The 63,030-nt window shown below is 44.1% G+C and overlaps 2 protein-coding genes across 11 annotated transcripts; one reads left to right on the forward strand and one right to left on the reverse strand.

Annotated features, from left to right (window-relative positions):
- Positions 1–15,807: 15,807 nt before the first annotated feature.
- Positions 15,808–37,759, reverse strand: MAP3K8 (mitogen-activated protein kinase kinase kinase 8). Of its 10 annotated transcripts, none has more exons than XM_087777577.1 (12): positions 37,345–37,483; positions 36,857–36,966; positions 36,090–36,454; positions 35,271–35,970; positions 32,394–32,518; positions 31,112–31,472; positions 28,159–28,323; positions 26,390–26,651; positions 24,039–24,145; positions 19,606–19,758; positions 18,729–18,975; positions 15,808–17,201 (listed from the first exon to the last, which is right to left on the reverse strand). In XM_087777577.1, exons 5-12 carry the CDS (start codon positions 32,426–32,428, stop codon positions 17,068–17,070), a joined length of 1,464 nt encoding a protein of 487 aa, XP_087633703.1. In that variant the 5' UTR covers positions 32,429–32,518; positions 35,271–35,970; positions 36,090–36,454; positions 36,857–36,966; positions 37,345–37,483; the 3' UTR covers positions 15,808–17,067. The 10 variants fall into 10 exon arrangements, with proteins under 10 accessions (XP_087633703.1, XP_087633702.1, XP_087633716.1 ...); XM_087777576.1 differs by having other exon boundaries at positions 35,271–35,993; XM_087777590.1 differs by lacking the exon at positions 37,345–37,483 and adding an exon at positions 37,734–37,759 and having other exon boundaries at positions 35,271–36,454.
- MTPAP (mitochondrial poly(A) polymerase) lies at positions 37,706–54,841 on the forward strand. The gene is made up of 9 exons (XM_087777557.1): positions 37,706–38,038; positions 40,308–40,480; positions 41,042–41,275; positions 41,610–41,834; positions 48,284–48,495; positions 50,500–50,726; positions 51,906–51,998; positions 52,113–52,186; positions 53,951–54,841. Exons 1-9 carry the CDS (start codon positions 37,843–37,845, stop codon positions 54,287–54,289), a joined length of 1,773 nt encoding a protein of 590 aa, XP_087633683.1. The 5' UTR covers positions 37,706–37,842; the 3' UTR covers positions 54,290–54,841.
- Positions 54,842–63,030: the final 8,189 nt, after the last annotated feature.

Raw genomic sequence — 63,030 nt, forward strand, 5'->3', positions numbered from 1 at the left:
CCCAGAGGAAAGCAGGGAGCTGGTACAATGCAAAACCAACCTTTCAGCCCACCGAGGGGAAAGCAGTTGCAACTGCCCTGCTTTCAGCTGGGCTTTCTTTTTTCCCTACCTCGTTTTGGGTCCCAGCTGTGCAGCTCCCGAAAATGTGGCTCTCGCAGGGACATCACTAGATGGCGATAGAAGTTTTCAAACCGAGCTGGAGTCTCCTTAGGATTTGCACAAGGCTAAGGGATGTGGTTCAGGCTTTGACTCCCCCAAACCTCTCCCAGCACCGGGAGGAATGAGGCTGACTTTGGTAGCACGGCTCCTGGAGTCCATCTGATCTGCAAAAATGTCAGCCAGAGAGAGCAGGAAAGAGCTTAAATATTGTGTTAGTACTGCCCTGTACAGTGCCAGAATGACAGTCTGACTTCCCCCGCCTGTACATAACTGCATGGGGCAGGAACTGTAGCTTGGGCTGCTGATGGGCTTCTTCAGCTCCACCAGCCAGCTCCAGCTTCTTCAGCCATCTCCCCCCTTCCCATCTGGAGAGGCAACAAGCCACATTATGCTATATGTACCTTTGCTTCAAGGCGAGAATCCGGCATGCTGGGCTGGAGATGGAGAGGCAGTTGCACAGCTGGAAGGCCTCTGTCTGCCAGCGGGGCAACACAAATAATCACGTCCCACTGCACCAGCTGCAGCTCCTGAGCATGGCCAAGCAACCTGAGCTTGGTCAACGGCCCAGAATAATAACACTGAGGTGCCCAGAGTGGCATCTGCCACGTCATTCAGGAATCAAAGTGTTTGGGCTCACTCCCAGGCTGTAGCACGCTGCAGTCTCACCAGTCAGCCATCCTCACAGCGTTGCCCCAGCACATCTCCATCCTATTTAATTCGATGCAAAAAGGAGGAGCAAAAGAAAAAGAGGCCAAAAGAGGAGAGGCCAAGAAAAATTAAATTTAACTTTATATAGAATAAAAGTCTTCTGCAAGGAAGTCTCTTGCCATTCCGGGTGTTAAGCTACTCCCTGGGGAAGCTGTGGGAGGCATAGCTCCTTATTATATACTGCAAACACGATTAACTTGTTTTTCTGTATAAATGACCCCTATGATTCATTGTTGTCAGGCAACCTGCACAGAGTTTCAGTTCCAGCTGAATGTAAAAAAGGGGTTGAGCAAATTGTTGGTGTTTTCTGGCCCATCATGCAAAATTGTAAGGTCACAAAAGGATTAATTATCAAAACTACTTTGGAGTATTATTGAAGTTTCCAAGGCCAAAAATATCTGTTTCTCACATGTTTCTGTTTGTCCTCTGTTCTGCTGCTGCTTGCTGTGCTCTGCTAGGGGAGCAGAGATGGCATTCCAAAAGTGATGGCATCCCTTTGCCTCACAGCAGGGACAGCAGGACTGTTGGGCCATTGAAACTTGTCCGCTGCTCCGCCAGTCCCCACAGCACATCATCTTCAACATCACCTTCATGGAGTTGCAGGGACATATTTTGACAGCCTTTACATTGCCTGTGCCCCAGATTTCCCCAATGACTCGGGAAATGACACACCTCGCTAAGGGCAGGCTGTCTCCTCAGAGTCAAGGACAACCATAGGCAGGGGCAGGGTCTGGTGGCCCCTCTGCAGCGTGAAAATGAGTCCTCCCAGTGCCAGTGTGAAACCAAGGGCAAAGCACTTTGCCATGGGCTTCACATTCTTGTACTGCCCTCTAAATGCCATGTCTTCTTTTATACCCTGCAGCCCCACATCACACAGTCAAGATCTGGATGAAATTGTACCCTGTGAGATAGATAGAAACAAGAGGCCATGGTCTAGATGACAGTCTTTTGGTTTCTAATTACTAACTCTCAGCCAGAAGGCAGAGGGTCTATCTGCACACCCTTCCAAGTTTTCATCTTCTCAATGGCTTTGTGAGCAGGAAAGCGCAGATGGGCACTGAGGCATCAGGAGCAGGAGCGACCAGTCACTGTCCTGGGAGCCTGCAGCAAAGGAGGGAGTTGCACCAGGGCTGCACCCCCGCCCCAGCTGCTGAACCACTCTTTCAGTCACAGTTGGGTCATTTTCAAGAAAAAGAGTCTCTCGGCAGAGCTGAGAGCAGAGAAGATTCATTGGCCCCTGCAAACACTGCAAGGCTCAGTAGGCAGGACACTGCCCTGCAGCACCCTGGGGAAATGCATCAGTGAGCATCTGCCATGCCAGGACAAACAACCTGGCATGTGCCATTATTACCAGGTTGGTATCAGCATGGCTTTGGGTAAGGCTGGTGCTCACAGGTGATAGCCCTAATAGTTGCTCTGTTTTTCCCCAGAAGTGGAATCCCAAACCACATACCTCCCCTACCCTTCGTCACCATTCATAAGCCAGATGTCTTTCAGAACACATGCTGTTGGACTGTTTGAGAGAATTTTATGGGTTTTTCTGGTACTGTTTCTCATTTCTCTTGGCAATCCAAGTGTGTTAGCACCCACCGAGCATCTAACTGTGATGTCGTTAAGTGTTGGAAATCCTGGAACATTACAGAAGCCGTTTAAAGCACATTTATGTGTTTCTAAGGTCGTGTTATGGGAAGAGGATGAAACTACGTTGTATCCTTCCTGACAGACCACTTAGACTGGTAACGGGAGTGGAAAGGCAGGAGCAATCCAGGAGGGGAGCGGGAAGAGGCACGGCTGGGCAGCATGAGGGCTGCGTGCGGGAGAGGAGACATTGGTGGGGGGAGCATCGAGAAGATGGAGGGCAAAGCCCTTGGGGCACATCTGGTGTGGCTGCAAGGGCAGAGGGCTACCTCGAAAGTCAGGATCTGGTGCACCCAAAATTCACCCACTGGCTGGCCTGGCTCCTGCCAGGGCCAAGGGTGCTGCCGGGCACTCCCCGTGGTTGCAGAGGGTTGTCTGAGGGAAGGTCGGGATTGCACCGCCCGCTTCTCCTACCAGTGCAAACCACTCACAAACCCCTGCTTACCCTGGCAGGCCTCAGGCTGAGCTAGCAAACAGTTTTCTGCTAAAACAAGGGGCTTGGGATCAAATGCCCCCCTCTCCACAGGCAAGGCAAGGTACTGGTGGGGGGATTTCCCTGGGAATTCCTCCCTGAAGGACATGTGTACCTGGAAAAAAAGGAAAAGGAAATTCCCACAAGCCTCAAAGCTGTGTTTTGGCGATTCGTAGTCCATGTCAGTGATTCATATTTAATCCCTGCATCTTCATGGGCAGCCCCCAGCCAGGCTGGAGGCAGATAACCTGGCCCCCACCCCATGCCCTGGCAGAAATAACTGCAATCGCACCAGCCTCCTCCCTTCAGGCTCCACTGAAAGCTCAGACCGGTCTGGGAAGTTTTAGCTTTTTTTTTCCATTGGTAGTTCAAAGGAGTAGATGTAATTCCCTTTCTTCCGTCAGCACCGTTTTCGTGTGTGCTGGAGCTTCTGGTTTCCAGTTACCACTGAAAGCAGAAGTGAAAAGCGGCAAGAAAAGCTGTGCTCAGGGTATTTTAGGTTCAAGCAAAGTCAGGAGGGTTTGGAAACAAAACAGGGGCAGTATGAGATAATTTGGTTTGTGCTTAGCTAAAGGAAAACCAAATTTTGACACTTGGCTCTCCCTGTGAACCAGCCACATACTTTCTCCTCTCTCTGAAATACCCACTTAGTATCAGCACCCACAGCTCAGTTCCAGTTTTGCCTAGCAGAAAATGTTTATGAGTAATAATGTTTTGCTGTTCAGTCAGAATTCATGTCTGAATGTCTCAAAATAAATGCAAAATTTTATTTTTGCCGAAGTAAAAGCTGAGAAACAGCAGAGTTTCTGAACACGAGGCCTTACCTTACTTGCCCAAGCTTATGCTCTGTTTCTGGGATAGAGTCCAGCTATCCTGTTTCCTGAAGTAGGTAATATTTCTTCACATTTTCCTTCAGCAAGTGGCCATATTTTGATATAGGTAGTAACTGTATCTTTTTTGTAGTCACTCTTTCGTACAGATATGCTGTTAACCACCCGGGGAGGCAGCAGCAGAGCTGAGAATGATGCTGGAGTCCCTTAACCTGAGGCACAGCTGTGCTTCAGCAGTTCACCTGCCTTTCCCAGCTGTCCTCCTACCATGGACCAAGGATGCATGGGGAGGACCAGGTCTTGGTACAGCCACTGATTTCTTCAGTCACTCAGATATCATGAGAAGTGTTGGAATAAAAGCCAAGAGAAAGGCTCTGATTTTTGTTGTTGCTTTTAATCAGCACTGTGTACAATGCTGCCATGTAATGGAGATGGCCTGGACCCAGAAAACAAAGAAGAACAAAGAGGTCAGGATGGAGAGATGAGATCTAGATCTGTTTATCTACCTGTACACTTTTCACGAGGGAGGATGACAAGTTTCTCTGCAGAGCAAACATGTTTGCCAAGGGCAATGACACCAAGTGAAGATTTGAAACTGCAAAGATCATCAGGGAGCAGTGAAAGTCTATGGGGTTTTCTTTGTTAGACCAAATTACTGTGAGCAATTCATACTGGAATAGGTCAGCACAGCTACAGCAGGTGATGGAAGATGCTTAAAGTGAAGAAGTTTTAGGTGATGTCCAGTGGAGTTTTCTGGCCACAGAAAAGGAGTGCAAAGTCCTGGCTGCACAGTGAAAACAAACAGACTTTGTGCTATAAGGACAATTTGGGGATGTGAGACCTTAGGGACACATTCACATGTCTCATGTCACTATGTAGCTGAAAGGCTGTCCTTTGGAGCTGGATCTGGCCCAGCTGATCCTAGTTGATACTTCACATTAAAAAAAGAAACCTTTGAAACTCATATCTGGGCAGAGAATTGTTCTTGCAGCCTACAACCTACCATCAGAGCAACTTCCCATTCAGCTCCAACTTTCAACAGTTGAAAAAACTTTGCTTGCTGTGCCTAGTCTTACTAGACAGGAAGAGAAACGGAAGATAGAGTAGGAGATACAAGAAGTCTAGAGGACAGGAGAATGTGCATCAAGGAGAAGGGAAGTAGTCGTGCTGATAAGGACAGTTATTAAGGAAACATTACAGTAAATGAGAGAACTGTGCCTGTTTCCGCTAAGAAATATGCTGATGTCAGACAGAAACAAAGAACAAAAAAACCCCAGGAAATCAAGAGGATTGTACGTAAATGCAGGCAGCCCAGGTAATAAAATGGAGGAGTATCTTGATACACCAGTGAAAGACATGGAGTCAGCTAGTACAGAGATAACAGCAGCGGGAATGTCATCTGGGGCTGTAGGGTCGATAGCAAGCAGGAAAGAGAATAGTACCAGGGGAGGGGATGGAAAGCTTTCCTCACTTCAGGAATGGGAAAGAAAACAATTTTGATCTGTGTAAAATCAATTTGTTGAACCAGTCATAAAGAAGTGCTAGCAGGGCCGTTTAGGAATCTGTTGTAAATTCCTTAAGGTCAAATTTGCATCATGATAGCACTCTCCAAATATTATTAGAGAGGGGGTAACAATGACAGTTTTGGAGGCCAGCAGGTTTTTATCTTGTGGACTTGATGTGCCAAGGGGCAGGGCCAGCAGGTGACGTCCCTCCCCGCTGCAGAACCAGACATGTGGCTGTCATGTAACTGCGGCACACTTGCCCACGTCTTCCGGGTGTATGGATGGGCAGCTGTTGTATGCCCAAGAAGTCTCTGTTTGGTTGCATGACAGATGCACACAAAATGCACAAAAAAACCCACAGAGCCCATGGTAGCCAGAGCAGCAGAAAATGGGCTGTGGGCTGGCAGGGCAATTCCCTGTCCAGGTGTAAGTGTTGACAAGCTTACAGGCTATGCATTATCCAAACCTCCACCAAGCAGAAGATGCAGAAGCTGTTTAGAGAAACACGCCTCAAGAGAAAGAAGAAAGTGTGGAAAGGCTCCAATCCTAATGGGATGAGTTAGTAGCTGAGTAAGGGTTTCAGGTGTAAGCAGGAGCCTGCAGAGGCTGGGAAAAGGGACTGAGCAGCCAAGGTCATGCCTTGGACGTCTCAGAGTGCAAAGGGAAAGTGAGAGCTGTCATGAGGCAAGCTGAATCAGTCAAAGGACATCAAAACAAACAGCAAAGTATGGGTTAAATGAAGTGGAGAAAGAACTCACCGCATGAACTCTTCCTCTTTTGTGCAAGGTCTGCTGCTTGATGTGGCAGTGCCTGGGGGTGTTGCGAAAACCAGCACCCAGCACGATTGTACAGACATTTTCCCTGACCCTATTTTTACTACATCCCCTTAGTTCTCCATAGTTCTAGTTTTCCTCCCATTTCTAGGGAAGTCTGGGCATAAAGAAAAAAATAGAGAGCCTTTAGACATGATCAGGGGCTGGCATCAGCTGATCAGATGCTGGACTTCAGTTCCTACATCCTTTTTAGGATCTGGCTCCAGACACCTTCCCCCTTTAAGCTCTCAGGAAATCCCCAAGCTAGAAGGGCTGAAAATAAAACCGGCCTAGACTTACCAGAGTACAGAAAGGCACCTGAAAATGTAACAGAAAAACAGCTTTTCTCTGCATTCAGGTAAAGTCTGAAAGTGGTTTTTAAAGTAAACTTTCCCCACTGCCAGCTCATTTCTGCACTGATCTCATGCATAAGGGCTGAGACACACTTTTCCAAGAAAGTTGTCAATGGGACGCGAAATGGAAGCAGCCCCACGCCGAGGGGTCACCCCCCTTTCCCTGCCTTCAGGGGGTCTCGCAGTCGGAGGGTCGCGGGCCAGGGCGGGTGAGTCACGGGGAAGGTGGGCAGGGGAACACCCATGGGGGCTGGCGGGGTGACTCACCCGGCAGCCAGCACACGCAGCACCCTCCGGCTGCTGGGAGGGCACCAAAAACCATCGGGGCACCAAACAGCAGCAGCCTGGGAGGGAAGGGGGCAAAGCCTGGGGCTCGTTGGTCTGTGCAGGAGAAAGATGAGGGCAGAGAAGGTCTGGGATTGCAAAGATGTAAAGACACTGGATGAGGCAGATGAAGGCATAAGCTGGGATGTGGTTCCTAGGGTGGCTACCACCACACTGGGGGCATGGGACGGACCAGAGACAGTAGCCAGCTCCTGTGTCACTCTGACGTAGCACTTCCCACTGCCACCAACAGAGATGAGAAAGGACCCACTGCTGCAGGTGCCCCAGCCCAGGGCTGCTCACAGTGCCCACACTGCCCGGCCCCGCTCCGCAGTCCTGCTGCATTCCTCTGCTTGCAGCAGAAATCCACGTAGCTCACGTCCATGAGGCCAGTTTTCGCAGCTGGTATCACTCAGCTCTGGCATTTGGGTCTTCTCGTGTTTCTGAAGTACTTCACCCATGGCTGTCCATCCCTCCTGCTCCTGAGAGCAGGGCAGGGCACAGGAGCTGGGGGAGTCTCTGTGAGGAGTCCCTTAGCTTGTGTTATGCAAAAGGTTAGACAAGATGATAATTACCCCTTTCAGTTTTAAGGTTTCTGAACCATTTCCTCTCTCTATCTCACGCCTTTGCTCTGTTCATTTTGGCCCACACTAGAGCTTTCCCCTCTGCCCGAGCTGGTCTGCAGCAAGGTCTGATCCCTGGGGCATCTCCACCGTCCCCACAGGGATTCCACACAACCTCGCTGTGGAAAGCACCTCAAGGGCCGGGGAACCACGGCGGAGGAAGGCACAAGACAGAGAGCATGGCGTTGCCAAAATGCCCAGCCCGAACCAGGGGGAGCCGCACTCCCTGTCACGGTCCCGCGGGCCATGGCTTTCTTCTCCGGGAGTGAGGCAGGCTGCGAGCTCTGCCTCGCACGGGGCGTGCAGACACGCTGCTCTCTGGACACAAGCCTTTCCTTCCCACGCCCTGTGAAAGGTGAGACAAGTTTCGGGAACAAATAAATAAACATTATACCGTGCTTGGCTCTCAACAGCAAGGAAATAAGCTGAGGGCTCCAGCGCGCATGGCTGAGAAACCATATACTAACCAGGACAAATGCAGGAAGATATTCTGTCCCTGGCAGCATGCCCGTACAATCAGTGGCGTGACACCGGGAGTCAGCTACACGCTAGAATTGAGTCCATGGGAGTTGTGGAGGTTGTGAATTATCCTGCGTGCACCACCCTGGGATGGAAAGCTATGTAAAGCTCATCGCTAGCAGTAACATAGCTCCTTAAATATATGTGACTGCCTGTTGTCCCAGCAGATGCAAGACAGACGTGCTCCATATGGGGTTTCTGAAGTGCACGCCTGGGACTACGCTACTGGCTGCCGAGGAGGAGGTCGAGATAATTAGCAGGACCCTGCCATAAATGAGTGGCTCAGAGTTCAAGTGTCCAAGTACCAGGAGGCAGCTCAGTTGCCGTGGCTGGGGCTGGGGCAGGAGCAGGCTCGCTGAATGCAGGCAGCTTTCCTGTTTTGCTAGCTAGATAGCTCCATATAGACTGCATGAGGCTTGGGCAGCCACCAGGCAAGGGGCATGAAAGCATCAGCCTAGCAAAGCTACAAGTGTCTTAGGGTACCTGAGGGCAGGGTGACACAAACCAGTTTGTTCCTTTACTTAGAGGAAAGGAGGGATTTAAACTTCGAAACACCAGCCTGCTCAGTGAGGTGCAGAGAGAGAGCTGCTAGCTAGTGTCCTGCAAAACAGGCAGGCATGTGCTAGATGAAGGCCTAGAAGAGACTTATTTCAAAGAAAAGAGAAACCTGTGTGCATGTTATGGTTAAATGCATTAGGCAAATTAATAGGGTCGGACTACATCCTGTGTTTCTGGTTAGCTTCTGCCTCCCCGGTGCCCTTTTGATGCATACATCACCCTATGGCTTTGACTCATGAGTTGGCAGTGGAATGGCTTTAGATTTACTGTCTCGTGTCCTGAGAGGAGACAAGGTAGAGGCACTGACATCACTGGGAAAGTGGAAATAAATCCTTCCGCTCTGTATTACAGCAATACGCCGGTGCTCCCACAGGAGATGCTCTGGGTGCCATGGCTGCTCGGCACCAGCTGGTGGGTAGCAGAGGACCCATTCTCCCAGCAGTTGGCTTCCCAAAGTGAGGCTGGATCAGGGCAAGCACAGTGTACAGGCCACTCTGCTCTTCAGCACGTTTCGGTGACAGTGCAGCTATGCCAAGTCTTGTCCTCTGCTAAAGGCTTGTACCCTTCCAGACTTTCTGTTTGGCTCCTCTCCCAGCAAAACCTCCCCTCGCAGGGGCTAGCAGGAGAGAGGAGAGTGACCCTCATATCACAGCGCTCATGCTTAGGAGGACTTTTCTGCTCAGAAAGGCACTGAGGTCCTGGTAGTCCCTCCCCCAGTGACGTTAGAGATGACTGAGTCAAGCGGGGAGAAGCATGGGGGGACAGTGCCCCACAGATGGCAGGCACGTCCCTGCCCCACAGCACGTATAAAGTTGCCTGGATGGGGGAAACAAGGCTTCCTTCTGTAGTTTCTCCCAGGCACAAGGAATAACCTGGGAGAGCTGCATGGACAGAGAGTAAAAGACACTGTGTCATGGGGAAGTGGAAATTGTAAAAGCCATTCCCGAGACCTTGCAAGATTGGGAAGGGAGGTGAGGTAAGCAAGCAGAGGGGGAGGAAGGGTCCCATTGCTCTGGGACACCAGCCGGAGGTGAGGGTGCAGGCAGACACTGAAGGGAGACAAGGTTTGACTGCCTTTTCATGCACCAGCCTCTGCTCTCCATCCAAAACGTGGCTCAGCAGGCAATGCAATGTAGGGTAGCTCAGCTTTCTCTGGCTGCCTGCTGCCCCTTAAGGTTCAGGTCCACATGGAGCAGGAGGTATCTCTAGTCCAACCCCTGCTCCACACAGGGCAGACTGCAAAGTCACACTCAGTTATATGGGTTGTCCCATTCAAGCTGTGAAAATGTGTCCCTGTATTTGTAAAAATATCAATTTACAAACTTAAGGCAACTGACCTTATAAATTAGACTTGAAATTGTGCATGCAATCTCATGCACTCAGTTGGTTGCTCGTATTTTCAGAACTCTGGTCTGAAACTGTTATGTCACTGCGAGTGCGTGACTTCAGCTTAGTAGTCACAGCCTCACAGGACTTGGGAGAGGAGCGCCCAGCAGGGAGTCTTACAAAGATGAGTCATCCTCAACAGGCCGATATTTAATAGCTGGACATGTTTCCCTGGTGTGTAACCTCTGCCTCATTTCATAATCTTTCAGGGGCAGAGGTGATGTCGCCTGAGACAACATTTCAAATACAACACCAACAAAATAATTCTGGAGAAGATGATCTGTCTTCATGGCTTCTGGTACTAATTGCTCCTGCAAGAAGCTTGACTCTGCCGTGATGGCTTTTCACGCAGCAGCACTATCCAGTTCACTAAAACCATTTCCTATATATAAATAAGAGCTTTTCTGATTAAAAAGGCAAAATGAAGTACTGTAATCATCACTCTTGCAAAATTTAGAAGAATAGTATCTACCGAAATATGAAGGTTGGGCATGCAAAATGTTGAAGTCTAAGAGAAGGCAAATTCCAGCTTACAACAGCTGGAGTTAGCTGAAATTTGCAAGGAGTGCTACGTTTCCTTGCCTAAATTCAGAATTTTCCTCCTTTCCCCAGGCAGCCGAGGGATGAAAGGCCTCTATTACTGACCATCTCCAGCAGGCCTTCCTACCGTGCTGGTTTCATCTCTCGTGTGTCCTAACAAGTGGTCTGGAGGTGTGCATGCGAGGGAGCTCTTGTACGAGAACACGAGGCGTGCAGGGATGCTGGGCATGTGTGCTGACTCTGGCTTCAGGTGTCTGAATGTGCAACGCTGCCCAAGCGCCTGCCTGATAAATCAGTGCTGGAAGTCGCCCCTCCTTCATCACGTAAAAAGGAATCCTTCTGGCCCCATTTACAAATTTCATGGGGTGCAGGAGGAAATACCACACCTTTCTTTAAGATATGCACGCTCAGAGACACACCTCGAGGCCTCCTCCTTCCATGTAATTTCTGACTTCTTATTAAATCTGCCCTTATTCACGCGCACTACAGGGAAGGCTAAGAGAAGATGCTGCAGTTAATACTGGAGTCTTGGTGCAATGCTGGAAAATAAAACCTAACTGGGGTAGTAGTTGCATAAAAGAGTGAAGAAAGGGAGCCAGACATTTTTGACATTATTTGGGTCATTTCCCTTCCCTGAAATGTTGCTCTTTTGGCAAGACAAGTTATTGATGTGTTGCAGCCAAAGATGTTTTCATATTTCTGTGGAAGAGCCAACTTAATTTCAAAGGGTACTTCCTTGCTTGCTTGAAAAGATCTTTTCTTACGCAGAAAATGGTGTGGTTTTCCCTGAAAGTAACCCAGTGCATACATCTGGCTAACTCTGCCTGAGACAGTGAAACCTGGGTTTCTGTTCTTTCAAAACCTACACTCAAAACCACATGGATGCAGCATACGTGTCACACCACAGCGAGTCTTCAGGGCGAGCAGGGGGCCGGTTAGACCATACAACATTACATGGGGTTTTTGGACCATTTTTCAAACGTGTCCCTTAGTGGGAGCCTTTGCTGGCATCCCTGGTGTTGCCACCTCTGTATACCAGAAAGTGCAGCCATGGTCCCCACGGTGCCCGGCCCTGGTGCCGTGGCAGAGGCTTGCCCAGCAGATGCTTCTGGGGGTCCATGTTGTCCCTGGGCCACTGGCATTTGGGGGATGGGAGCACAGTGACACTGGGCTGCTGTCATCCCTGGCACATGGCCACGTTCCCAACCGTGCCCAGGGCAGCAACTGAAACCCACCATCTCCAGGCACCATAGCGGGAGCTCGGTGGGCGAAGGAGCCAGGGTCCCCAAACAGCTCCATCTGTGCCACTAGTGACAGTCAAGTCATCTCCAAGCACCTGATGACCCAGCACAGAGGCAGAGCCATGGTGCCAGCCTCCCCCAGCATCTCTCTGTGCCTGTGCCAGAGGGCCACCAGGCTGCCTGGCACTGCGGGATGTGCTGTGCAGTGACTCGCAGGGGCCAGACAGCATTGCAGAGGGAGACGGAATGCTGCGGGATGGGAGGGAAGCTGGCACGGGTGATGGGAACACCAAGTTTGGCTTGGAAACTACTATCATTATGCACAAAAATAAGGCACGACAGCTCAGTGGCTGGGGGGGATCTTTATACTACTGGTAGATGAAGGCTCCTGAAGCAGCATCCGCAGTGACGGTGAGATACAGACGCAGGCTCTGCTCAGGGTCAGCTCTGCCATGAGCTTGCGTGTACCAGGACCATACGCAGCAGCTCCTGCTCACTTGCAGCTTAGACAGGCGAGAGAGGAGCTGACAAAGGGAAAAGCCCTACACTGGGAATTCACACCGGTTTTGAAGACTTCCTCTTTGGGCAAACCGTGTTTTTCTTTTCTTTTTTTTGGGGGGGGGGGGCAGGAGAACAAGAAAATTTGACCTTGGCTTACTGTAAGTGAGAGTTACAGGAGAAGACAAGCGTTCGCACCGCCAGCAGCCTCAACAGGCCCCAGGCTGCTCGCTGGCTCTGTGGAGCTTCAACTCTGAGGGAGGTTTGATGGATGCCTTCCTACCGCCCCCTCCTCTTGGGCTCCGCATCCACCTCGCCAAGTCCCTCCCAGCCTGTCACCCTTCTTCAGCTGCATGCTGCTTCAGCAGGAGGGATTATAAACTTTTCAAACATCGCCATTTATTTGAATTTTTCGTATTGGCAAAGCTATGCCTAGTGTTGTAGCCTGAAAGTGGGGCATTGCCCCACTACGCATTGACACCATGGCAGCACCCTTCCTCTGAAATAGGCTCCTACTGGAACAAGGTCCACACTTGAGACCAAATTTATGGGTGATTGTGACACTGCTGTTGCATGTAGCGTTGATGAGGATCAGCTATGCACAGCCATTTTCTCTTGCACAGCTCACTCTGGAGCATCTCTGGCTCATCCCCAGCTCTCCTCCCTCTGATAGCCTCTCTCCAGACAAACCCACCTTCTCCTGGGCACCGCTCAGATGGACCCCGCGGCCGTGCCACCCCACCGCTCAGGTGGCACGTGGTGCTGCCTCGCGTGTGACGTGTCGGGCACAGGTGAGCAGAGGCTCGTGGCTGTAGTGGCAGCTTGCCTCCTCCCCGGTGAGTCACCATGCCCCAGTATCAGTCGGCCTGGTGGCCAGCCTGAAGCAGCACGAGTGTGCCCATGGGACTGTAATGAGCCACTCCCAAGGTCCAGCTGGATTTTTTTGGGCGTTGCTGAGTTTGGCCGGCACACACCATTTATAAAGGACTTGTTTTCCCTTTGCCCAAATGATTAGCTTTGGATGGTGACAGTTCTAGAAATGGACCTTGCTGGGCATTTCCTGTAAGGAAAAGCTAGGGCTCCAAATGCTGCTTTGGTGCTCATTTACTGGGAATTTGCAAAGTCTTTCCTCCCTGGCCACGGGATGCAAAGCAAAGCATAGAAAGCAAAGTCCTCGCCCCTGGTGTCTGAGCCTGCCTTGGAAGCAGCTTGCGCAGCCCCAAGGGAAGCTGTTTCCAGCCATCCACGCACAGCACCGTGCAGCTCCCCGCACCCCAGCCCTTCCCAACCGACCCGTTTGGCCTTCCCAGCTGCTGCAGGGGTCACACCTCCCGTGTCCCTTCCCCAGCCGCCTCTTTGCTTCTGCCATTTAGCCAAACAAAGGGACTAGCGCTTGGCCAAGGGCCTCCCTCCCCGTCCTCACCACCACCGCACACAGGGAGGGCCTGGCAAACTGCTCTGTACTTCTACTGCAGCTTCTCTCAAACTTCCATTTGGGTTAACAGGGAAGCTCATTTAACCTCCAGGCAAGAAAACCCTTATTTCTACTTCTTCCGATTGTTCCCCCCAGTCTCTTCTGTCCGCTGAATTTTTTCAGTATTAGAAAAACAAGGGCCTAAGTTTAGGTGTTAAGAAACCTGCAGAAACCAGGCAGCAAGCGAAACTCTCTTGCTTGAAGGAGGCACGGGAGACCAGAGGGGGAGCAGGGGGTGCAAAGAAGTAGCAGCTACAAGAAAATGGGGAAAAAGGGACTTTGACTTCTCTCTCTCCCCCTGTGCTGTTTCAAAGGCATGACCCAAAGCCCATCTTCCTTCACGGACAGAGTGGGGAGCTCAGCGTGTCTTCAAAGGATCTCCAAGCCCGCTGTAGGCTGCTCACAGCAGGAAGCCCTGCGGAGGAGCACGGTGGGGGCTCAGCCTCAGGGTCACAGGCTGATCTGAGAACAAGAAACCTGCTAAGCCCAGGAGGAAAGGCACCTCTGGCTCACTAATTACAACAGTTACTGTGAGCAGTGGGTTTCTCCACACGATTGTATTTTCCTTTGCAGTTAGCATGAGTCTCAGTATTCCCCCAAGAGAAAACAAGACTACACACCAGAAATCAACACAAACAGAGGCAAACCATTTGCAAAATCCCACAGCTCAGTGCAGACCAGCCATCCCCCTGGGGCTCGTGCTGGCAGGGTTTTCCCACCATCCCTTTTCATTTCCTCCCCCTCACCTCCAGCCTTGATTGCTCCAAGTACACAGCTGCTCAGGCAACCGGATTAGAGGAACAATCTTCGCCCTCCCAGGTTATTTCTAACTCAGTTCATTTCCCTGATCTCATTCCCCAGGCAGCAGCACAAACAGGTGAACCTACACAACGCAGGGATCAGCTGCTGTGGGATACGCTTGAGGGATGCGATATGCTTAGGATATGATGTATTGCTCCAGAGAGAAATCCCTGCTTAGCTGCAGCCTGAGGCTCACCTGAAAAATAGTCCTCAGCTATCAGAAAGCTGACAGAGCTGGTAGCAATGCTTGGTGTTCAGTGTACCTGAACAGCTATTTGTTGACTGTGTACCAGCCCTCTGCAGTGATATTTGTCATGAAGCCTCAAACTGTTTAGACCTGTAGATGTGCCTATACAGAGCTATTGGTTCACGCAGCCAAATCTTATCACCTGTGTCTGGTAATACATAAACTGTAATTACTTTGGATAACCTGGTTACTTATTACTTGCATAGCGTGAAGATATGTAACAGCCATATACTAAGAACGAATATTAAATAGTAAGTCTGTCCCCATATGCAGATTTCCATGCTAAATCATTTAACCGGGTGGGGGAGAGGAGGATGGCATTAAAGAAAAAAATAAAAGAAGAAAAATCAGTGTAACATTTTTCAAGCAATGGTAAAAGCCCCCTAGCAGCCTATAATTCCAACATGCATCTCATTGTTGAAGTGTCTAGGCACTTGATAAGCATCTGCATAACATCTAGCCACTATTTGGTGGGGATAAACACCTTAATTTTATAGAAGGGAAACCGGAGAAGAGATTTTAAGCCCACCTCCAGTTACCTGAAAAGCTGCTTCCTACTAATTCTGTCAATCTCATTATAGATCAAAAGCCATCAGCAAAAGACCAGAAAATTGAACCCAGGTCTCTCAAGGCAAAGGTGAGCATCCGAAGCGTTAGGGTCATGTTTTCTTTAAGTCAGCTACACTCAAAGTCTGATCCCTGACTATCCTGATCACTACAGCCAGGATAAATAGGAAGAGGTCTCCCCTACACAGCTCTCCTCAAAGCAGCTAGGCATCTAGAGATTTTGCACAAAGTACTGGAGCAGGTGGGTTATTCCCAGCAGGATTTTTTTCAGCAATTAACATCAAGACTGAAGCACTGCATGTTGTACACAAGTGCTGTGCAACATCCACACAGTTGAGGAGGACTGTTGAGGTCTGAGAATGAGGTTTTGTCAGGAGAAATATTCATCGTCTCTTACTGAAGTCCAAAATCCATCAACAATGACCTCCACCCAACTCCCCAAAAAGTGGAATGATGTGTGTAGAGTACCTGGGCCATGGTAGGGGAGGTTGGCCCAAATACAGTCACAGCCCCACACTGTTTTCAAAGACGAAAGAACAGAGTGACCACATCTCAAGGCACTGAGCTGGATTTATTCATTTGACCATATCAGTATCAAACTAGAAATCATCTGTTTAAGATCACGTGTTAGATAGGAGCAGCATTAAATAACAGACGTATGAAAAAGAGACTGTGCTTCAGAAAAGATTCAGTGTACAACATACATAGTATGCCATTTTAACACAAATGCTTATAAAGAGTCATCCTAAGCATCAAAGAGAGTTTTATAAAAGTTTACGTTCTCATCCCATGGGATGTACAGAACTATGCAGTTTACATAGTTTTACTATCATCCAAAACATCATGTTTCAAATGTATGAGGCACAGCAAGAACAATATAATTCCATTTCCATAGGAACATAAACACAGCTTGTCACTAATGACACGCTTTCCAAACCATAGCACTCACGGCAATTATACATGTGTACAATTTTAAAGTATTAAAAAGCAAGAGGCTGGAGCCTGCCCACTGTTACCAATAAGGGAATAACATTTGCTCTGCCCTTGGAAACTACCCAAGATACCCTCACAGTAGCTGTAACATAGGAAGCAGGTGAAGTCACTGTTGTGCTTTGTCAGGGCCAGCTTGCTGTGCTATTCCCAAAGCTAACCAATATAGCCAGCGAAGGATTCCCTACACCCACAGAGAAGGGGAACAGCGCCCTGCTTATCTCTGACAGCCCAGGGAAGATGCAAAGTTAAAACACGTCTGTAACCAAGTGATGCTTTGGCTCCGGAGACAGCTGATAGAAATTAGCTCAGCTTAAGGGAGGCCCTGATTTCCATTAAGAATGACCAGAGACTGGCCAAGACTCAAAGACAGAACAAGACTGAACCAGTCTTTGACTGGTTAAGTCAAGGACTTCTTTTTTGGAAGGTTTTTTCTAAGGACAGCTCAGATAGACTGAATGTTACAGCCCACATGCTCAAGGTGGTTTTTTTTTTGATGGCAGTATTTGCAAGCATATATTACAAGTTTTATAAAAGTGCAAGGCCCAGCACAGGAAGATCTCCCGGATTAAGACATTCCCAGTGTTCTTTTTGCCGTCTTCTTGTTGGTCAACCAGCAGACGCACAAATATCGTTGCTTGTGATCAGCTTATCAGAGCCCCTAAGGGTTTAGCTTAATCATCTGTGCAATTAAACACTATTCACATTTTACAGCCTACAATGGCAATATTTTTATGTACAAATTTGAAAAATCAAGTCTTAAAATCAAGTTTTAAGAGGTAGAGGTCCATTTCTGACCTGCCGACATACAATGTTACTGAGTCAGTTGTATTCTAAGGCTGGTGGTCCCCTAACAATATTGAAGTAACCAGCTAGAGCTCCAAGATCTATGTAGAGTGATCTTTGCCTCTTTAACAGGTCCGACTCTTCCATGCTTCCAGTACACAATGAGGAATCTAAAAAGGAAAGAGACAAAGCATGTTCTTATTGCACAAATAGCAACATTAGTTCAGTTCCATGGTTGCAGACATTTCTGGAATAATTGGCCTAATACTTGCTTTTATTTATCTGTGGTTTAGAAAGCTTCATTTTTAAGGACAATATAACATAAACCTCATATAAAACAAAATAAAAGATGCCGTATCAACCCACAACTCTAAGGCAAAGAAAGGTAACCAGTTTGCTACTGAAAACAGCAAGTGTGTTCAACTATTTCAAAAAAACCTCCATCAGCTGGGACAGCTCAGCAGAGCTTCCTCATCCTGTGAGCCATAGCGCTAAAGGAGAGTTTGGTGCAAGAAAAAACTCTGCTAGCTTTCTGCCAGTTGAGAATTCCCCTTCATTACAGGGGAATTTTAATCTAAACAGATGACATCCTCTTTGCGTTGCTGGGTGTGACAATACAGAACAAATCTGGGACCATCAGTCTTAATTATTTTTTCTTTCAAATCAAGGTCTGAAGAAACCTTTGCAATGGCAGAACCCTGAATACTTGTGTAATGAGTGTCCTGGAACTCAAGCACCTAAACTAAAGTTCCAGTTTGATGGTCAAATATTTTTTCATCTTCAAAAGAATTGATTCAGATGGCCTAAGCTGGTCAAAGGATTATGCACCCACAAGGCAAAATCCAGAAGGGGCAATGCCATTCTAGATGCAAAGGCTGTGATTGATTTAAATGTTAAGTAGATTCGTTGCAACACTTACGCATTATGGCACCCAAAACTTTGCATAGATATCTTTTCAAATACTTATCACAATCAAATAAACCACTTGCCTGGGGTCAGTTTTTAAATGCTTTTTGTCAGAACCCTCCAAATATATTTTAGAAGTAGAAGAGCAGCATTTTGAAGCCTGTTAGCAGGTTGCTGGCTGCTAATCTCCCTTGGTCTTGATATTATCTGAGGACACACTGAGTTTTCTAACTGGTTCATGTATTATCCTTCATAAAGCACTTATTAATGCACAAGGGAACTGTGTTCTATCCTACAGTAATTTTTATTTTTAAAACAAAGGGCTTGTACTGATGACACTCAGCAACATTACAGTTACAGTTTTGTGTGTGTCTTTAAGGAAGTGTTGGTTTTGGTGGTGGTGGTGGTTGTTGGGACTTTTTTTTTTTTTTATATAACAAACAAATCACTAGTATCAATAAAACATCTCTACTACTGTGGCAAATTAAGGCAATTTGGGACAGCAGCCTATACTTTGTGAAGAAGTACCCTGAATGACTGCCAGGGCTTTTTCATGAGCCAGCCCTTCCGGAGCTGCAGAATTCAGGCTAAGTTCTTCCCCTGTTGAAGTCAATGGGCGTTTTACATAACACTTAATGAGCTCTGGGTCTGATCTCATCTGATTGGGATTTTTACTGGTCTCTTTCCAGAAGCTTTCTGAGTTTCATTTATTTCTAAACACTCTCTCACATCAAGCTTTGACACAAAGTAAAACCTACAAAGTGCAAGGTAAGTAAGCCTGATATCATTACCTGTAATGTTTTCTGGCAACTGCAGCTCCTTCCTTGCGAGTAGTCTTTTCCTTTCAAACAATGCAGAGTCCAGACTCTGGCACCGCGGTTGCTCTTCTGGGGGTGGGTGTAAGGCTTCATGTTTCAGTAAGTCTGCTGCAGACAGCCTATGATTAGGATTCCTTTCTAGAGCTGCTTCTAGCAACTCTCTCATGGAAGTGCTGCAGTCTTCAGCAATGTCCTCTAAGGGAGGAGCTTGCTTGTGTATCTGTTGGAATAAAAAAAGACCATTGAAACAGTTATTCCAAAAACAATGGAAGAGGAAGTCACAGATAACCACGAGTGGTCTGGGAATTCCCCACTTATAACTCATCATCTCCCTGAGCTGCATTGATCAATCAGAACAGAACATGTAACTGCACAAAACCCACCGTCTTTAAAATCAGATTTTATCATAAATTTAAAAACTCAAAGCAACTCCAAGGAAGCCTAAAATCCGGTGCAATGCAAATTCACCAGATTTCTGCACCATGCTGGAAGAACCAGAGAATAAAATTTGCCAGGCTTTGTTTTTTATCTGCAATTTCTAAGCAAAACAGGCAAGTAGAACACAGATGGGCTTGTTTCAATCAAGTCTCATGCTGTTCTAATCCTGTCCTTGCAGTAAACCCTAGGCCTGTAAATTGTAACACAAACCACAGAGATGTCTCCAGCTCAGCCTCTGTCTTCCCCTAAATGATCAAAACCCACTTCTTCCCTCCCTCCCCCCAAGCAAAAAGGATGATACAATCTCTCTGACAAATATTTTGATAGTTTTTATATGACTGGAGCTTTCCCAACAAGAGTACAGGAAACACTTCAACTGAAACTGAGCTACAGCTTTGCTAAGGACACTTACAATATAGAGGTAGGATGGATATGCAGAACGAGGGTATCTGTTCACCCAGGGGGGGACGCCGGTTTGCATATGAATAATAGTAGCTCCCATGCTGTAGATGTCCGCTTTTGTTGTGTGGCCTCTGCAGAGGATAACTTCAGGGCTCATGTAAATCTGTGAAGAATAGTCAAAAAAAGATTCATCAACAGGGGAAAACAACAAGCAAAGACCAATCGTGACATTTTGTGATTCAGGAAACCCCCCTCTGAAGGGATGCATCCCACTAGTACCTGCAGCCTAAAGACCAGGCACCATCTGGGGAATAAGATTTTTCTGCTCTGCACATTACCAGAATCACAGAGATTTTCTGGTCTGGCTTCTGGACAAATTCATATTCCAGGTTTGCCCTCCCCAGACAAGCCACAGGTCAGTGGCTATGGGACTTAGCTGAGCTGTGAGAGGCTGAGGTTCAAGCCATGGCTCTGCTTCATTCAGCTGGGTAGCAGGAACCTCATTCCTCCACAGCAAAAGGAGGTGCCTGAATTGCCAGTTTGTTTTGTGGGGCACTGCTGGGACTGCTCCATTCTGCTTGAACAACATGGGCATGCACTAGGCTAAAGAGACAGGGTGACCCCGCTGCTAGCCACCCAGCTGGGGGTAGGAGTCCACTCCTCAGATCCCTGTTACACTGGATACTACACAACTGACAGATATACACCTTCCTGTCTTCCTTACTCTTCTCCTCTCCACCCCTCATCCAATAACCTGTATGTTGAGGCTTTATCCTAAGAAATGGGATGGTGAGGAACAAACCAAGTCTAAGCCAAGGCATAAATTAAAAACCAGATCTCTTAAGTCCTGCTGCGTGCCCTTTCCACTAGGCTACCCCACAGCAGCTATTAAGGCAAGCATCCCTCTTCCATTCTTTTTTTAAACCAAAAATTCTAATCTTGGCTAAACCAAAATAGAGTTTCCATCCAAACATTTCACTGAAATGTTTGGATTTGCCAAGACTCTGAAGAAGGATCCGGTGGGAAGCTCGAGGCAGCTGGGAGCGCAGTGGGAGGAGAACCAGCCGGGCAGGATGCAGGAGGCACACCCAGCGGCTGGCAGGAGCGGCCCGCATGGCTCTGCCATGGCCACTGGCCCAGGGAGTAGGTTTCAACACAACCTGGGCACAGCCCACAACACACTAGGTTAGCAAGCCGCCCTATTTGCTTCTGGTTTCTGCTTTTCCCTCACCCAATTTCCCTCTAAAGGAGCCAAACAGAACTTTAATTAGTTCAAGTCACCCTGTCACAAAGAATCACACTAAAAGCCATTAACTGACACAAGAGCAGGAAGTTAAGTCATCACCACATGGTTTGACTACTTATTACCACAGATCGAGAACAGCTGTAGGGCTCACGCAAATTCCAGGGAATATTTCCCCGTAAATCACATACCGTATCTGCAAACAGAGCTTCAGATCTGAATTGTGTGCAAAGGTTCAGCAGGCATCTACAGCTGCTGCTTACTCCTATCCATTGCTTTCCTCAGGGCTAACATACAGTAAGTGCGTCTGCACCCGCTACCTCTAAGTCTCATACGGAGCAAAGAACAGAATTTCTACTTTTGCAAAAAGAAGTCCTTAGCATATACAGTGCAACTTGAGTAAAAACTATGTGAACTAAAAGCATCTGCCTTCTTGAGGAAAAAAGGGATGCTGCAACAAGAACCTGTCTGCAGTTATAGTCAAAGTGTGAAAACGGTCGAGATGCACCTTGATAGCACAGGGCCAAAAAGCAAAAAATGAGATGTGCACCCAAGCTGTGATTTCAGACTGATTTAGACTGGCCTAAGACTCTGTTGCCACCAAAGTAGGCAGCCCAAGCCCCAGGTACCTTCCCATTCCCATTCCTTCCTACTGCTGTGCTGATACTTGTCTGCCAGTCAGACCAGAGACACGAGCCAGCTAAAGCCCAGTCCTTTTCTTCATGCCGTGCTAGTTTTAGTTTAGCATTCCTGCAAATGAATCACACCTTCCACATTCCATAAATCTTAGCAGACAACTTTTTCCTCCCCTCAGATGGTTGTAACTGAAGCTTACATATTTTAACAAAGTGACAGAAGCATAACAGAAATTGTGGCAAATGCCTAGAAAAAGTATTTCCTGCAGAGCACTTTCATCACAACCGTGGTATATTGTGCCGCATGCGTTGCACACATACTGTTCAGAAAACCCAGGTTTTTCATGCTACACCAAGTAAACAAAATTTAACTGTCTTTCAATTACTCTGCCTAGAACTGCAAGTATTCATTTTCACAAACACAAAGAAGATTCACTACATTCAGACTTTCTGTGCTATAGAAGCAATAAAAATCCTAAATCTCCAGAGAAGAACATGCCCAGGAGAAAGGTAACGCCAGCTGCCTCTTCCTTCGTGGACATGAGTCTCTGCCGATACCAGACGTAAGAGAAACCTGCCAGTTCACAGGCATGATGCTGCATGGCAGTGATAGAGCCCTAACAAGGGATTGCACACCTACATGCAGCAACAGCACTCCTGGACAACCGCACCACTTCTTAAGGGTGCGTAATAGAGGGTACAAAACTCAGGAGGTCTTTGAAGAGTCAAGATCTTACTCTGAAAAAATCAAGAAAGCCAGTGCTATCAAAGATTACAGAGGGCATTTGTGAGTGACTGGATTAGGCACCCCACAAGGCTGAACACAGGCACTGTGGAGAGGATGATGCCTAGGAGAAAGACTGTGAGCAGAAAACCCTATAGATTAGCATTCACGATGTTCCTACAACTCTGACTGGTATTTGAAAATCTCCTTTCCCAGCGCTCTCTCTGTAACCTTACTTCTGGCCTGCGATGCTGCGGCAGAACAGCAGAATTGCCAGTTCTGAGGACTGGCTACCTCTCCCCTCAGACAGCAAACACCAAGCACTGCCATATTTCAGGGTTGTGGGGATTATCGGCTTTCTGAGGACATATCTGCAGGTGCTCAACAGTGTGGAATAATTTTCTTCCTACTAAATGAAGAACTCAGTGTTTTTGCAGTTGTTCTTACCAACACGAACTTGACCTGTCCTGCAACAGCCAGGAAAGGATCATCACCAGTCAACTCTACAAACCTGGAAATTTCCTGTTTACACACTTCTCCATCCTTGGGAAATACCTTACCAGGGCTTCCAACTCATTCCCACCATTTTTCTTATTCTCATTAACAGCACACAAAAAACCCCAAACAAATAAACAAAAAAACCCAAACGAAACCAAAATAAAAACCCCACAAAGCATGTACATTAAATGTCAGAAAGCATGTTCCTTCCAGTACAAAGCACGTACATTAAATGCCAGAAAGCATGTTGCTTCCAGTACAATAAGCATTTTAAGCTCTTAATTCCCCTGACTAGAAAGACAGTGAAAACAAATGTTCAAGTATTTTCCCAAATATCTCGAAAACAAATAAACAAACAAGCCTGGTGTTCTGTGAAATCTTAGTTTATCTTACTCTTCCAAGGAGTGAAATGCTTTTTGTCAGTTATACAAGTTCTCTGAACACATACCTATGCTGTGGAAGACTATACAAACGTCAAGCGCCAGCATTTCAGCTGAAGCGTTTCCTGTAAAAAACCTCCTCCGGCAACAGAGAGCATGCAAAGCCACATTTGCAGCAGCTATCCAAGCTAATTGTTGCTGCTTGGTTGTTTGTTAAAGCTCCAGCCCTGGAAACACTTCGGCATGAGGGCAGCCCAAGTGCCATGCAAGACCTCTGTGCACATTCAGAGTCAAAGTCACTGAGAACATTTAAAAGGCCCCCACCTCTATCACTGTAATGCCTAAGCAGTTTACCAGATAATCTTCAACCGTGCCATACATAACCCCCAAAGGACAAGATGGTTACGTGTAGATGGGGAACAGAGCTTAGAGCTTATGCTGTGGAAGACTATCAAAACAGCAAGTGCCAACAAACGGCAAGCGCTACGGGATGAAACCCAGAGGTCTGTAATTTCTGTGGTTTCAAAGGAGGAGTCAAACTACTGTGCTGAGCAGGTCACCCCAGTACATAGTTGGTATCTCAGGAGAAATCTTTGCTAGAGCAAAGAACCAAATTCCAGTCTGAAACATCTCTGACCAGCAGCTGATTCACTGCAAACAACCCTCCTTTGCTTGACTTCAATGAACCCCAGTTTCTCTTTGACTTCAGATTTAATAATCAGTAACAAATGGGACTACAGAGGTGGTGACATAGCTTTCAAAGTGTGACAGCTGATTCTCCATTCAGTAAGTTGAAAAGAAAAATATAATTGAGATTATACGAATGTTTGCTTGTAACTTTTTGATAAGTTAACATAAAACTTTATTGCCCAAGCTTCTACCCTCAGGCTCCAAATTTGAGCCTAAGCATCACAACCAAGAGAGTAACACAAAATAAGGGCTTTTGTACCTCCAGCTTCTTACCTCTGTTCCTCTAAGGTCTTTGGGATAGTAAATGTCTTCAGTCATTTGCACACTTAGGCCAAAATCCACCAAAACAGCCTTAGTTGACATAAAGACAATGTTGCTTGCTAAAAGAAAAAAACGACAGCATTTAAGTTTCTAGCACATTAGGCATTTATTTTGCAACATGCCTGTTTCATTTGGATGTTAGCCTGAAAAGGGAGACTAGCACAACCAGTCTCTATAGCTGACACAGTCCTTCTCCTAGCCAAAAGATGTCCGTTAGTCATTGGGTCCAATTTTAAATTGTATCTTAAAAATCAAACTGGACTGGTTTACATAAAAGAAGAATCAACGTTTGGACATTTTCCTAGCTTAAAAAAAAAAAAAAAAAAAAGAAGAGAGAGAAAAAAAATGGCTGAGGGTAAAGGGAGGAAGGTGGAAGACTGGTAAGCACCTCAGCACAGAGAGGCTTGCTCTGAAGATGTTTAATGGTCTCCAAGGTGGAAAGCATGCTGCGCAGGTCTGGCTATAAACAACATAACTGTTGGTCACCAAGAAGTTTCTCTACACTAATGATTTAAATGAGGATAGAAACAGAGAGGAACCGAGGCCCCTCCACGGCAGCCACACCAGCCTCCTGCGCCGGCCAGCGAGAGCGGCTCAGCGTGACGACAGAGGACAGACTGCGGCTGCCAAAGAAATAAAAGACAGAGTTCCAAACTCCCACTGAATTGCAGCAATGTCTAGGAGCTTAATTCACTTTCCTTCATAAAACTCTGCCTAAGGCACAACTTTGTACTCAGAGGCTTTCTTTGCAGTTGTATTTCTGATCAAGTATTTATGAAGGTAGTGCTCTGTATAAGCCTTCAGAAATTATTGTTTGCTGTTTCAGAAGACATGGACAAACGAAGTCACCAAGTTACACAACATAAACACATTTTCTCCCAGAGGAAACTGTGGGTCATTTTCCACCTTGACAGTGCCCACTGTGACCCTCCGGTGGGAGGACGCAGGCTTGATTTCAGCAGGACTGGCTCCTGAAGCAATCCTTCACATACCTGCCTCCTTACCAGCGCTACAAAACTACATAAACTTGTAATTTTAGGGATACCTTTGAAGATACGGATTTTAAACACCACATAAAGCATGGTGCAGAGGGCCACGCTGCCACAGCGCACCAAGCTCTGCAATGAAACAGCGTGGCCGGGGTTTGCACCCAGGCGCCTCCAGGCCTGGTGGCCATCAGCCCCGGGAGGCCTCCGCCTCAGCTCCTGCCCTGCACCCAGCGACGCAGGAAAAGGCTGGAAAAAGCAAAATGCACTCACATCCACCACATTCACAACGGGCTGGTTCTCCTACCCACTATCTAGATGTAGTGGGTTGGGGTTTGGCTGGTTTGGTTTTTCAACCTTTTAATTAATGTCGTTGTTATTGCCAATTACAATAAACCCATAGGAAAGACTCTTACTACAAGCGAGAAGGCACAACTAAGGGAAAAATTAAGCAGTTTTATAGTTGCCCGAATCTCAAAGGCTTACATCTAAAGTACTGACCCACATTAACTAAAAAAAAAATGCAAAATTAAGATAAAAATTTAGCAATTCCTGATAATTGCCTTCTGTCAACTATTTATTGTAACACTTCAGTTTGAATATTTCTATTTTAAACCCTCAAGTTTAGCAAAAATTAACTCTCCGAAGCAATATGTCTTCATTAGAAGCACTGTTACTAGACAGCCTGCAGGGGGAGGCGGTGTTGGAAGAAACAGTATTTCATATTAAATTAAATTAAATGCATTAAAATTACATTTTAGAGCAATTTAATATTAATGTATTTAATTTAGGTTTAATATCAATACATTTTGATTACTTATACATCTTAATACCCAGAGCTTTTTAAAAGCAAATATATACTAAAATTTGCAGTAATTGTTGAAAGAAAAAACCAGTACAAATTACATATTTAGTTTCAAAGTGTCTCAAACTGAGGAACAGCCATGCAGAAGCATAAAACCTAAAAGCAGGTGCAACTGGAAGGTGGGCATGGAAGCACTCAGGATGAATTTACATGGAAAGAGCGAAACTTCTGGCTTAACACAAACTGATAATTTCACTCATTTTCTTTAGGTTTTTATTTCAAATTAGGCTGCTCAAGAAAGGCAAAGGAACTATGACTTTCGAATCATCCTCACCACTGAAGTTAATTAATAAATAGTGTAAATAACAATTATCTCCAGAACTTGACCTTGTCATTTGTGGAGCATTATCCATCCCTCCCTCCCAGAGGTGCGAGGCTGCGTGCCCCAGCTCAGCCCCAGGCTCTCCACCGGAGCCCCAGCCCAGCCCGGACTGGGAATCACACACACATACGTTTGATATCGTGGTGGATAATCCTCTTGGAGTGGAGAAAGTCAAGTCCTTTCAGAATATGCTTTGTCACCCAAATGATTTCAAATTCTCTCATAGGACCACAACTCTCCAGCTTTTCCATGACAGATCCTCCCTCTCCGGCTTCCATAAAGAGATGGATCGTCTCATCCCACAAAATAGCACCGTATAATTCAGCAATGTTTTCATGACGGAAACATGCCTGTATTTCAACATCCGATGGTTTGAACTGTTCCACTGGGACCTAGGACATTGAAACAAAACCACAAAAAAGCAGCTCAAAAAACAAGTTATGTGTACTAACACTAGTTATCCTATAGATTAAAATGGAAGAAGGAAGCAAAGCACTCCTATCCACTTGTTAAAATACAGAGCTTTATTTTGATCCTGTGACTTGTTCTTCCTTTCCAGTCGAGATACATCCTGTTTAAGGTTGAGACAGTTTTTGGAATCATGCCCAAATAAAAACGCAATCTTCCAGAAAAAACAATGTAGCAAGAGTTATTCCCGTCAAAATCTGGTGGTTACGCAAAAGCTCTATGCAAATTTCCTGGTGGAGGAGATAAAAATCCCAGTGCTTTTTCTATTAGCTTTGTGCAGTCTCATCTGCTCTACCACAACTATACACCTGTCTGACACGTGGATCAGTGCTTGCAGCACTCAGCACAGGTTACAGACTAACCATGCTCAGGACCACTACTGACCCCGATTCAATCCTTATCAGCGCTGGTTTATGGCTTACAAGAAATTAAGCCTGCTTTAAAACGAGCACCCGGCAGCACTATATTTATTTAAAAAGTACTGACGGCAGATTGCTAAGACAATAAAAAACAGTGTTTGCTTACACACAGAAAGGCTACTACCGCTCTTTTTATTCTCTTTCCCTCAGACTTGTGGCTGTGAACCAAATAAGAGGCTAATATTTTTATTGCAAGGAGAAATACTGTTCGTATTTTCAGAAATATTAGGATGTTTTAACTCTGCAGTGGGTTATGCAGGAGCTGCAAACTAAATCTGTTCCCATGTGGATACACTGGCTGCAAGGGAAGGACATAAAACTGCCTCCCCAACTCTTTCACATGGAGAAGTAATACAGGTACTTATTAATGAGCTGGGGGATATAGAGCAATGTCCCAGCTGAGCTTTTACTGGCCCTAAATATTTACTGCCCAATTTAGAATAATAAGTTGAAAATGTTGGCTTGTATGAAAACAGGGGCATGCTCAGCAGTTTTCTTGAGACATCTCACAAACCTAAGCTCAGTCAGTGCCCAAAACAGAATGAGAGTTACACGTAAGCTGAGCTTTCAGGGACATTAATGGCACTGGAGTAAAGAAAATTTAAGTCTGAGGACCCCAGTTAAAGGACAAGATCCTAAAACCATCTGTAGCAACAGGGTTTTGCTATCACCTTCAGCAGGGACGTGATCTCACGCTGATATTTTACCACCCTGAGTACAGCAGTACAAGTAGAAATTCTTCTACCCCCACACCGCAGCAGCCCTGCCCACGTGGCAGTTACACATACTTCCCGATACTTTCAAAATGCAGAAACTTCTGCAGTCTCAGAGCCAAAAAATTAAAACAAGTTAACAGTTAAATACATGCCTTTTTCCTATCTTGTGTAGGCCAACAAAATCAAAATGATCATCAGCCTAACAGTGGAATTTGATGCAGACATATTTGAAAATATACTGGATGTACTATGCTGTACAATGTTTGCTCAGAGATAAAACTACTGAACTAACATACCAGTTTGCATGCCATTCGTTTCTTGGTTTCTCTGTCTTGGGCTAAGTACACCTTTCCAAAAGCTCCCCGAGGAATAAAATCAGAGCCAATGTTCCTGTAAGTCAGCTTCCATGGAAACAGAAGCACATCTGAGTCGATTTGATAGCGGCCATTCTTGGGTGTGATCTGTGAAGTTAAATAAAAAAAAAAATTCACAATAAAGTTAAAACTACTTCAAACCTAATTAATCTTATACATGTAGTGGAAAAAAAACCATCACTTATATACGTGCATGATGCATGGGATCTGTTCAGCAGTCTTTATTTAGAAACACCAGATGGGAACAGCATGTGAGGTGTGGCATTCATTCACAGCTCAAGCATCCACGTTTCTCTCCAGTGACTAACTTACAAAGTGTAAGTTGCAATTAATTGTCTTGAAACAACAACAGCAGCAGCTGGGTTAATAAAATTACCCACCTCTTATTATTAGATTCACCTGCACATGTTTGTCCTTCCTGTAATCTGTTAACTTGTTATGCCACATACCTGTTACTCACAGGCTATCTTATATGATGTGAGCAAGAGTTTCAGCATTTCCTAATATCACATGTACTGCTAGGGGAACACATTTTAATTTTCCATCTTGTATCAGAGTTTCTGATGCTTAGTAAAAAGTCGAAGAAGTCTGCCATGATTTTACCAGCCACCTTCTTCTAGTTTAATACGGTAGTTAAAAAAAAGGAGTGGGAGTCACACTGTCTGCTTTAGCCGGGTAAGGTTGGGATCTTTGGCTGTCTATACTGTCAGCAAGGCGAGGACGGCTCCTCCAGGACGCGATTGAGCATCTAAGTCAGTATCTTGCTCTAAATCTGCCTCCGAAACAGCTCCCTCGCTCTGCACATGACAGAGAGAGACCAAACTCCTAACTACAGCCATGTGACTACTGCTTGAGGTTTGATGTTATTTCTTCAGTCTCTTAATACTCTCTCAGCTAAAGCACTGGTAATGTTTCCTGTGAATATGCTTCTAATTAATTCAGGGATATACAGTATTGTCAGTACCTGGAATATCATTAACCTATTTACTCCTACTTTATTAAGATTCTTGAAGTTATGTAAAAGCAGATCAAGGATATTTATCAGTTTATGTCTGTCACATGGTCTCATGTACTCAGCTCTTCAGCTACCCCATTTAAAGTAACAGTGCACTGGGAAGATTATTTGGTTTAGATTTCTTTTTAAGATGTAATGCACACAATCCTTCTGTGTTTTAACTACCTTCATGTTTTTCAATTAGGAAGGTATCTTCTTGACTGCTAAACTGTCATTTGTGACTAGTATCTACATGAAATAAGTTAATTCTTAGAAGTTCTTAATTTTGGGGAGGATAAGTTCTTAACTGTTGAGGGGGTGTCTTTTAATAAAAAGTATTTTACTTTGGATATGCAGAATGAGCCTCCCCTCTACTCATCAGAGCCAAGGTAAAGACTCTAGCAATCCGTACATCTCACCTGCGCCTTTCTGCGTTTCAAGGGGTTGAGACTACCTAATCCACATGGGTTACACCCATCCTGAAAAGTAATACAGACCAAGTGGAGTGGATTTGCAAAGCAAGAGAGCAACAACCACCACACTATTATATTTTTAGGAGGCCTTCAGGACTAGTTCCTAGACTGGTCCTGCAGACTGAATGCTCGTTTGTGGCTGTAAGGCATCCTCCAGTTTAGTTTCAACTGAAAGAAATCCAGCTTGTGCGCTCCAAGACCCGACCCTTCATGACATGAGCCACAGTGCAGTCAGCGGGGATCACCAGGCAATCAGAAGCACTCCTGATCCTAACTAAAATGCAGTAGGTATTTACAATGTAGATACACCTGCTGAAACGCATGCACAGGTAATGCCCTGCCTCCAATCCTCAGTTGCTCAATGGATCACGTGCATCTAATAGTACTTGGCTCATACCAATTGCATGCATCTATAGAAATAACATGCAAGCCAAACAACCACGAGTATGTAGAACAGTGTCTATCCTAAGTATAAGAAACATTTAATATTAGTAACTGTCACTTCAATGTTACAGAGTTTAAAAAGTGACTGTTTTGCAGTACTGCAATGATCTCTCCAAATCAGAATAAAGCAATACCCTGTACTATTTCACATCTGAGTAACCAGCATGCCTCAAGCAACCAATGTTCACATATAAAACATATTACATACAAGATATTTAAGATGATAGATGTAGAACATCTTAAGAAAATAAAGGAGCAGCACAAACTTATATGAATAAACTTCCATTTCATAATTGATTGTTTTCAGAGCAACTGATTTTAAATAGAAGTCCAATGACACTAATATCTACAGATGCTTGCAGAACACAAATCATTTTAGGGAAAAAATTAACATGTCTCAAAACAACGCATCTATACTTGAATTTAGCAGTGTGTGATATTACATAATATTGTAATTGTAAAAGTCACAGTTGATACTATACGCTTTTTCTCCCTACGTTACTACTTTTTACATATCGTGCAGATAGAGTGAACTCAGCTACTATACCAAAATAGATCCTAGACCTTTATTTGGGAGTTTTGCATAATGAACTCTTTTTACTGCAAGAACACAAGGCACTGGAAAACCCTTACCATCTCCCAAACCTGCAGGCCATCATAGTTGTGGCTTTTGCTTTTTTACCGGTTTGCATTCAATGTTGGGAAATGTTTTCTAATCTCCGGGGATACCAAGAGGCAACACAGAGTGGATCCTTCTGAACAAAAGACCTTTCTCCATAGCTACCTGAGACTGCAGAGGCTAGACTTGCTAACCTCAGAGATCCCCTCCAGCCCCCCAGGTTTGCACAGGGTACAACAGCCGGACTGTTACTCCTGAGACTGCGGCTGATCTTCATTTAGGTTCATTAATAACTTCTAACTCCTAAGGTCTAGTAATTTTCAGGTAAAAAGAAAAGAGACATACCATATTCAAGAGGATTCCAGATTCTTGCTGTCTGCATCCTTTAAATTGTTTTGCAGTGTTAGACACCTGATTTGCAAAAGCAAGCAGGTCTTCCACAGTCCCGTATTTGACGGAGGACATCAAAGAAACCTCCCTTTCACAAAACAGTAAAGATTCCGCACGTTCTTCGTTTTGATTTGCCTCTTCACACATTGTAATTAAGCTGTCTTCATAGACTGCAAGGTCTCCACCTGGATAAAGGTTTTCCATGATGTCTATCACCTCAGACATATTTAAATTAGCTAGCAACAAGTCAATCTCCTCTTTGCTATCACTACCCGTGCTTATATACTCCATTACTGTCCACTCTGCAAAACCACTCCTGAAAAAAAAGAAACAAACAAACCTGAAAACACTTTTCACCTAAATTTGTTTTAGCAAAGTAAGAATGAAAAGAAGTGATCAGGGTGATAGACAGCTCATCATAATACAGCTAGATTAAAAATTATTAATTTGTATTATGCAGAAAATGATTATTAGTAGACTGGGTGAAGAGGAAACGAAGAAAAAGTTTTTGGTAGTGAAACTTTATTTAGAAGTTATTAGTGAACCTCCCCTGTCATTCATTCTCGGAACTTACTTTGATAAAGCTTTTCGTTAGAGGAACTAGCACATTAAGGAAGCACAAGCTAGTTATATTTTGCTGGATATGCAAAAATGAAGGAGCACCCTCAATACAAATGAAGGAATTCATTATTTGGAAATGAATGACAGAGAGATATAAATGTACTCAATTAGTTTATCCCCAAGTTTTTATGAGCAATTTATGTGATGTGTCCAGAAAGAGGAGAAGGTCATGGAGCAAGATCATTCCACTAGTAATAAGCATCTGTTAGCATCGTTGTATAAAGCACAAGTAAGTTACCACCCGAGATACACAACCCATCTTTTTTGCAAATAATTGACCAGAACTAGACTTGAACTGAAATTTTCACCAGCTGCAGTAGCAAGTCAGAAATGGAGCTATCATAAAAGCAATGAGCTTTCAAAGCAGTTTCCAGCAGCCTGTCCTACCCTTACTATTCCTAACAATAACTTTTAAAGATAAATCTTGACCATTTTGTTGAAGTGGACTTTCACTCCTAGAAACTGGATTCAACATCCCAAGAAGTCCTTTCCCATCCCAGGTTTCTAGCTGAAGCCAGAGAGAGTTACTCTATTCAAGTTAAAACCATATGCATGGTCAGTCATTAAAATATTTACACAAATAGTTTTCAGCACGTAAATGTCTAGGAGCACTTACCCTGTATTTATCCTGGTTACATCACACGAAACCATCAAAAAGGTCTCAGTATAATCCCTAAAGCCGTCATGTTTCTTGAACCCGTATTTACCACCGATGATAATTTCACAGTGTTCTGTAGCAGTCTATTAAAAAAAGCAAAACAAATAAAGCCATGGCAGAGCAGCTCAAGCAGAAGGACTGGTTTGTACTCATATGATCATTTGCTTCACAGGCTTCACGGAAAGAAAAACTAGTAATCACAAGGCTGAGATAACAGGGGATTTTTTTTGCAGAAAGAAAAAAAAGATGACAGCTCAAAAAGAATCAAGCTACTGTATGATCATCCAGATTTCCAAGTAGTAGTGAAAAATAAGTTTTCCATGGCTAGGTCCTGAGTTTTATTCTTTGCTAACAGCAAAGAAGAGAATGATCTCCTTTTCCTCTAGCAGAACCGAGTAGAGCGTGCCCTATTTAGAGAGCTCTCATTTCCCTTTTTCATAATCCACTGCAACCATCTATTTTGGGCCAAAGATAACAACCAGACAAAAAGATACTCAAAAAAAAAAAAAAAACCAGCAAGCACAACCTATTTATCTCAAGAACAGCAGCAGACTCGGTCCCCTGAGGCCACGAAGCAATGCCGTTTACCCAGGTACAGTTTCTGGTTATGATTGTTATCTTTCTTACCCTCCCCACAAGGACGTGGAAGCTTTGTGGCACATATTTCTCATGGGTTAGAGTATTTACGTCAGCTCTAACGTTGAAGAAAACCGAGTAAAATGACGTGGCTGACTTGGCAAAGAAACTCAGACCACGTGCTGCGAGTTCGAAAGACAGGACAGGACAGCTCAGCAGATGCAGACTAGGAAAAGGCAAGGGGAGTGCCTGTGGTGCAACGCGCTCCTTCTCAAACCCCGGGGGTGACGGTGGCAGAGCAGCACCGCGTCCCCCCAAGATGGACACAGCGACTTTCACCAGCACTCTACACCAGGTCACCCCGCCTCAAATCAACCTGACGGCACCCCTAACATCAGGGCAGCCGGCCAGGAAACCTTGTGGTCACCAGCACTACTCAAGCGGGGCTGAGAGAGGTCAGGTTTTTCCAACCTTCACAAGAAATAAAAGATGCTAGGCGTGTTTTCTAACCCCGAGCATCCCACCTTCCTGCTCTATGCCCAAGCTAAAGGCTGTTAACAAAGCCCGAAATTATTTACTCTTTGATATAAAGGAAATTTCTATTTTTCCCCACAGCAAGGCTTTTATTCATTGCTTTTTCTGGTGCTGAATTAATGGGGGTGGAGAGAAAAGAAACAGTCCAGTCATAAAAGGAACTGAGAGACTACATGTGAAAAGTCAGGTAAAGTTAGAAACTAGTCCTGAGGGACTTTCTGAAGAAAAACACGAGCCTCCAGATGCTCTAGTCTCTTGTGGATAGAGACAAGTACCTACCACGATTAAACTAATTCACTCTCTGATAACGTTTTCATGCAGAAGGCATCTGTACAGTTTAGACCAAATGCAGCTTTCCACAAGTGCCAGCTCTGCTCTGTTCTTCAAAATGTTCCCAAACTACAGCACAATACTAATACTATTCTTGACAGTTTCAGTACTACCCAAAAAGCTCTGAATAACAAGAAAAAGTGACTATAACCTGAATATTCTCAGTTCTGTGCTTTTAGTGCTTGAGAAAAGTGGCAGAGCCTTCATTTTTCCCTATATCTAGCAAATTCTAAATACTGAATATTCACATAATGAGAGCAGTGTCTACACTCTGTAAAGCTGATTTTTTAAATTATGCAGCAATTATATATATTATATTTCCACCACTTGCAAAAAAGGTGTCCAGTTACCAACAGAGAATTCATTCTCCCTTTTTTCCCCTAAAATCCTGTACTAGTATCTGTGCTGGGCACCTAAGTAATGTTCTAAATCATTCTATACAATCCAGTTAAATGAAGAAATTACAGCACTAAGTATATTTTACTTATGTTCTCAGTTAAAAAACTGGTTACCTGCAGTGGAAAAATAAAACTAAATGTAAGCACTTCAGTCAGTTGCTAAAGCACAAGACTCTTTCTCCAGTTCTGCCTTTATTTCAACATCATCACATGAGTAATTTGTAAGCCAAAGGTTTATTTCTCTAATTATCACGAGTAGCTTTTCCTTAAACCCCTTTTTCTGAGAAGTGTGCTGCTTGAGAGCATCCTTATATCCACCATATTAAAATAAGAGTAACTGGGTACCAGACTTCTGAGCCCCTGTGGGATTTTTTTGTGTCAAGGATCAACAAAACAAACAATTTTAAAAAAACTACAACAAAAATAAATTAAAAAAAAAACACAAACAAAAAACTAACCAAAACCTGCACAGAATGGCTCGACACAAACACACCCCCATAATCAGGATTTCTTGTGCTGCTTTTAGGGAATAATTTTCTGGTCTAAGTAGCTAGTAATTGTCCACCAACGATGAAAAAAAAAAAAGTCCTTATTTGCTTTTAAGAAAAGTTATCGACAGACCTTAAAAAACACAATCCCCTTGAAAAAAAAAAAAGCTCTGCTGTCAAGGGACAAGAAATATCAACAATTTCAATTTCTAAAAGAAAACAAAAAACCCACCTCCTCGCCCGGACAGTGGCACCAGGCTCCCCTCCGGCAGGGGGGTGCTTCGGTGCCCGCCCCGCCCGGCAGCCCCGGGGACAGCCCAGGCGCTGCGAGGGAAGGGCTCCGGCCGCAGCCCGGGTGCTGCCCGCTGGATCCCCCCGCACCTCCGCGCCCCGCTGCGCGCCGGCCGAGCGCAGAGGGAGCCCAGCCGCACCCGCCCCGTCCCGCTCCGTCCCCGGGGGCTCTCCTCCCCGGCGCTGCCCCGCGCCCCCCGCCGCCCGTCCCCGCTTACCCGCGGGGCGCCGGGAGAGGCCGCGCCGCCCGCCCGCCTGCCCGCCCGTCCGCCGGCAGCCAGCGCCGGGGCCGCTCGGCCGGGGCCGGCGGGAAACTCCCGGGGGCGGGGATGGGCGCAGGTAGCGCCGCCCGCCCCTCGCCGAGGGCGGGGGACCGGGGCGGCCCCGGCCCGGGTTTCTGTTTCGGTTTCCTGGAAGGCGGGAGCCAGCCCCGCCTGCCCCGGGCGCGGAGCGCGGCCCCGGCGCCGCCACGCTGCCGGCGAGCCCCGTCCCGTCCCCGGCGGCGGCCGCGGCTCACGGCCGGTGGCGGCGGGGAGCCCCGTCCCCGCGGCCCCGGGTTCCCGCGGGCAGGGGCAGCGTCCGCGCCCGGAGGGGAGGCCGGCAGCCGGCTGCACAGGCGTAGTTCAAGCACTTTCCGAGTAAGACTTCAGCTGAAGCGCTGGGGGAATTCGGGACGCAACGTGAAGGACTTGCTAGTGGCAGAAGGATTAAAATACTCCGGGAGACAGCAGCGCGACAATTGCTAAAACTGCGTAGGGCTACGCTTTATTTCTCATCCAAAAGGCAGTAACTCTCACAGGACTGCGCTGCCCAACAGCTCCTCTTCAGTGAATTGGGTTTTGATTCAGGAGGGAAGTGGCACCTCTTCATCGCCAAACCCAGCTGCCGCAGCACGAGGAGCTGATGAGTTGAACCAGCCTGCGGATCTCATGAGACACAAGCTGTATTTTCTGTTTCTTATCTGCATTCTAATGACTATTTGCTTACTGAAGTCAATGGCAAAACTTTCACTATAAAGTTTCAGGACAAACACTTACCTTAGGCTTCAGTGTTTATTTTCAGTACGTACAACTCCTTTTCTGTTTATATTATCCAGACACACTGACTCCCTTGCTTAAAGGTTACCCCTCCTATGTTCAAAATTGTCCAAAGTATGGCACAAATGACATCCTGAAACGCGCAGGGATTCAGGCAGACTCACTACTTGCTCTCGTTTTCCTCAGCATCACAATTTAGTTTGTGGAGCACTGCTAGTAGGGTTGACCGCTGTTCACACATGGTTTCTTCTCCAATATATACAGATGATAAACACATTGGCAAACCTCCATAAAGAAATACGCGTCTGCTTTGTTGAGTTTGACCTTGTTCAATTGCACTACTCGGTGCACTTGCTAAGAAACGTCTGGGGAAAAAATGCAAGAAAGCTGAAGATGATTAAAGGAAGAAAAAACAGAGGAAGGAAACGAAGGGGACTGAGGAAGAAGGTAGGCTACAGGAGAGGTAAAGAGCAGAGAGGCCAGGCCTAGGAGGGGGCAGAATTGGCAACACCTTGAAGGTGGGAGGTTAAGGCTGAGTAACACATCCTTAACATGCAGCAGCTCTCACGCTAGGATACTTTAGGTATACTCTTTCAGGAACTTGCTTGGGTTATTAGTTTTCCTAAACCCACAATTAATTTTAATGAAACCATTTTCCTTTTTTAGACCAGCTTCAAAGGGAAAAAGAGGAGGAGTTTCCCTCTCTCCACATCAATGAATTTAGGAAGGACGAGTCATAGAATTCCAGAGGAACCTTGCGTACTTACCGTGGAGAGATGGAGGAAACGCAAGTTTCTGCTCCATGGCACGCGTACATAGGATATAAAGTAAAATGTAGTATTTTAAAAGCAATCTACTTTCTGTCTTCTGGATCATCCTGGGATACAAAACAAAGATAATATGATTATAGCAATTACTTACAGACCCTGACTTACCACCTGGAGGCTACCAAGAGCGTAGCTCAGCAGGGAAGACCTGCTAACACACAAAGTAGTCACGTGGCCCCTAACACACACTACAGACCTACCCACAAGTTTTACGTATTAAATACTAAAATAACCGATGACGTCTCCATTCCACATCCAGGGAATCACACAGCAGGCCAACGACAACTCCCCGGGCGCCCCGCAGCTCTGCGCCCCAGCCACTGCCCTTCTGGTCCCGCAGAACGGGAGCACTGCCGTCGCTACAGCTACCCTGCTTTTGCGCCCCTGCCATGGGACAGACAAACGTTTTGTTTCCCCTCCGCGCCCACCTTTACCCTCCTGCCCTGGCGGGGCTCCTGTGAGGGACAGGCCCCAGCAGCCTGGCACGCAAGAGGCCCAGGCCGCTGTGTGCTTCCTGGCCCCGGGCAGGCCGCTGCCGGGACCCGCAGGCCCCGGGCCCGGCCTGGGCAGCGCCCTTTGTTCCCTCTGCCTGCAACAGGCCGCTGCCCGCGCCCGCATCTCTTGGGCCTGGCCTGGGCGGCTGGGCTTGCTCCCTCCGGCCGGAGCAGGCAGCTGCCTGCACCCACACGCCTTGGGCTTGCCCAGGGCTGGCCGGTCAGGTTTGCTCCCTCATGCCAGCCGCCTGCTCCCACACGCCTCGGCGGCACCAACAGCCCTTCCCGGCTGGGGAAACGTCGTGCCCGTAACCCCGGCGCACCGGGGGCCGCTCCGCGCCAGACGGAGGAAGGCTGAGCCTCGCCGGCCGCCGTCGAAGGCGGCGGAGGGCGCCTGCGCAGAGGCTGCTGCCGGCGCGGCCCTGCCCGGCAATGGCGCACCGCGCGGGCGGGCGGGCGCTCTCCCTGCTGCGGGGCCGCCTGCGCCTCCCCGGCCCGGCGGCGGCGGCCGGCGGTGGCGGCTGCGCGGGCCGCGGGCAGGCCCGCCTCGGGCAGGCCCGCCTCGGCTCCTCCGGCGCCGCGGTGCAGAGGGCGCCGCAGGCCGCCGGCGCCGAGGAGGCGGGTGAAGGTAGGGGTCACCGGGCCGCGCCGCGCCGCGTTCCCCTCAGGGCCTGCTGCCGTGTGGGAGCGGGCCGGCGCGGCTCGGCTCGGCACGGCACGGCGCGGCACGGGTGTTTCTCCCGGGGGGCGATGAGGACAGGCGAGGGCGAGGGCGTGGGCAGTGGGATGGCCACCTGTCGTGTTTGCGGCAGGCGGTTCGGCTCCGGGGCAGGCTCCTGGGCACCAGAATCCGCTATCACGGTCCGGGACTTGGTTTATTAAATGTAGATGTTAGCTAGAGTTAGATGAAGAGATAGTGGTTTTCCTGAGAGACCCCCTTAAAAAGGTATAGGGAACGTTTGGTTGATGCTGTGTCTTTAGTACAAGCCAAGAACTAGTGAGGACCGGCCGCTGTTGATGGGCTGTAACTTGGGCGTACTGTGTAACTTACAGTTATGCCTTTGTGAGCCTGAGGCCTGTGCTTCTACTTATGTTCATGTTTTAGAGCTCGAAAAACTTTAGGTAGCGACCTTTTTTTTAAAGAGAGAAGATCAGGCTGTATTATCACAGTTTCACAAAAACAACAGTCTTTTGCCGTTCGTATCCTTGTACTAAAAAATCTGCAGCAAATTGGATTAAGAAACAGTTCCAGATTTTAGTTAATCATTCTTGTTTTGGCGTATAAATTTGATCATTGCTCTCATCTGGTTTGCTGCGTGACTACGTGAATGCTTGCATTAGCATCGGCGTGCGGAGGGCAGCATTAGCATATGTGCAAGCACCATGTGGAGGATGGGGCTGTTTCTTCCAGCCGCAGTGCTGGTGTATACCTGTTTAAAATGATTGTGAAACTCTGGCACTAACTGGAAATGTTGTATGGAACAGGGGAAGCAAGCAAAGTGGACTGCCTCTCGTGCATTTAAAATGCTTACAACCACCATTTGGATGTGATCGTCTGCATCTGTGCTGTGCTCAGACTGTGCAAATGACAGAAGAGCCAGGAAGAGATGTCAGAGTGCGTCTTCTGCTGTAGTAACTAAGCATGCACAGGTAGTAGGTCAGGCAAGAATCACGTGGCCTAATGCAGAGCTGTGGGAGTGTGAAGATCTGGGTTCATCTCCTGATTGTGTCACTCGTCCATGGGACTTGTCCTTTCTGCATCTCAGTTGCTTCATCTGATGAAAAATGCCGTATAAAACTAAGCTACTGAAACAGCTGTTTTGCATATTTATTATTTACAAGCCTGTGTGAGACCGCAATAAAATTGCAAAATAAAAGGTTTTTTAAAAATAACAGTAAATACTAACAACTGTCATTAGATGATACTTAAGATTTTCTTGAGGCCACAATATCCCGTGGGTTCCTCAAAATCAAAAACCTAGAATAAAAAGCTCTCTATTGGATCTTTCTGTAGCAGATAGTAGCTGCAGGGAAATAACTGCGTGTTCCCGAGCGTCGCAGTCTGAATTATGAATGGCAGTATTATCAGGTAGCCGCTTCATAGGTGCTGGTAATGTGATGTGGTCAGTGGATTAGTTTGAGAGTTATGCAGGGAAGTGATTATGGTTTCAAATTTGAGATGCGGCCACTTTGCCTGTATGCAATCAAGAAAAAAGTTTCTGTGTTTCTGGATGTTCCAGCATGTCTCATTTCCGTGTTGATTCTGTAGGCAGTCAGCAACAATATAGATTGCCAGTAGTGTGGTGAGATATGACTGATCTGTGGGTTTATTGTAGTAGAGTAGATAAAAGTACGGTATTAAATGAAAATTTTGAGTAGGCGTTTACGGTAAAAGAAGGTGATGGGTTGTAAAAATAAGCAAGCGTTGAATTGTTCCGAAGGTGAAAGTGCTGGTTTTGTGGTAGCTGAGAGAGATTATCTTTTCTGTGCAGCTTGCCAAAGGTCTAGCTCTGCCTCATGCCCTAGCTGGTATTTCAGGACTTGTATGTAGAGTCCGACTGTGTGTGATGAGTTTTTTGATGCTGAACAGCAAAGAGCAGCTAAGATTCCTTGTATCATCAAGCTTCCTGTGGCATCAAGGGAAGTTAGTATTGTTTTCTTCCTACATCTCCTATTCCTTGTTCTTACAAATGTATGCATTTGTGAGAGAAATACACTTATGTTTGTGTCTTTCATTCATTCTTGATTGTTTTTTGTTTTGCTGTGACCCTTTTAGAGAGCCAGGGCAAACCTTTGTTCAGTTGTTCAATCTCAGAGGAGGAGATTAAGTGTACTAAAATAAGTTTTAAACCTTTTTCTTTATATAGAAAAATGTTGATGCTTGTTTCTTCTCACAGATGCCGAAGTCAATATCAGAAAGAAGACATTCACTGAGGTTCAAACAGAACGATTGGAGCAAGCAGAACGGACTGTTTTAATTAAGTGCCCACCAAAACTTAATGAAAAAAAATTATTGCAGTATTTATCCAGTCATGGAAACATTAACAGTCACTTCTTTTTTGAAAATCGTGTAAGTAATTAACAAAGTAAACTAAAATCTAGACTTAGACAAAAAGAAATAATAGTGTTTGGTCAAGGCCTCGTACGTATAAGTTAAGCAAATTATATACAATTGATATATTAAATTAGTTTTTATGTTTGTTAATGTTTGCAAGTTGCTGAGCAACAGATTTTTATTCATAAGTCAGCTAAGCAACACCGCCTCTACGGGACAGGTAGCAATGTGTTTTTCACTGAATCTTTGAAACTTTTACATAGCACTGTTCATTGTTCTAACAATAGAGCTAACTTTTTAATGTGCTTCTTGAGCATTACAGTTGTGAAGGTAAACAGATTTTAGAACTTTTATGTTTAGTGCTTGCTGCCAAGAGTAGCATATCTTTAATATTTTTGACCTCTTGTGAAAAAGTGTCTAAAAAGAGTTGAGGTACCGAACCTAGCATTCAGTGTCAGGACTGTTGTATTAAACTGTCTCAGTAGTCCCAGGAACATCTGAATAATATCAGTACAATCAGTTCAGGGCTTGTATGCATTCATCTAACCCTGTCTGTTTCCATTCTTAATGTTTTAGGGTGTCCATGCTTTAATAGAATTTTCTGAAAAAGAAAGTATAGCCTCATTGCAGGATGCTATTGGAATCCCAAATGCTGCAGAGCATCACGTTGTCCCATTTAAATCTAGACTTTTTACTTTCACGCTGAAAAACCCAGTGAATCAAGCTACTGAAGATACACCAGTTCACCTCTCTCCTCAGTCTCACATTCCAGTGAAAGAGCTTATTCAAAAGCTTTGTAATGCAGACGATGTAAGTATAGGTTTCTAGATCTCTCTCAGTTAAAAATGAACCATGTCTATTTCAGATTTGCAAGTGGTCACGTGCAACTTATAAAGCAATTTATGTGTACTAAAATAAAAAAAGTAATCTCTGTTAGTTTTGTGTGAATGGTTCTCTTACATTGAAACAAATAGACGAAATCCGTCATTTTAATTGTCAAAGTAATTTCTTTTGTATGAAATAAACCTGTTTGAGATTTAAAAAAAAAATCTTTTAACTGCAATGATATTAAGTAGATGAAAATATATGTTAATAGATAGAAGATGGGTCATTGTATTTTTACAATGTTTATTTTCTTAACTAGGTAAGCAGTCAGATGTACATTCTACTGAATGAGTATCAGCTTACAGAAGAAAATATCAAGCTGCGATTTCTGGCCTGTTCTCTGGTTCGGGATTTCGCACGTGCATATTTTCCAGACAGCACGGTGAAGCCATTTGGCTCTTCAGTCAACACCTTTGGCAAATTGGGATGTGATGTGGATATGTTTCTGGACTTCCATGATATACAAAAGCATGCCACAAAAATGGTAAGTTTATGCTGTGCATTTTCAGTCTGTTGGATTTCTTCAACAGAGCAGCTCATTTGCTGTTACATACAGGAATCAGTTTATTTATACTTGGGTTTTACATGAGTTCATGCTGTAGACTGTGAACAAGTTTATTTGAATGTTTAGACTTGAAGACTTTCAGAAGCTGGATGTGACATGAGAGAGATCTTCCTTGCAATAGGAGGAAAATGATGTGGTGTTTGCATAGACTTGGTACTGTCAAGGTGAATTTCACTGTGGAAAAAAAAACGTCATCCTCTGAAATTGATTTGGCAATGTTAGACCTTCCTATTCTACTGTTGGGTTTTCTTCTCTGGAGCTGCTGGGCTTCATGCTTTTTTAATGCTTGTCTTTGATTTTTAGGGTCCCCCATGTTCTGAAGCATAATTTTGTGTGTGTATGTACATGTGCATTTTCGGAGGGTTGTCAGGTTCTTTTCCTTAGTTTAAAGAATTGATTTCATGCTACAGAAAAGTTACTGAATTATGTACTGGGTTGCATATATATACACATAAGAGTGTGTGGAGGTGTGAAAGTTTAAGACCTCCTGGGATAGTATCAGTGAATAGTTGCAGGTGGCACACATGTTCATGTTTGTGATGTCTGTCCAGAGAAAATTACCATGTTACCAGCACTTGATTTTCATTGTGAAGGGAATTAGTTGGCTTACTCCTGAAAGGAACCTGAGGATAAGCTGGTACATGTGAACTGTAGATATTTTGGGAACCAGGACCCAGGAGCAAAACAGGAACAGAGACAGATCAATAATGCAGATATTTCAGTTGTCAGACTTTCTATAAGATACTTCATAATTATTTGGGTGCCTCATCGATAATACAACAGTAAGCACCATGACAAGTGGTGATTACTAAGCAAGTGTAGAGGCATGAAATTGAATACACTCATTTGAACTTGCTGACCAAAGTGCAGAATTTGCATCAATGCCTCAAGAAGCTGGAGGGTTACAAGACTTCAGTAAGCAATATTCAGTCAACAGTACTGCCTTTTTCAATGCACATGTTCAACTTCATCTTAATCATGTCTTAACCCATACTACGATTTGGAAATCTGCGCTATGTAACCAAGTTCACATGTTTAGTGTTGGGATTTGGGCAGCTTCAAATCATAATGGTTATTTAGAGTAGGTTGCATCTCAGTCTGTGTGTGTGTAGGTATAAAGTATGGGACAGGACTAGATAAGGTATTTTTGGAAGGCTCTTACCTCTTGCTGCTGTTTTTTGATTGTGGACTGTGTAAATGTCCTTTCGGATTGGAGAACGAAATATGAAAGAGAGAGATGAGACTCAGGATAGGAAGAAGGGAAAGTTGGATCAGAAATGCCCTGTGGCGAAGTTGGGATTCTTCATGGATTCTGAATGGGTAATTAAGTAAGTGATTCTGGTGTTCTGAAAACTTTTCTTCATTTGTATGGTGACAGATAGTTTGGGGAAAACTAGCTTTGTTTTCCTTAAAAAAAAATAATTGACAATGGGTTTAAGCTTTTGAAGACTGAAAATTCGCTCAGCTTTTCTGTACGATTTGTATATTGCCATGTACTTTTTTTTTAAAGAAATATTTCTTCAAGTGTATGTATATTTTAGTATTATTGCAGTGATCAAACACAATGAAAGCAAATATGTCAGCTGAAAAGTAGGATCATCGTGTGTGTGTGGGAAGTGTTAAAATCTAGGAACCGTTTACATTGAAACAGTAAAGTTGCCTCTTAAATTTTGAGGGAAGTATCTTTCAAGTATAAAATGTCTATTTTCAAAGCATGTTTTGTAACTAGCTGTTGTCTTTAGTATTCATTCTCTGTAGAAATAGAAGTTCTGTTGTGAACTTCAGAGTTATTCGATGGTGGACGGGGTTACTAGCAGTTGTGATTACTTGTGAACAGTTGACAGACATTACTATGGGGATGCTGCAGCAAAAGCCAACAGGCATACTATTGGAGCGTATGTCTTTAAGTCACATGACAGGTTAATTGGCTGCGTGGCACACTTAAAGAATCATAGCATAGTTTGGGTTGGAAGGGACCTTTAAAGGCCATCCTAGTCCAACCCTCCTGCAATGGGCAGGAACATCTTCAACTAGATCAGGTTGCTCAGAGCCCCATCCAACCTGACCTTGAATGTTGCCAAGGATGGGCCATCTACCACCTCTCTGGGCAACCTGTTCCAGTATTTCAGCACCCTCATCGTAAAAAATTTCTTCCTTATATCTAGTCTGAATCTACCCTCCTTTAGTTTAAAACCATTACCCCTTGTCCTGTTGCAGCAGGCCTTGCTAAAAAGACTATCCCCATCCTTCTTGTAGGCCCCCTTTAAGTATTGAAAGGCTGCAATAAGGTCTCCCTGCAGCCTTCTCTTCTCCAGCCTGAACAACCCCAACTCTCTCAGCCTTTCCTCGTAGCAGAGGTGTTCCATCCCTCTGACCATTTTTGTGGCCCTCCTCTGGACCTGCTCCCACAGGTCCATGTCTTTCCTGTGCTGAAGACCCCAGAGCTGGATGCAGTACTGCAGGTAGGGTCTCACCAGAGTGGAGTAGAGGGGCAGAATCACCTCCCTCGACCTGCTGGCCGTGCTGCTCTTGATGCAGCCCAGGATACAGTTGGCTTTCTGGGCTGCGAGTGCACATTGCCTGCTCATATCCAGCTTTTCATCTATCAGTACCCCCAAGTCCTTCTCCGCAGGGTTGCTCCATTCATTCCCCAGCCTTTATTGATACTGGGGGTTGCCCCAACCCATGCACAGGACCTTGCACTTGGCCTTGTTGAACCTTATGAGGTTCACGTGGGCCCACTTCTTGAGCTTGTCCAGATCCCTCTGGATGGAATCCTGTCCCTCAGGTGTGTCAGCCGCACCACTCAGCTTGGTGTCATCTGCAAGCTTGCTGAGGGTATGCTCAATCCCACTATGTCATTGATGAAGATAATTAACAGTACTGGTCCCAATACGGACCCCTGAGGGATACCACTCGTCACTTATACTCTGTGTGGTGCAGTGAGGCTTTTGTCTTGTGTGCAAGCACAGTCTTTGTGCATTAAAGATGAAGATCTTGTTGGTTTTGTTGAAATTTTGGAGCACTAAAATGCAGGCATATATGCTGCATCAATGTGAAACTATGTACAAAAATAAGGTACATTAGAGCATTGTCCTGTAAAGGAGTGTAAAAATCATTAGTGCGACTCTTGTGTCTGATATAAGCATAGCCAAAATGGGAGACTAAGGTGCCAGCACCTAGAAAGCTTTGTACTTGGTAGGTGTGGTGGGTTAACCTTGGCTGGCCTCCAGCTGCCCACCTGGTTGCTCTCTCACTCCCCGCTCCTCAGCAGGATGGGGGGAGAAAACAAGATGAAAAAGCTCGTGGGTCGAGATAAGGACAAGGAGATCACTTACCAATTGCCATCACGGGCAAACCAGACTCAATTTATTGCCAGTTAATAAGAGTAGGATAGTGTGAAATAAAAAAAACAAAGTTAAAAACACCTTCCCACCACGCCCGCTTCTTCCCAGGCTCAACTTCACTCCCAACGCTTCTGCCTCCTCCCCACAAGTGGTGCAGGGGGACAGGGAATGGGGGTTGTAGTCAATTCATAACACTTTGTCTCTGCTGCTCCTTCCTCCTCATGCTGTTCCCCTGCTCCAGCGTGGAGTCCCTCCCATGGGCTGCAGCGCTTCAAGAACTGCTCCAGCATGGGTCCTTCCCATGGGATACAATCCTTCAGGAACAGAATGCTCCAGAGTGGGTTCCCTGTGGGGTCACGGGTCCTGCCAGAAAACCTGCTCCAGCATGGGCTCCTCTCCATGGCCTGCAGCTCCTGCCAGGAGCCTGCCCCACCATGGGCTCTTCACAGGCTGCAGCTTCCTTCAGGGCATATGTACCTGCTCTGGCGTGGGGTCCTCCATGGGCTGCAGGTTGATATCTGCTCCACCATGGACCTCCAAGGGCTGCAGGAGGACAACCTGCATCACCATGGTGTTCTAGGGAATCTATGCTCCAGTGCCCGGAGCAGACCTTCACTGACCTTGCTATCTTGAAGGGTTGTTTCTGTCACATTTTTCTTACTCCTCTCTCCCAGCTGCTGCGCAGCATTTTTTACCCATTCTTAAATATGTTATCATGGAGGTGCCACCAGCGTCGCTGATGGGCTCAGCGTTGGCCAGCCGCAGGTTGGTCTTGGAGCTGGCTGGAACTGGCTCTGTCTGACATGAGGAGCAGCTTCTGGTGTCTTCTCACAGAAGCTACCCCTGCAGCCCCCCCCTGCAGCCCCCCCACTACCAAAACCTTGCCACATAAACCCAGTACAGTAGGAAAATAAGATGTTGGGTATATCTCCTGTAACAGGCAACACGCAGTACTTCAGAGGAAGGCAAAGTCTCATACAGTTGGCATATAGATATATAAGGATATAGATTTAGACATAGATGTATTTTATAGATATATCTCATATAGATGTTCAAGGATGATGATATTGTCCCAGGCAAACTGTGTTACTAGTATGTGTAAGTTGGCTGTCTTAGAACAAGTGAAGGCAAGGGGAGGTACCTTTAGTTATAAGGTGATATAGCAGCAGTGGAAAGGGTATCTTCTGATTTCTGGACTATTGCAGCCTTTCAGGAGGTACCAGCAATGGAGGAGGACCAGGCGTTTCAGCACCTGTTTACATTAAATAACATTCTTTGAGTCTTATGGCAAACTGGTTACTGATTGTGAATTAAAAAAGCAGCAAAAGTGGGAGCATCCTTTACCGAGAGTGGATTATCAATACAGTATTTGACCACAGATACAGTGTTTCTAACATGTAGGCAGTTTGGGAGATTAGTGAATGACTTAAAACAGAGTTTTGTGATATTTTTAGAGTAACAGGTATTGCGGTAAAACAGTTATGCTTCTTGCTGAGGGTACTATATCAATTTACCCCAAAGTAGTAGTTTATCTACATTTGCTGTTTTGAGCAACACGGCAAGAATAGGGAGAGAAGCACAGGGTTGGGGCAAGTGTATCAGTACTTCATCCCCCCAGCTGGCACCAAAGCTATCTATGAAGGTCCTGTCAATTATTAGGAGTGTCTGTCTTATCATTATAAGAAAAGTCTTCATCCAGCTTCTGAGAGATATTGAGCTGCTGTCTGGGAAGGCAGATAGTGATTTTTGTCACAAACGTAAAGGTCTGAACACCAGCACACCTACGTGTCAGCCGTGTCCCCATCTTTTACTTGCCTGTTACCTGCCTTAGTGTTGATAGTTACAGGCTCCTTTCACTTTGAGCCAGCCCTGCTGTAGCATGCAGCTACACAGCCAAATAGGATTGGGGACCTCTGTCCTGGTATGTTCAAACACACGCAGTGGCTGGAGAACTGTTGGCAAGAGGAGAGCAGAACAGTCACCTCAGCGATTGCCAGTGCGACCGAGAAATTCAGCACCTAAAGTGAATTTGTGGGAAAGGTTGCAAGGTCCGTAACTTCTGAATTGTTTCACCTGTCTGTGAGTGCATGTTTTCTTTGCACTAACCTGGTGACAACGAAAGTAACCTCCTCTGTTTGTGTCTCAGAGGACTAGCTAGGTCACTGTGTAATGCTGTTTGTATAGTATGCATTCACTCATGACATGTTCCACGGGGGAGGGTAAGTCAGTGTCATGTACTGGATTAGCAAGCAAAATTAGCTGAGGCTTAAAAACAGAGAGAGACTATAAAGAGAGCAGAGATTTCGTAAGTATGAATTTATTTTATTGAGGTATAAACTACAAAGATGACAATTCAAAATACAAAGACCTACAGGAAAATTCATGTCTCATGTTGTCAGAATACATCTTCACGGTTTTTTTTATTTGTCAGAAAAACTGTATCTGATGTGAAGTGATGATTTTAAGTCTTACAGAAGCTTATCTTCATTTTGAAGGATTACGTAATTTGCATGCTAAATTTTAAATTTTTTTTTTAAATGAAAAAGACTTTTTCCTTTACATTGCTACTTGTTTCACTAATAACGCACTGTTCTTTGAGGATTTGAAATGGAATTACTGGTGGTTTGAAATTAACGGTGGTTTGGTTGTGTTTTGTCCCTCTTTAATTTAATTGTGTGCTCCTCTTTTCAGTCAGAGCGTATGTGCTCTCTTGGAAATTCCAGAATTACGTGTTTTAGGCAATAGTGAGATGTGGTAGTATTATACCCTCATCTGAACAAGTAACTTTACAGTAAGTTGATCACTATTAACCTGGAAAAATTTAATCACTGAAAAAGAATATAGAAGAGAAAGTAATGTGTTTTTACCTTTTTTAAGTTCTGCAGGCTGCTTTGAATAATTCTTGTATTTCAGTCTCTAACTGTACAAACTCCTTTGCAAATTGTTCTAGTCTTTCAGAAGTATTCTTAAATGTTTCTTTCGTTCCAGAGCTAACAGTTTACTTTTAAAATTCTGTGTTAGAAAAAAGGTCCCTTTGAAATGGAGTATCAGATGAAAAGATTACCATCTGAAAGACTAGCAACTCAGAAAATTCTTTCTGTGATTGGTGATTGCCTTGATAATTTTGGTCCTGGATGTGTGAGTGTACAGAAGATACTCAATGCTCGCTGCCCGCTGGTGAAATTTTCCCATCAGCCGACGGGATTCCAGTGTGATCTGTCAGTGAGCAACAGGTGAGACCTGGTTTTAAAAAGTTTAGGAAGAATGTACTTATGTTCTGAAAACCTGTAATGAAAACTGTTTAGTCTGCTCCTTTCTGTGTTCTTAACAAATGTGAATGTTGGCTTTGAAAGTAAAATGGGTATTTTTGACTTCCAGAACTTACGTTTTGATGTGCTTAAGATGTCTTTCTCCAGCATAGGAAATACTTGCTAGCTGAAACTGAAGGCTTGAAAACCACTCTATACAATAACGTTGGCTTACAAGGAATTGAAAGAAGGCAGTGTTTGTTAGTCACTACTTCCCTTCATGTATATGGGTATATGCACAGCCTTCTTTTGATTGCTTTTCGGATTAAGCGGCTCCATTGTGTTAATTTTCAGTCATTGGACTTCTAGTTATTTTGGTGTCCTTTTTTCCTTCTTAAGGGCCTGCATACACCTGTCTGCTGGCAAGGTATCTTGAATGCTAAATTAACTCACTGCATCAGAAAACAGTCTGAAGTGTTACTGTCATTTAGGACCTTTCACAGCAGTGCCCAATAGAGGGAGCAGGCTTCTTAGAAATACCTCTCTTTGCATCTATTTTTCCTCTTCCAGCTTGCTCTCATTTGGTTGATAGTAAAGCATATAATTTGTTTTGCTGTCACTTATTTTATTAAGAAATCCCCACCTTAATCCAGTATACATCCATAGCCCTGGCATAAGGGTATGTAACCAAAAATGAGTTACTAACCCTTTTCATTTTTGTTAAGGAGTAGTAAAATATGAGTGATTGTCTTTCAGAATACTTTTGATATTACTTTTAGTGCACATTTTGTGATTTGTCTACATCAGATACAATCAGACCCTAGAATGAAATTTCTGAATTACCCAAAGTTCTGTTTCAGAATATGCAGGAGTTGTTAAGGCAGTACTGAGCAAATGTCTTACAATAAAATTACTTTAATATATGCAGCCACAGTGAAAGTCAGCATGCAGTTCTGTGCAAACTTCCTTGTAATTCTCTGCTGATGGTTTGGCTGGTTGGGACTGTGTGTGTTGTCTTGTTATCATTTGGAGTAATAACAAACCTCTGTGGGCACAAGGAAGCACTTCACAGCTGAAATTTTAGAAGTCTAGGTGTTAAAAAAACTTTGACATGGTAAACTTCCCCAAAATGCCATGGCGGATTTTTTGGAAGAATTCAGTGCCAGATGAGGAGTAAAAACTCCTGCAACTGTAGTTCAACAAGCACTTTAGACTTAAACTGATCCCAAAGTAAGTTTTGCTCTTTCATCATGCTTCCAATTTTCTTGTGCTTTTTCTTGCCCTCCTGTTTTTATACTACATGAATGTTTGTATGACCATATGCTGAAGCAGATCAAAAACTGATCCATATGAAAACCTTTATCCTTCCAGATTAGTTGTTTTTTCAGCAGGACCAAACATTAGTCATTTGAAAACTACCGGATTGACTTGTTTTGCAGATTTCATTGTGTCTCTGCACTTCATGTATTTTTCAGTGCATTATTTTATTACTTTTTAGATTAAAGATGTAAAAGAAGTTCTAGTTGTATTTTATTATATAGTAGGATAGAGATATTATCTAACGTACCTCAAAGGCAATTGTGGCTAAATTATGTTTTTTGCCTTGATTCTGCATAGTTTCACTCCTGAGTACTTGAATGGTGGGGTTTGTTGTTGGTTTGTTTTTTTTTTCTTCTCCCACTGTGATGTGGGACAAAGAAACAGGAAACAGTGCAAATGCAGTATTATTATTTACCCATAACTGTATCCTTCTTATTATGGAAAACTACCAGGTATTTAATCCTGGACAATTTCAGGTATTCTATTCTATTTTTTTAGATGCATAAAAGTTTGTGTTTTCTGTTTGTTTGTGGTTTGTTTTTTTTTTTTTTTAATGGATACTCTCTTCCCTTATAACTGATGCTTTAGGGCTGAACAAAAAACACTTCATCTGGTACTTCACAATTCTCTCATTATTTACATGTCTCTTACTTTTCATTTCTTCTTCAGCATTGCTGTAAGAAGTTCAGAACTCTTGTATATCTATGGCTGTCTCGATTCCCGTGTAAGAGCACTAGTGTTCAGTGTACGATGTTGGGCCCGTGTTCATGGACTTACAAACAGTGTTCCTGGTACCTGGATTACAAACTTCTCTCTAACCATGATGATCATGTTTTTTCTGCAAAAGAGATCACCACCTATCATTCCAACACTAGACCAACTTAAAGAACTGGCAGGTAAGGCCAGCTGTTTATGTGTTTATTGACGTGAATTTCACATTTGTTTTCTCTAAAGTGATGAATAAACCCAAGCAATTTCTTCATGCTCTCAAATACTAATGCTTATTATGTGTGCCTTAAGTTTGAGAGAATATACAAGTTTTACTTGTATTTTTTTGGTGAAAATAATGCATTTTTAAAGGCAAAATAAATCAATTTTCAATATAATACTAAATTCTATTTAGAGGACTTAGGCTTGTTCTGTGCCTCAGATAATTAAAAGTAATTTATTTGCTCAGTGCTCCCATGCTGCCTGTTTTTTGTTTATTTTGTATTTTGTTTTTTAGAAGACTTGTAGGGTCTCAAATGTCTCTGCAATTTTTAAGGATTTTGTGCAGATTGATATAATGTGTATTGTTTTATAGATACCAAATGTTTAGAAGAAAGGCTATATTTTTTCCTCACAATTTGTAATATCCTTGAGAATGTTCAGGCCATCTGCAAATAATTCTTATATCTTCGCAAACAAGCTGTTCTGGCTGTTTCATACATAGCTTTCAGGGTGTATTATCTTCAGTAAATCTAATGAAAGCATAGAGAATGACACCCCAGGTTCTTGATTCCTCACTCATGCCTTCTGCTTCCTTGGAAGCTTTGAGTAGAGAAAAAGGTCTGTGTTCAGTTGCTTTAAAATCAGGTTAAACATTTCCATCAGAATTCTATAGAATTTTTATACGTAAAACAAAACACCTGTCCTGAAATTTTACAAGAATATTCCTAATTCTCTTAAGTTTTTTACAAAAAGACGGTGGACATTTTGGGTCTGATTTTTTTTTAAATCCTCATGTAGGTATTAACCTCAGAGATTTGTGCTGCTTAGTGTATATTAGAGCTCTGTATGCAGAGATAGTAGGTTTGTTACTTAAAAGAAGTAACTTCAGAGATACAAAGATGTCATATACCTTATTCCTGTAGGCTTTTGAAAACATGCCATTTATTCATACTTCTTTTCCTTTGCCTGTCCATAGATGTTTTCCTTTTAAATCTTTAACCACTTAGATTGAATCTTAACCTGAAAGTTCACTTGTGAACTCCTAATTTGATTTACTTAATATGATAGCATTCATCCAATTTTATTAAATACAATGGCATTTTATTGTTTATCACTTCAAAATATGCCCGCGATTTTTGTTTCAGAAGCAAAAGACAAGCACATAATTGGAGGATACGATTGCTCATTTGTGAGTGATTTAAGCAAGATTAAACCTACAAAAAATACAGAAACACTTGGTAGGTAAATCTTCGTCAACTGTTTTGTTTTGGTTTGTTTTTAATTTTTGTAAGTATATTGAAAATAAACTTTTCCTTAATGTTACTGGTGGCTATTGTTTTTCTTTCCCTTAGATGTATTGTTGGCTGACTTTTTTGAATATTTTGGAAATTTTGATTTCAGAAAGAATTCCATAAATCTTCGAAAGGTAAATGCATTTTAATCTTTCATCATTATCACTTGAATTTCTCTGTCTGCCTTTTGTCAAACTACATACGCTAAGCAACAATTTCTGTCATTTGTAGTTGTATATACAAAGTACATTTAAATTGGTTGTATCCAGAAACCAAGTCCTTTCTGTGAATGAAGAGAGTTTTTCTCTCGGAGCCTAATCACTTGCAGCAACATTAAGAACATTTACAGTGTCATTACTTGGAGATCTTGGAAAGCACAAACTCTGATGCAAAGCCTGTATGATTTTTGTTGAAAACCCTGTAATAAAAGTGGCAGTTTTAAAAAGTAGAAGCTGTCTTGCTGCTGTGAGAGGAAAACTTTTAAAATGTTGTGATGTATGTCATAGCAAAAGTCTATGACAAACCCTGTACGCCAACAGGCTTTGCATTTAAAGTTGGGAGTACAGACCCAAACAGTGTCTGCATTAAAACTTACAACTGAGTTCTGAAACTCGCTTTTGGCACTTGAGTTTCCTACTGCAGTTCGTATCAGCCTACAGTAAGCATACTTACAACTCGGTAAGCATGACCGATAACATGATCATTCTGTGCACTATCGCTTTGGTTTACTTTATATGTTTAAGTCATGCTATTTATTGATACATGTGTTTGCGCGCACAAGTATAGTAGAAATATATATAAATGTAACTATGTTAACTCGCACCTGTTCTTGCTGGGCTGCTTACAGGATGGGGCTTTCAGTGCCATGTTGCTGTGTGGACACTCGTGCTTGTGTTCTGCTTCCTACTTGGGCACTGTGGATTACTGGCATAAAAGCTCTTTTTGCCACTGCAGGTTGATCCTAGAAAAGAATTCATTAAGCTGGAGAACTTTTGTTTGCCATTAAGCCTTAAAAAAGGCAAGCAAAACTGTACACAGGTTGGAGGCTGAGCTAGTCAGGGGAAATGTCTGCGCTGCTGCTGTTTTTCTGTTTAACTAGTCAGTCCTTTTGGCCCTGGGGCGAGAGTATGTAGCACGTACGGGGATGCTTCGTAGACTAGCATTAGCTGGTAGGCTCCTGCCAGAGCTTGAGGTGGAAGGCTTGCAGGGGTTCTGTAATGCAGAGCGGGTCAGCTAAGGAGCACTGATAAGCACTGAGATGGAAGTGCATTTAAATAGCAAACTACATAGTTGTCAACCGCTTGCATTGTACTCTACCAAGTGCCCAAAAGTGGACTGTGACCTGAATAGTTCTGTACTTAAAAGACAGGCTGAACTGGGAGGAATTTCAGCCAAGGCAGTAATCTTGTTTTGTTATACTAGCTCTTAATGAGCACTGTGAGAGGAATGGTTTGAACAGTTTAAGTGCTTGTAGTAGTTTATCAAACTGGGCTGTGCAGGTTAATATGACACACTCATGCTGCCCGTACACAAATGGAGATAGGAGTAGTAGGTTGCAATGAGTGAGGTCTGAGGTTTGTGGAAAAGCAAATGGGAGAGTGGCCAAAAAGACAGGCTAAGCTGCAGTTGTGTATTCTTTGCCTTGAAGGAAATCTAAGCTGAATGTGGCAAGAAAAACCACCACTAAGAGGATTTAGAGAACAGGAGTCATACAGTCAGGTTGACAGGAAAATTAACTTGATTAATAATGACGAGTTTTTTTTTTTTTTTTTCTCCCAAAAGTTCTCTACTAGGTCAAAATACTTTCAATGCTAATGTAATAACTCAAGTGATTTGTTACTTGCCTAGCCTATAATACATTATATGCAACTTTGGCTTTTTCTTTACACTGTCTGCAGGGAAAGGAAGTAAATAAACCTGAGTCGTCTCCTCTTTATATCTGGAATCCCTTTGAACAAGACCTTAATATCAGCAAGAATGTTAATCAGCCACAGCTGGAGAAATTTGTAGCTATGTCCAGAGAAAGTGCCTGGATTTTACAGAAGGAAGATAAAACTCAGCGAATGATCAATAAAGAGCCTTGGGGACTGGCAGCCCTACTGATACCATTTGGAAAAAGTAATTCCAGCAAGATGAAGAACAGGATGAAAGGAATGGGAAGTGAAACAATTAGAAGCCTCTTGGACTCTTTAAAGTTAAATAATGCAAACAGTCTACAAAAAGCAGTGGGAAAGTGACTTTCAGCACAGGAACACGGTAGCTGATATTCTGTTTTAGGAATTGAATGTGACACACAGTCCGAAGAACATTACTTTTAATATTTCTAGTATGGTGAAATGGAGAGTCAAATGACCTCTGTTTTCCATTGTGATGCTTTTTGTACAGGTCTGTTTTCTTTCTGTACATTTTTCTCCCCCTTGCTCTTCACTTTTCCATCTGTTTTATGAATGAAGAGCATTCAAATGCAAGTTTTACAGATACATTTTGGAAGCATCCTTCAGTTGGGCACTCTTAAAAAACAAAAAAAAGAAAAAGACTGACAGGAGCAGCATGGGAAGAAGCCTTTGGGAATTCTTTTGACTAACATACAAATGATAGGCTAAGTAAAAGCTCAAGAAACAACCACCTTTCAGTGAAACCACAGTTTAAAAGAAGATGAACATTAGAACCATTGCTTCCATTCCAGTCATGTTCTGGAAGCCAGTAAAACCAAAGTGCACGTATCTATTTTTGCAATTGTTTTCCATTCATGTAGATAGTGCCAAGACAAAATAAAGAGAATGGAATTAGATAGTAGCATTTGCAGTTTCATAAGCATTGCTCTCCAAGGCTAGTGCAACTGTTTTGTGTTGGAAAAGTGGTTTTGCTCTTGTGTTTACCACCTGATCTCAAATTTCTTCAGTCAACTGTCTTTTGTTTTCTGTACCCATTGGACTGGTTGCCACACATACTTGTATATACACTCATGTCTCTCACTTTGCCTTCAGCTTCACTTTAAACCTGTATTTCAGGTTCAGGCAAGGGCTTTTGCATGCCCTTCTTGCCTCCTCACTCTCCTCAAAGTTGCTGCCCACTAGACGACACCAAAACCTTCCTCTCACTATCCTTTGCAGAAGGATCTGTCCCTTGCAGAGATCCATAGACTTATCATGCTGGAGTCCTGTTCCCAGTCTTGCCTTGTTTTTCAGATATTCAGCAGAAGGGTGACTGTCCCCCTTCTAGATCAGTTGGGTCAGCGAGAGTCAATGCTTCTCATTGACTTGAAGCATGGAGTTCTCTCCATCTGCCACAAAAGAGAGGGTTTTCAGAGGAAGGGGGAGAGGGGAGGGAAGGAAGGAAGGAAGGAAGTCAAAAAGGGAAATGGAGGGCAGGCAAATGTCAGATTTTCCAGGTGCATTTTTGAGTATTCTACCTGTCTAGTTAGAGAGCCACTCATGCATTAAAACTAAATGGCAACAGTGATAACAGCTCTACAGACTGTTGTCTTTATTCTTAACAGAAATTCTTTATGAGAAATTACTGTAACTCGGAGATTATCATACAGATGCAACATTGATGTTTATGATTACTGTTTCATTTTCAGTATTTTTAGAATCTTTAATGTTGCAGTGGTATATGACTTTGTGTAGACTTTCTTTCTAATGGTGTAGCCTGAACGGTTAAAAAGTGTGTTTTCTCTGAGGTATTTGTTGGAAATACTGTGGGCAGTAATGCATACTTCCAAAGTACTTGTAAAAACTGGGCAAGGAAAAGCACTTTCCAGCAGTTGGCAGACTAAAGGGTTAGACCGTGAGTGGCAGGAAGACCCTCTTACAGATTGATTCTGTGTTAGTTTTTTGGGGGTTTAAAATAATATTCATACATGTCTATTCCTGATTCATTAATGTTTTCTCAAATAACGACTCTCATAGTCATTATCTTGGTCACAGGAATTAATTCTCATATTAACTTCTTCAAGATTGAGCCTTGAATTCCAGACTTTGTTTTCTACCTAAATCCCAGTGCTAGTGTGTGAACTTAATCTTCACAAAACCTAGAGGTACATTTTCTGCTGTTTCCCCAGCAATAGACTTTGAAGCTTTTTGAAGATTAGGGCAGTACTCGAGTACTTGTGAGGTGGTTTTTTTTCCAGCTAAACAAAATGGGTAATACTGCAGTGCAATAATAAGAAAATGGCTTATCAGGGACAGACGCGCGCAGCAGAACTGTGGCAGTGTATACCTGCTTGCGTTACATTCACAGTGATTCACTCTGACATACATAGGAAAGATTTTTATAAGAATTTTGACACATAGACAGAGGACGCTTGTAGTCAAATATCAATGAACTTTGTAATTTGGTTATACAGTTGAGCCACGCTGAAGCATGTGTGTAAATGAAGTAAATGTGTATAGGCATTCAAGCTGTTTAGTATTCCTTAAAAGGCAGGGCAGAACATGGTTACTGTACACGCAGTGCCTTTCAGCATCACTTTTCTGTTTAGACTGCTTGTCCCTTTTGGGAATAGTTCTGAACCCTTGTCATGGCTGCGGGCCAATTTCTGAAAAGAAAAGAAAGAAGCCAAAAGCGGTGTTGTAGCAATGGAAGTGCACAGGTGATTATTTCAGATGTCTGCAAGTCCAGGGAGCTGGAGGCCAGCTGCTGAGCAAAGCCTAGAGGCTTCGAGGACCAGCTATCATTGGTGATATAAATAAGCCTGACTGGCAGCTTGCTTAGAGGAGGCTGCTAGCTGGGGGTGGAGAACCGGCCGTAAGCTTCCCTAGAGCCTGAGCTGTGTCAGCTGCGTGACGCTGGTGGGACTGAAGCCACCTGTGGGAAGAGAAGAGGCAGAGAAGAGGAGGACCAAGAGTTGAGGGAGTGTATTTAGCAAATCAAGAGAAATGGTGTGATGATAATTTCCTGAGGGCAGCAGCCTTATCACATTGAGGATGGTTAGAAACAATCAATATGGTTCTGTCAGTGAAAACCAGGGTTGGATATTTGTCAAGAAAGGACTACGGTGACAGTCTGGATTTGAGAGCTTGTTCATATGGTCCAAAAACATGTAAACAATGTCTCGGCGAGAGCGAGGCAGTAAATTTTAGTTACTTCTCAGACTTGGCACTGATATGCTATATTGTGGGGTAGGACGGTTGGGGAGGCCACATGTAAGGAACATCGGTGCATTAAACACATTTTTGCCCCTCTGCCCCTTCCCCTCGCTGGGAATACTTTTTAGTGCAGTCTCACATTCCCTGGCTCTTAACTAGTTAGGGAAACTGAAAACATTTAAAAGTTCCTTGCCCCGAGAAAATGCTCTTTGGGACATTAACTTCAAGTTAACATATGTTGCCAGGGATTTTTTTTTCCTAAATGTTTAATGCTCACAACAGCTGCAGGAATGGGTTCTGCTACAACTGCCACTGCTCCATCATTCCTCCATAGCTTCCTGGGAATCTGCAGCCTTGGTCTACAGTTAGCTGCTGGGTGAGCATCTGTGTGTGCTGCTCGTGGCTAAGACACAGTCACAAAATCAGCTGTGGGATTAGACCAGGTTCCTCAGGGCTTTATCTAGTCAGGCCTTGAAAATCTCCAAGGACGGAGAGTGCACAACCTCTCTGGACAACTGTTGCAGTGTTTGACTGTCTTCATCACCCTGATGGACTGGTCTGTACTACACTGCCACATGCTTGTCACTCCTACTGCCATCCATCACAAATGTTCAAGCTGCTCCTTCATGTAAATAGCCCCCCCCAATCTTCCCTCCTTCCTTCCCTGTCTTTCCTGAGGAGCTTGTATCCATCCGTCACAGTGCTCCCACCACACGCGAGCTCTCCCACCATATCTGTTATTCCAGCAGTGCTGTTGGCAGCTAACAGTACGAGGAGCTTTAGTTCTTCCTGCTTGTTCCCCAGGCTGCCACATGTTTATATCCATACATGTGAGGTGGGTACCTGTTCATCCTTTTTTATTGTTCTTGAGGTCCCTCTTGTTTGCATTGCCCTGCATCCTCTGCTCTCAATCCATGTCCATGGCTGCCTCACTTGGTTATAATTGTCCTCTCTTGTTCCTAGCTGAAAGCCTTGATATGGACGCTGCTCTTACCCAGCTTACAAAGTCCCCTCGACATTCAAATCCTGTCTAAAAATTGATTTCTAAAAGGATCTGCAGGAAAATAAGAGGTTGTAAGTACCAGACTGGCGTGACAAAAAAGCAGCAGAAAATACATTTGCACCTCTGCAGGGGAACGTGGTGGAAACATCTGAGCTAGCCTCAGCTGTGCTGGTGCATCTGCAGAGAAGCACATAGCACCATGCAGAGTCACTCATGCAAGTGTGGAAGAGGACTCTGCTGCCCAGCAGAGCTTGTCAGCTTGGATTTGGCATGTTGCTGATGCTCTATTACTTCTGGGTCCAGAGCAGTCAGGCTCTCAGCTGCAACACAGCTGTACTCCATGCTCATGCTGGGTCTGTGGTCACTGAGGAAACATGTTCTTGCAACACCATGTCTTCATTCTTGCAAATTTACTTCTAAGATCAATTTAGTTTATACTCTCTAGGGGGTACAGGCTATGTTTTTACTTGACACAATTTTGTACCTTTGGAAAAAGGAAAGATGGACAAAGAACCTTTATTTAAATAATTTTGCCAACAAACTAGTTAAAGGTCCATGCCAAGTTCAACTGAAGCAAGTTTAGGATTTTCAGCCCGGGCTGCTTTGGAGATCTGGTGAATTGACAATTAGGAAAATTTTCAAAGTGAAATCATCCTGTTCACTGGAAATCTCTCTCTTCCAAATGCTTTGCCTTGCTTATCGCAAAAATACCACCAAGGTTCTCTTCTAGTACAAAATTCTTCTAAACGTCGTGGGTAATTTGAGGTCAGTTTGTTTAAAACAAGGGTTAGGATTTATACAAGGCTAACCTGTGCCTGGAAATAAAATCTCTTTCTCTGTAAGTCCTCTTAGTTGAAAGTCTTGATCCACTGCTTTTGCAGACCTGTTTGTCATACTTTCTTTAAGTAGAGGTTGTTTTGCAGGACCTTCCTGCTTCATTTCCCCCTCCCCATCGTCTTTTCATCATATCTCATCTCATCTGATATGTAAAAAATAGTATTTCATTTGGACCGTAGTATTCTGCTGGAGTGTGTCCAGAGAAGGGCAATGAAGTTGGTGAAGGGTCTAGAGAAGAAGTCATACGAGGAGCAGCTGAGGAAGCTGGGGTTGTTCAGTCTGGAGAAGAGGAGGCTGAGGGGAGACCTTATTGCTCTCTACAACTACCTGAAAGGAGGCTGTAGCGAGGTGGGGGGTCAGTCTCTTCTCCCAAGTAACAAGCGATAGGACGAGAGGAAACGGCCTCGAGCTGCACCAGGGGAAGTTTAGGTTGGATATTAGGAAACACTTCTTCACGAAAATGGTATTTAGGCATTGGAACAGGCTGCCCAGGGAAGTGGTTGAGTCCCCATCCCTGGAGGTATTTAAAAGACGGGGAGATGTGGTGCTTAGGGACATGGTTTAGTGGTGGGCTTGGCAGTGATAGGTTAACGGTTGGACTTGATGATCTTAAAGGTCTTTTCCAACCTAAACGATTCTATGATTCTGTTTTGTGGAGCAATAGTGAATACAGCTCCCTTCAAGAAATGGGTAGTTTTTAAAACTATGGGTCTCACATTGCAATGTAACTTTTTGCAACTGCTTAATTTCTTGTGTAGATTGAGTCTCTGTACTGCCTTTTCCCTGGCTCATAGAGGGATCAATTATTTGGACTTGATGCACCTCACCTATAGCGAGCATGTATTTTTAGGAAGTCTGTTCATTTAAGAGACTTGTTTAACACAGTCTGTAGTATTAGAAAGCAGAAGTTACCTGCACATTTTTTGAGAGACACTTTATCCTTCAAAATTATTTCTGTTTTCCCCTGTTGTTATGGGGAAAACTATGTTCAAATTGTTTCACAGAAAGACTTCAGAGACAGGTTTTTGTTCCCATGCTGAGCTCTCTTGTGCATACAGATTTGTAGTCAATGTAAACAGTGCAGCCCTGTACAGGAATCTTGCATGGAACAACTCCCAGAATATGTCTTCTAGGTATTATCCTCGCAGCCCGACGGGGGAAGTAAAAGCACCACGAATTGCTAAGGCATAGCCTCCCATTTGTGTGGCTACTACACGGGATGGAACAATTCCTGTAATTCTGTATCGTTTTTTCTCACGTTGGACACAGGCAAAACTCTGCTTTCCTGCAGAGAAAGGTACGTATGTTAGAAGTCGGATTGTTAGGCTGTAAAGCAGTGTTATTTAAATTCTTTCTGAATATTTGCATCTTAAGTATGGTTTTCTAAAGTCCTTCTCTAGGAGCTATTGCTGGAGATTTTCAGGATGAGAGAAAGAACTGGGACAATACATAAAGGCTTCATATTAAGTAATTAGATAAAAGGTAATTACTATTAATTATAAAAAATAATTATATAGTGGAAAGTAATACATGTAACAATCCAGCAATAACAGAGAACACTGCCTTGTCTCTTTGAACCAATTTTCCTCCCTTAATTTTCTGTAGTCCTCCCAGTGGTGCCCTACTTTTATAAAAGGATGGGATTTGGGAGAGCATACTGAATGGAAATTACAATACCCAATACATGGGAGGGTGAGTATTTAGCCACTGCAGTAAATAAAAAAGAAGCATTACTGACTCCATCGTGAAATGAGATTCAGAGATTTTGTGACTCCAAAGATACAATATGGAGAATTGTTCTGTGGATCTTTAGGTGACTCATACTTTTTCCTTTTGAAAATTATCTTTGGACACCTATCAAAAGAGGGTTTGCTATAATTGCTTGATATCTGAGCTTGTAAAGTAAGATCTCATTTAAAATGACCTAAAGACCTTAGCTATTACAGTTCTGTGCTAAATCCATGTTTAAGAGGGTTTGCGTTGCAGTTGGCTTAGGAATGTGGAATATTATAATTTTCAGTTATCCTAAAAATGCAAATGCTGGCAGATAGCAACAGACTTTCACACTTCTCCCACTGAGGCTGTGTGATTTTACTTCCCCTTTTTACTATAGACAATATTTTCAATCTTTGAAATGTTTTGCAGCAATTAATTTTATATTTCTTCTAGGAGATAAATAATAAAGTAAAAGGTCTCCTCTGTATTTGTTCAGTAAGTTGCTGTTCCATTGTGCTGTTGAAGTCTTTGACAAGATAAACTGTCTGGTGCTTTCCTTCCCCAGAGGTGGGCAGAGGTTTGTTGCATACTGAAACGAGGATGCTTTTCATAGAGCAATGGTTTTGAACTGTTGATCTCTGAACCCAGGGAACTATGTCTAAAGAGCTCACCAAAAAAAGCAAGAAAATAAAACCCTGAGAAAGCCAACCTGATTGTCAGCCAGCTTCAGTTCACCCAACAGAGGTTTTTAACTTTGGGGATTTTCCAAACAAAACAAAGGTCAAACCAACTGCTGTTGAGTCATGGTTGGAGATTTAGCATTTCTTGCATTCCAGCATCACTTTATGATTAATAATTTGTTTAAGTAAATGGTGGTCTGTGAAGAGTATGTCTCTGTCGCTTACAAAACATGGTTTCTAATGAAGAGAGCAGAAATAATATTTTGGATGTCTGACAAACTCTGAAAGATATCTCTTAATGGGGAGAGAAGAATTTTTTTCTAGCAGGATATCTAAAGTTTCTGAACACTGCCCTGGCAAAAAACTTGCCTTTTGTCCTTATAAATTATAAAGGGTGAATACAGGCGTCTCAGTTTGTCTTGATTTAATTTTATCCCACATGTATAGGGTTACAAGTATGTGGCAGTTAGGCATAAGTGATAGGATTTTATGCTCCAAATGCTGGTAAGAGAGAAACTTCAGATCACATAGGTTAATGCAGGCTTGATTCAAAGACACCTAGTCCCAATCTCCTATGCTTTTTTAGACCCCACCCACCATTGCAGCAGAAGACTATAAATATTAACTACTGCCAGCTGCTTGCTCCCAGTAGGGGTGCCTTCCCCTGAAGTGAATCTTTCCAATTCAGTGGGGACCTTTCATTGCCAAGCTGACCCAGGGACTTGCGAAGCCTGAGAAGGCAAAGAACGGTTTGTCATCCCCATGCCCCATTCCTGGCAAGTTTTTTTTTCCTCCTGACTCCAATAACAGCAGGACACAACCCTAAAATTCTTCTCAGGTATAGAAAGAGTGGGCAATGACGTTACAGCATGGCCATTTCTGTTCCTCAGATTTGTGCGATTTGTGTTGTTGGGGGGGACGGACGTTTTTATGTAGCATCTTTATTCTGCTTTTCAAAAAAGATTGATTAAACGATCTTTTTGGTTTTTTTCCCTGGAGTTTAATAAGCTAGAGCTTTCAGAGTTGTGCTTCACTTGCTCCCATGTTTGTCCTGGCAAAGAGCAAAATTTAAAGCTGAGCCTTTTTCTGCTGGGTGTTTTTCTTTTCTGTGATAAACACAAAATATGCAGTTGGTGTCATGAGAGCAGTAGGTGCGGGATTCAACTGAAACTTCCCAGCAGAAAACTCTCCATTTTGCCAGGCTGTTGAGGAGACATGACTGATTCATTTCGGTGATAACGCAGCAGGAACACAAGTCCAATTGTTTGTTATGTAGGTCAGAATGGGGTATGTTGGCATCTCTGTTTGCAGACTTTACAAAGAAGTCTGGGAATGGGAAGCATGACAGGAAAAACCCTATTCTGATACTACTTAAATTGTTCCTTTGGCAGAGGTAGGCTATAAACAGTTTGCTGTCAAATACTTGCTGTCTAGCTGGCATAGCTGGACACTGTCTGTATATGAGGTGGTTTAATTTTTCAGATTAAACAGCTTGTTTACTCTTTACCCAAGCTCTGTGATTAAAGTCTGGGTCTGTGTCAAGGAGAAGGCCCTTAGAAATACTCAGTGATGCTGTTCCAGCATGAGTTCCTGACAGCAGTTTATGTTCATGTGGATATTTCATGTATGTAAGAGCCAGGGGAAATTGGCAG

Source organism: Nipponia nippon, unplaced genomic scaffold (genome assembly GCF_047370975.1).
Source record: "Nipponia nippon isolate SJK-2023a ecotype South Korea unplaced genomic scaffold, ASM4737097v1 scaffold_1, whole genome shotgun sequence".
NCBI lineage: Eukaryota > Metazoa > Chordata > Aves > Pelecaniformes > Threskiornithidae > Nipponia > Nipponia nippon.

What these genes read in the sequence shown, in the direction of transcription:
- MTPAP (XM_087777557.1), top strand. Translation starts at nt 37,843, where the DNA reads ATGGCGCACCGCGCGGGCGGGCGGGCGCTCTCCCTGCTGCGGGGCCGC. An exon ending in AAAAGCATGCCACAAAAATG is followed by an intron (nt 41,835 to 48,283) that starts GTAAGTTTATGC and finishes ATTCTGTGTTAG; the next exon opens with AAAAAAGGTCCCTTTGAAAT. An exon ending in CCAACTTAAAGAACTGGCAG is followed by an intron (nt 50,727 to 51,905) that starts GTAAGGCCAGCT and finishes TTTTTGTTTCAG; the next exon opens with AAGCAAAAGACAAGCACATA.
- MAP3K8 (XM_087777590.1), bottom strand. Translation starts at nt 32,428, where the DNA reads ATGGTTTCGTGTGATGTAACCAGGATAAATACAGG. An exon ending in CTGGAATCCTCTTGAATATG is followed by an intron (nt 28,324 to 31,111) that starts GTATGTCTCTTT and finishes TTAACTTCACAG; the next exon opens with ATCACACCCAAGAATGGCCG. An exon ending in AACGAATGGCATGCAAACTG is followed by an intron (nt 26,652 to 28,158) that starts GTATGTTAGTTC and finishes TCAATGTCCTAG; the next exon opens with GTCCCAGTGGAACAGTTCAA.